The sequence below is a fragment of the Vigna angularis genome, chromosome 8, assembly GCF_016808095.1.
Source record: "Vigna angularis cultivar LongXiaoDou No.4 chromosome 8, ASM1680809v1, whole genome shotgun sequence".
Taxonomy (NCBI): domain Eukaryota; kingdom Viridiplantae; phylum Streptophyta; class Magnoliopsida; order Fabales; family Fabaceae; genus Vigna; species Vigna angularis.
Genome location: NC_068977.1, coordinates 13,070,196 through 13,142,284, shown reverse-complemented (window position 1 = coordinate 13,142,284; position 72,089 = coordinate 13,070,196). Strand labels below are relative to the sequence as shown.

Genomic DNA, 72,089 nt, shown 5'->3' with positions numbered 1-72,089 from the left:
TTGGCCGACCACTGGTCGAGCACTATATGGACGAACGTCCCAATTTGGCCGATTCGGGCGAACGCTCAGAACACGTACCGAACGTTCAGAATTTGGCCGACCAATATTTGGTCGAGCACCGTTTGGACGAGCGCGCGTTTCTGTAGAATTTTGCAGAATCGCACCAGGTTTTCCAGAAACTCCATTTTTCATCCCCTTCTTCCCAGATTTTCGTCAGCAACACAATTTTACAACCACTCATACAGATTCATACACAACAAAGTCACTCTAAGTACGAAATTTGTTCATCAACGACACTATATTATAGATTTCAGTACACACATACATGGTTCATACAATCCAGAGAAAAGGATCTAGCTCCCCTTATTTTTTGAAGACTTCCTTTGTAAATCTTGAATTTATCTCCCTCAAGACTTTCAGCACCAAGGCCTCTTTGCAACTCCAGCAGCTCTGAACTTCACCTCTCTAACCAATTTGCAGCAAGGATTTCCCTCTCTCAGTGCAGAACCCATTACCCCCTTTTATCTCCTACGCGTAATGCTTGTTGAATGGTGCCAAAAAATTGAAAACAATGCCCAAACGTGCTGCTCCTCATTTTTCCAAATAAAACAAAATCTCACTTCTTTCTATGGGCGGCTGGTGCTTCCCAGCACTGATTGCTCCCCCATCTCCTTTTAAAATAATAAAAATTTAGGTCCTTACATTCTCCCCAACACAAAAATTTTCGTCCTCGAAAATTGCGCTTATCGAAAATAAGTGGGGGTATGTTTCTCTCATCTCATCCTCTAATTCCCAGGTAGAGTCGCCTATTCTACCATCCCAGATGACCTTGACGAGTTTGACAGTTCTCCCTCTAAGTTGTTTGTTTTGGCTCTCTTCAATCCTTACGGGTTGCACTTCCACCGACAAATCCTCTCTGACTTGCACATTTTCAACTTCAAGTACATGAGAAGAATCAGACACATATTTTCTTAGCTGAGATACATGGAACACCGGATGCAAGTTTGCTAACTGGGGTGGCATGGCTATCTCATAAGCTACCGGCCCTATATGTTGTAGGATCTGATAGGGGCAAAGATACTTAGGAGACAACTTCCTAGTCCGAATTGCTCTCCCTACACCGGTAGTCGGAGTCACTCGGAGAAACACATGGTCCCCAGCTACAAACTCCAACGGCTTGCGCCTCTGATCAGCATAGGACTTCTGCCTATTTTGAGATGCCCGCATCCTCGCCTGTATAAGCTTTACTTTCTCTGTAGTCTGTTGAACTATCTCTGGCCCCGTTAACACATACTCTCCTTCCTGAAACCAACACAAGGGTGTTCTACAACGTCTTCCATACAGGGCTTCAAACGGAGCCATACCGATACTAGCCTGATAGCTGTTATTATAAGTGAACTCAGCCAGTGGTAATATCTCATCCCATACTCCTAGGTGGTCCAAAATACAAGTCCTTAATAAATCTTCAAGCGATTGAATCGTCCGCTCGGACTGGCCATCTGTTTGGGGATGATAAGCCGAACTCATCTGTAGTCTGCTTCCCATTTCACTCTGAAGGGTTTGCCAAAACCTAGATGTTAACCTTGGGTCTCTATCTGATACAATACTTGAAGGCACCCCATGCAACCTCACTATCTCCTTAACATATAGTTGCGCCAACTTTGTCATAGACATTCTCAAATCGATTGCCAAGAAGTGGGCACTCCTTGTCAATCGGTCCACTATTACCCATATTGCATCATGTTTTCGAATAGTGCGTGGCAAATGGGTAACGAAGTCCATAGCGCTGCTATCCCATTTCCACTCTGGAATCTCCAACGGTTGCAACAAACCTCCAGGTCTTTGATGTTCCACTTTTGCCTTCTGACACGTCAAGCAAGAAGCCACAAATTGTGCCACGTCTCGCTTCATATCCGACCACCAGAAGGACTTCTTGAGGTCTTGGTACATCTTTGTCATGCCTGGATGCATGCTAAAACAGCTTTTGTAAGGACCGACATTTTAGGAATGGTGGGGACATGGTGGTTACCCACCTTTTTCATTATTGGGGTACAATTATTGGAGGTGCTGATTGCAGGGAGCTTAGCAAGGTGGGGGGGGAGAGGTTCTCATTATTGGCATGTGAGAGGGAGAGAAAGGGAGAGAGCAGCAGAGGGAGGGAACCCTTCTCCCGTTTCCAGCCGTCCAAAGGGCACCCAAGGTAAGCTTTACCAACTTCTGAAGGGCTGAGAGGAGGATCTGGGTTGGACGTCTGGTGAGAGGAGAGTCCTTGCAACAAGAACTGGAAGAGAAAGTGAAGAACTGTTGAGGTTGCAAGGAGATCTGGAGCTGCACGTCTGGGAGGAGTTAGATCACTAATTTTACAAAGGAAGTCTTCAAGAGGTAAGGGGAGTTTGATTTATTTTCCTTAATTTTTGAGATATGTTGTGGTTGCTGTAAATCTGGGTAAAAATTGGGAAGAAGGAGATGAAGATGGAGGTTTTCTGGGTTTCTGGACTCTGGTGCGTTTCTGCAGAATTTCTGCAGAACGCGCGTACGTCCAATTTTGGTGAATCAAAATTGGACGTTCGTTCCAACAGTGCTCGACCAAATAGTGGTCAGCCAAATTTTGAACGTTCGTTAATTGTTCTGAACGTCCGCCCGAATCAAACAACTTAGAACGTTCGTCCGTATAGTGCTCGACTAATGTCAGCCAGTTTGGAACGTTCGGTCATTTAAAGCTAACGAGTATTAGCGTTCGTCCTTAGGTAAAGATAGTACTATATTAGACGCTCGTCCAAATCGTATTGTGAATTAATGTCTTTAGGCGTTCGTCCTTAAGTGTTTCATTGAGCGTTCGTCCTTAAGTGATATATTGATCGTTCGTCCTTAAGTGTTTCGTTGAGCGTTCGTCCTTAAATGTTACATTGAGCGTTCGTTCATAAGTTTTGTATTGAGCGGTCGTCCTTAATTGTTATAGTGAGCGTTCGTCCTAAGAGTTATTTTGAGCGTTCGTCCTTAATTGTTATAGTGAGCGTTCGTCCTAAGATTTATTTTGAGCGTTCGTCCTAAGAGTTATTTTGAGCGTTCGTCCTAAGAGTTATTTTGAGTGTTCGTCCTTAACTGCTATAGTGAGCGTTCGTCCTTAAGTGCTATAGTGAGCGTTCGTCCTTAAGTGTTATAGTGAGCGTTCGTCCTTAAGTGTTATGGTGAGCGTTCGTCCTTAATTGCTATAGTGAGCGTTCGTCCATAAGTGTTATATTGGGCGTTCGTCCATAATTGTCATTTTGAGCGTTCGTTCATAAGTGTTATATTGAAAGTTCGATTTCGTATGAGCGAGCGTTAGCATTCGTCCTTCATTTTGAGTGTAACGTTCGACCTTGGTTTAATTGTGTTAGTTAGCGTTCATCCTTAAGCTGTTATACTTAAGTTTGAATCTTGGACGTTCGGTTTTGATGTATTAGGGTACGCTCGGCCTTAGTGTATTAGTGATTTTCTAGCGTTCGCGCAAATAGTGATCAGTCAAATGGTGTTCAGAAAATATGTTGGTAGTTAGCGTTCGTTCTTGGTAGTAGCGTTCGGTCTTAATCATGTTTAGGCTTAGGCATTTAGCGCTCGTCCTTGTCTGGAGAGCGTTCGTCCTTGTCTGGAGAGCGTTCGGTTTAAGGGAATGATACTAATAGCGTCCGGTCTCGATGATGTTTGTCGTCAGATAGTGTTCGACATGGACAGCGTTCTCTCTTGAGGTTGAACTTGAACGTTCGTTCAAACAGTGAAGTCTTAGTGCTCAATCGTCGCGTTCGTTCATAGAGTGTTCGGTCTAATAACTTTTGGTGTTTTAGTGTCGAGCCTAGGAAATTGATCTTAACGTTCGTTCGTGTAGTATCCAATGTGAGTGGGGTGTTCAGATTTAGCGTTCGTCCGACTAGGGTTTAATTGATTATGGTGTTCGTTTTTGAGCGTTCGGCCTAGGATGGTTTGATCTGACAGTGTTCGGCTAAGTTTTAGTGTTCGGCTCAGTACATGATCTCCAGCGTTCGTTCAAATAGTATTCAACCAAATAGCGTTCGGTTAGTTAGCGTTCGCCCACTAGCGTTCGTCCAATAGCGTTCGTCCTTTAGCGTTCGTTCAAATGAGTTTAGTGAATAGTGCTCATTCAAATATTTTCAAATGGTGTTGGATTCTGATTTTGAATTAAACTGTGTACTAATGTTTAGAATATATACTCTGAGGTAAATTGTGTGAAGGCATGAGATATGATAAATTACTGTGATGAATGTATTTTATGATGTTGATATGAAATTATGTCTCTGATCATGATATGTGTATTATGGGGAGATTGTGTGATGGTATAATATGAGTTGAGGAATATGAGTATGGTATGAATCCCATGATGAGATTCTGCAATATCATAGAGTTAGTGTATATGTTGATGTTGAGGGTCCCGTAGTTGGAGGTTATCCTGATACTCTAATAATCATCCAGTCTCAAGTAGAGAAGGATGAATTATGTGGTGAGAGGAGCAGGAGGTCCTGGTCTATGTGCCGGTTTTGGACATAGTGAGGGGACTAACCTTGTGAATGGTATGAAGTGTTTTGGAAGTGTATTTGTAAGAAAAAGTAGAAGTCATTACAAGTGCATAACCTCCCGTGACCGCTCATCAACGTATCATCCGGATGAGTGTCTAGTAGGAATTGTGGTATGATGGTATATGAGAAAGTCTGACCTAAATATTATATGATGTTTTTATCAAAGTAATTCTTCATGTTTTATAATTGTTGTGTTGCATGTTAGCTCACCCTTACTTGTTTGTTTGTGCCGGAAAATCATATTTTTGCGATGATCGTATAACGTTTTTGTTATACGGGAGCAGATGAAGAATCGTCACGTGATCCTGTGCAGATGAAGGAAGAGATGGAGGAACAAATTAGAGGAATTCAATGTTATAGTTTCCGTTAAAGTCTGAGCATAAAACTTTTGTATAGATTTATGTATGAGGTTACGGGGTGTTACCGTAAATGTATTATTACAATATATCAAATTTTGAATTTTAAAGGGTGAATTTTTGGGATCTTACAGCTTTTATGACCTTCCTCCATGATTAACTTCTTCAATCTTGAATTGCTAGGGATACAAACTCTGCCTTTGAATCTCAAAATACCGTCGGCCCCCAAGGCAAAATCTTTACCTTGTTCAGTTCCAATCAAACTAGCTGACGTCTGGAGTTCAATATCCTTCGACTGCTCTTCTTTAACACGCTTCAACAAGTCATTGGATACCACCAAATTACTGCATCTGATGCTGTCAGCTTCAAATTCTACTTGCAACCTCAAATCTCTGAAGCTTGCTACCAACTCTAATTCTCTAATCATCAATGAGGACATATGCACTGCCTTCTTGCTCAATGCATCTGCCACTACATTGGCTTTCCCAGGATGGTATAAAAGATCAAAGTCATAATCCTTAAGGAACTCCATCCATCTCCTTTCCCTCATGTTAAGCTCCTTCTGATCAAAGAGATATCTCAGGCTCTTATGATCACTGAACACCTGAAATTGCGCACCATACAGGTAGTGTCTCCAAATCTTCAAAGCAAATACTACAGCCGCCAACTCCAAGTCATGAGTGGGGTAATTCTTCTCATGAACCTTGAGTTGTCTTGATGCATACGCTACTACCTTCTTCTTCTGCATCAGTACACACCCTAATCCCTGATGAGAGGCATCACAGAAAACCTCAAAAAGTTTACTTGTGTCAGGGATAACCAAAACTGGTGCACTAGTCAACCTTTTCTTTAGCTCTTGAAAGCTAGTTTCACAACGGTCTGTCCAAACAAAAGGTTGATCCTTCCTAGTCAGTTGCATCAACGGTGCCACAATTCGGGAAAAGTCCTCAATAAAACGGCGATAGTAGCCCGCTAAACGCACGAAGCTCCTAACCTCAGTAACAGTCTTAGGTCTTTCCCACTGAAGTACTACTTGCACCTTAGCGGGATCAACAGAAATTCCTCCAGCTGAAATCACGTGGCCAAGAAAAAGAACTTCATCCATCCAAAATTCGCACTTAGACAACTTGGCATACAATCTTCTTTCTCTCAGCACTTCAAGCACTGCCCTAAGGTGATCTTCATGTTCTTCTCGAGTCTTAGAATAGACAAGTATGTCATCTATAAATACTACCACGAACTTGTCCAAGAAGGGTCTGAAAATTCGATTCATATAGTCCATGAAAATGGCTGGAGCATTAGTCACGCCAAAAGGCATAACCACATACTCATAGTGGCCATATCTAGACCTGAACGCCGTCTTTTGCACATCATCCGCTTTTACTAAGATCTGATGATAACCCGATCTCAGATCAATCTTAGAGAATACGGTAGCCCCGTGTAGTTGATCCATCAAATCATCTATTCTCGGCAACGGATACTTATTCTTGATCGTCAACTTATTCAGTTGTCGATAATCAACGCACAATCTCGAACCACCATCTTTCTTCTTTACTAGTAACATTGGTGCTCCCCAAGGCGAAGCACTAGGTCGGATAAACTGTTTCTCCAACAGGTCTTCAATCTGCTTCTTTAACTCTACCAATTCTGCTGGAGCCATCCTATAAGGAGCTATAGAAACTGGTCCTGCTCCTGAGACCAAATCAATAGAAAACTCCACCTCACGTGGAGGAGGTAAACCAAGAACTTCTTCAGGAAAAACATCCAAGAAGTTGTTCAGAATTGCAAGGTTTACACTCTGACTCTCTTACGCCGCATGACTTGAAACTTGCGTCACTTCTATATGTGATAGCACTAAAAAGCAACTAGCGCCTTCCAGGAGGTCTTGTCTCAAGACGCCGATCGACAAAGACATATCTTTGTCTTTATCAAGAAACATCAACTTCTTACTACCGCAGTGGATGAGGATGTGATTGGTAGATAGCCAATCCATTCCCAAGATTACTTCTAATCCTTGCAAAGGTAAACAGATGAGGTTTACCTTGAACTGATGTCCTTCTACGACAATTGGACAACGAACACACATAGAAGACGTTCTGACTAACCCTGATGCTGGTGTAGACACCACTAGGTCGAAGTCTAACCCCTCTACAGGCATACCCAACTTCTCAACACATGCCTCCGATATGAAGGAGTGTGTCGCCCCCGAATCAAAAAGTACAACACAAGGCACTCCAAACAGTAAACAATTGCTGATGATGAGATTACCTGAGTTGACTGCCTCTGATCCTGTCATAGCATATACTCTGCCCACCGCTTGAGGTCTGTCACCTCCCCTGGGTGGAGGCAAGCTAGTCCTCTGTGCTTGAGACCTTGATCCTACTACAGAAGTACACTCATTAGCGAAGTGCCCCTCTTTCCCGCACTTGAAGCATTTCCTTGCGCCACTTTCCATAGGACAGTTGTTCCGGTAATGAGGTCCTCCACAGGTATAACATCTAACGGTGCCGGATGGTTTGGCTGGTCCTGATTGTACCGATGGTTGATAGGATGAACCCCTAGACCCAGAAGAAAAAGATGGTCTAGCGTAAGGGGTCTTCCTAGTGCTAAGTCCACCACGAGACCCAGATGGTCCCCCATTCCTAGCAGACTGACTTTGATGTCCCTCAGATTCCTTTTTCGTCTTCTCCAGATCACGGGACATCTCCACCAAAGTAGGGAACTCTCTGATGCGCAACCCTTTTATAAGCAGCTTGATATCACTCCTCAAGCCATTCTCAAACTTTCTGCATTGCCATTCTTCATCCACTGCCATAGTGTTGAAGCGAAGTAAGTGTTTGAAGCGATCTGCATACTCTGACACTGACCTGTTGCCTTATACCAGCTCCAGGAATTCTACTTCCTTTGCAAATCTCACACTGTCAGGGAAGTACTCAACGTAGAATTTGACTCTAAACAACTCCCAAGTAATAGGAGTCCTACTCCTTTCAAGGATCATCTTCATGCTGCTCCACCAATGGCCAGCTTCTCCGGTCAGCAGATATTGAGTATAAGCCAATTTCTTCTCATCACGACACCCCTTAGCTTCAAATATCCTCTCCATATCCCTAAACCAATGGTCGGCTTCATCCGGACTGCACTTTCCAGTGAATCTTGTTGGGTGATGTTGAAGAAAGTTCTCCAAGCTCCACTCTTGGACTGGAATAGTGAAGGAAGAAACACTTGGAGTGGTCCTACCACTAGTCAACACATCCACGAACTGCCTTTGAGTATTCTCAAATGACACTCTAGCATTCTCAGCCGATACTCTGGCAACTTCCAAATTTTGTAATGCAATGGTGTTCTGCTGAACAAATGCAGCATTTTACTGTTGCAATGCCTGAAGTACCACATTCAACATCTGATTAGAGTCAGACGGATCGACACCTGAGGAAGGAGGAGATCTAGATGCCATATTCTGTTCACACAGAGAGAAAGACTATTAGTCCAACTCAATGAAACTAATGTAACTTCTTACAAAATGGCCAGAATTCACAATCACAAACAGTGCACACCCACAACCTACAAGTTTCTAAGGAAGAACTGCTTTGATACCATTAATGTAACATCCCGACTATATAATAACCAATATTATATAATATAGGCGTCAACATTCAAATAAAGAGAACAATCAGAGTATGACGTGTAATTAAATGTGAAATTACAGTAATCCAGAAATGAAAGAAACGAAATTTAAACTTAAATAGTTTAAAGGATGGAACACTACAAGTGTTCAAATGGGAAAATTCCTAAGAAAACTACACTGCAACCTCAGCATCTTCCAGCTCTTGCTCCAAAGGAGTCTCCTCGACAACATCTGCTCCCATCCAAGTGGATGATCATCGCCAACGAAACATACCCAAACGGCACACAACATAAACAATGCAAGGGTGAGCTAGATATAAAAAGCATGTTATCATACATAGATTCATATAAAGAACAATTTAGGCATGCTCATTAAACCACAACTCACACATTCACACGACTCATCCGGATTTGTATAACTGTCGAACTATTGGTCGTCTTTGCACTTGCATAGTTCAGCTGGTCTTTCTCCAACACTAGCAAGGTGAATCCCCCAATTTGTCTATGTCTAAATTCAAAGACTATAGACGAGGACCTCCCTCTACTCTCACCACTTACATTGTTCTTCTCTACTTGAGTATGAACAATGCTTTGAGTTTAGGGATAGACATACCATTTCAAAGCTCCATACAATTATACAGAACAACCACGATACTCCATATAACCACTTTCATCCATCTCTCCCCGAGATGTCCGAATCATACTCAAATTCATCATTTACATTTACAATCAGATCATCATAGTAATTTATCATATTTCTCATTCATTCACATACTTTCACCTATATTACTTCACAGTATATATTCCAAACACTTGTACACATAATTCAATTTAGGTTTAATCATTCACTAAGTCCCTATTTTCGCATGGAATCTCAATTTCGTCCCTTTCTTTCTGAAAATCTCAATTGGGTCCCAATTTTATGAAAATTGCAACAAATCGATCCTTTCCGTTAAATAGTGTCAAACGGCGTTAAAAAAATTGATGAGTGAATGCTGAGATGACGAACGAGCGCTCGTCCAGCAGCGAACAAGCGCTCGTCCAGCAGCGAACGAGCGCTCGTCCACCGAACGAACGGTCGTCCAGTGTGGAACGAACGGTTGTCCACCAGAGAACGGACGCTCGTCGACCTCTTACTGCTGGACAACCGTTCGTTCCACACTGGACGACCGTTCGTTCGGTGGTCGAGCGCTCGTTCGCTGCTGGACGAGCGTTCGTTCGCTGATGGACGAGCGCTCGTTCGCTGATGGACGAGCGCTCGTTCGCTGCTGGACGAGCGCTCGTTCGTCATCTCAGCATTCACTCATCAATTTTTTTAACGCCGTCCAGCCAAATTAACGGAAAGGATCGATTTGTTGCAATTTTCATAAAATTGGGACCCAATTGAGATTTTCAGAAAGAAAGGGACGAAATTGAGATTCCATGCGAAAATAGGGACTTAGTGAATGATTAAACCTTCAATTTAAGAGAAAATAAACTTAGACAACATTATTTGTAAAATACTATTTGAACGACCACTATTCACCGAACACTTGTGGAACGAACGTTACTTGACGAACGCCATTTTCCAAACATCAGACCGAACACTATTTGGACGGACGTCATTCACCAAAATGATCTGGATGAACGCTATCTGTCGACAGCCATATTGCCGAACACTATACTGTTTGGACGGACGCTAAGAGATCCAACACAATCAGGCCGAACGTAAAAAAAAACCGAGCACCATATGATTATGACCGAACGCTAAAACGCACACTCCACTGGATTAAGCACTATTCGGCCGCACTCTAAAACCGACCACAAACACTATTCGGCCGAACGCTAATATCGACCTTAGATCGAACGCTAAACCATTTGACACCGTACTGAATCTAATACGGTTTGGACGAGCGCTCAAAACCTCATCAAGACCGAACGATTAAGATTCAAACCTAAGATTTCAAATTAAGGACGAACGATTACAACCACGAATGCCCAATACCGAACGCTTAAGATTACTTCCTGAAATTTAAGGACGAACGCCTACCACTACTATGACATCAAAACTTAAAATACCAAATTGATGTTGAACGCTCAAGATGGAAATCTAAGATGCTAACTTAAAGCAGAACGCTCACATTCAGAATTAAACTAAGGCCGAACGTTCAAGAGCTAAACTTCAGAATATCAAGTTAAGACCGAACACTTACTAATACCCAACGCCGCACGTTAAGGATTTCAACCTAACAATCCAAATTAAGACTGCACGCTTACAACCACTTATACACCAAGAACGAACGATTAAGATCCAAATCTAAGAATCATAATTAAGTCTGAACGTTAACAAGTTAAACCTGAGAATACCTATTTAATGACGAACGTCTAGGATCTCTTATTTCACGAAGACCGAACGCTTAAACTTCCATCCTAAGAATATTAAAGTTATGGTCGAACGCTACAATCCATAATACACCCAACCGAACGTTCAAGATTTTAAACCTATGAATATCAGATTTAAGGCCGAACGCTACAATCTCTATTACAAGAATGCGATCACCGAACACTCACAAGCCCAGAACGAACGCTAACGTTCGTTACTGGAGGATACAAAACCGAACGGTTATTTGGCCGACCACTGGTCGAGCACTATATGGACGAACGTCCCAATTTGGCCGATTCGGGCGAACGCTCAGAACACGTACCGAACGTTCAGAATTTGGCCGACCAATATTTGGTCGAGCACCGTTTGGACGAGCGCGCGTTTCTGTAGAATTTTGCAGAATCGCACCAGGTTTTCCAGAAACTCCATTTTTCATCCCCTTCTTCCCAGATTTTCGTCAGCAACACAATTTTACAACCACTCATACAGATTCATACACAACAAAGTCACTCTAAGTACGAAATTTGTTCATCAACGACACTATATTATAGATTTCAGTACACACATACATGGTTCATACAATCCAGAGAAAAGGATCTAGCTCCCCTTATTTTTTGAAGACTTCCTTTGTAAATCTTGAATTTATCTCCCTCAAGACTTTCAGCACCAAGGCCTCTTTGCAACTCCAGCAGCTCTGAACTTCACCTCTCTAACCAATTTGCAGCAAGGATTTCCCTCTCTCAGTGCAGAACCCATTACCCCCTTTTATCTCCTACGCGTAATGCTTGTTGAATGGTGCCAAAAAATTGAAAACAATGCCCAAACGTGCTGCTCCTCATTTTTCCAAATAAAACAAAATCTCACTTCTTTCTATGGGCGGCTGGTGCTTCCCAGCACTGATTGCTCCCCCATCTCCTTTTAAAATAATAAAAATTTAGGTCCTTACATTCTCCCCAACACAAAAATTTTCGTCCTCGAAAATTGCGCTTATCGAAAATAAGTGGGGGTATGTTTCTCTCATCTCATCCTCTAATTCCCAGGTAGAGTCGCCTATTCTACCATCCCAGATGACCTTGACGAGTTTGACAGTTCTCCCTCTAAGTTGTTTGTTTTGGCTCTCTTGAATCCTTACGGGTTGCACTTCCACCGACAAATCCTCTCTGACTTGCACATTTTCAACTTCAAGTACATGAGAAGAATCAGACACATATTTCTGAGCGCTCGTCCAAACAGTGATGAATTCAATATGGTGTCCAATGGTTTAGCGCTCGGCTCAGTAGTGTTGAATCCAACATGATGTTCGTTCTTGAGCGTTCGGCCTAGTATGGTTTGATCTCACAGCGTTCGTTCTGAAAGTGTTCGGTCCATATGGTGCTCGGTTTTAGCGTTCGGCCGAATGGTGTTCAATCTAATATGGCGTTCGGTGAAATAGCGATCGGCATGATATTGTGGGATCTGATAACGTCCGTCCAAGTAGTGTTCGGCCTGGTGTTGGAAAATAGCGTTCGTTCAGTAGCGTTCGTCTAACAGTGTTCAGTGAAATGTGCTCGTCCAAATAGTATTCTACAAATAATGTTGGAGTTTAAGTTTATTTTCTCTTGAATTGAATTGATTGTGCAAAATGTTTGGAATATATATATATTGTGATGTGATTTACGTGAGAAGTATGTGAATGTATGAGGTATGTTGGATTTACTGCGATAGTATGGTGGTATCTAGTTATTCATGATTTGGGTAAAGTTTCAAAGTAACAATATGATTCATGGACGTAATTCCATGATCCTCAAGGAGAGGATACATGGTGGTGTTTTGGGGTTGTATAGAATGATTACATGGTAGCTCAGTTTTGGGGGTCATCCTGAAACTCCAATGATCTTTCTGCTCATGTAGAGAGGATTGAACCATGTGGTGAGGAGTAGTAGGAGGTCCTAGTCTTGGGTGCTTCCATATGATCCAAGGTGAGTGATAACGGATTAACCTCGTGACTGTGGCCGGGCGGTAGTGCCCAAAGAAAAATACGATATAAGCATAACTGACCGAACGGTTTACAAAGCAAAATACCGAACGGTTATATCAAGCAAAATGGAAAGTGGTCGTTCGAAGACGACACACTGTACTAGCTAAACTATACAGCGAACCGAACGTACTACCGTTCGGCCTTTACTTCCACGTCAACGAGATTTTCTTCCTCCAAATTTCCTTCTTCCAGCGCCTCTTCTAGTAGCGCATCTCCATCTGCTCACATCCACACGGATGATCATCGCAAAGACAAGACGGACGTACAGATACAGGACAACACAATGAAAACACAGGGTAAGCTTATTTGATTTAATTCAAGTAATAACATGCATTTCTCACATTGTAATATATCAAATACATTTCAATATAAGATTCAATCAAACCCTGATACTAGACTGACTGTCCGGACTATATGAATCTGTGTAGCTACAGACGTTCTTACACCCGGGTGATGTAGTAACTGGGATACACTCAACAGCTGCCACCCGAGGTTAGCCTTATCCAAAGTACCCCTAAGGACTAGGACCTCCTGCCGTTCCCACACATGACCTACCCTCCTCTACGTGAGGACGAGTACTCACGGAACATCAGGATGAACTGCCAGCATTAGCGTAACCACAGTCATACTTTACCAATTCTAATATTCAATGCATGAGTCGTTCCTCCCCGGAACGCTCGTTCAAAATCCACAACCGTTTAATCATCTCATATACTATTCATCCTTTATAATCTTTCACTTTATTATCACTTTCATCTTCAGTTCCCAGGACATAAAATACCAAACGTTCAGCCCTCTTCATAACGAGGACGAACGTGAGGAACGAGTCCGAGAAATCTCCCGTTCCAGAATAGAATAAAATCGACTACCATAACACACCATATATGACGAACGTCATTTGCCACTTGAATCAGTTGAATGAATTGACTCTCGTAAGTTCAGATCAATACTCAAAGAATAATTTAAGTACAGAGGTTCTAGGCCGGATCCAATGGATATAGACACCTCAAGACAATTAGAGAACCATACTTAGAATAATTCAATTATAGAAACCTAATGCCAGTCAATGACCGAACACGGTAAAAGGAATTTTACTGAATTTGGACGAACGCTATTTCAACAAGTTTGATAATTAAAGACGAGTACGAGCGTTCGGTATAAGACCGAGCGCCACTCATCACGAACGCTTTGGGTCGAGACCCATCACTGATTTAAACTCGTGATAGAGATAAATATAATACGAGATGGTGAAGATAGGGTTTAAGAATGACTAAGTATCCAGATTTATGTTTACAAGATTCTCAATTCCTCACATAACACTCAGTGCATCTACGCTTGGCCGAACGCTTAAACGTAGCACTATTACAAGAAAGCATTCGTCCTCAACTAGAATTCCTCCCAAATGAAAGAATTCAATTTCAAAGAAGTTTACTATCAACACCGAACGGTCAAGAACCGTTCAATGGCGAACGTACCTTATCATAGAGAGATTTATATTCAGAATTCATTTACATTTAACTCATTTCTCAGCATATAGTTTCATATTTTCATATACTAATATCATAGTACATTTTCATATTTCTCATACATCAACTCATAATCATTATCATATACCAAAAATCAAATATCACAAAGTCATGCTTCATACAACTCACAGAACGTCCATACAGCACAATACAAACAATACGAATTAAATTGAATAAGCTTCCCTTACCTCTTAAAGTGAACGAACGTACTAAAACACTCTTCGTCTGACTGAGCTCCCTTCTACCCTTACGTTCCACTCCTCTTTAAACTAATTTCAAACATCCAATAAACCAACAGAGACTCAGACAGGATAACAACATGCAACCGAAGCTGGGTTTGCATGTATCAGAAAAACGGACGGATAGGCATAAGGAAACTTACTAGTTTCAGAACCCAGATTTGTTCGGTTCAAAGTGAAGCTTGAGACGCCGGGAATGCTTCCACGGTGCCTGAACGATGATCGGAGTAGAGAAAGGTAAGTTACAGTAGAGAGAAGGAAGGGTTTTCTAGAGAGAAGAAGGAGGAAAATGAAAGATCAGATTTTGGAAGGAGGGTGCATGCAGAGGAGAGTGGGCAGGGTTTTCAGAAAATCATTTTTTGTCTGCCCCACGTCCAAACGGACGTGCGCTCCCTGGTAGACACCTGTCCTCCACTACTGATTTTCGAATCTTCCATTCTTGACACTTGACGTTAGTGCATCAGAGTTTGAGTGCATTTTTAATGCATCTGAGCAGGGTTTTGGGGTGCATTTAATGAGATTAAACAGGTGGGTTTTCCGAGGTCTGACAGCTAGTTTACGTAACAGTAGTATACCATGATACAAAAGTCTTCTAACTGTTGTTGCAGCTTTGACACCATAACAACAAATTAACCCATTGCCTCAAATTTCTTGTATAACTTTATGGTGAGGGGACCTTATGTGTTCAGGCTATGTCACTCTTAGCCTTTATTTGTTTTTACTGATAGTGGTTCCACGGTGGGGTGAGGAGATGTGACAAGAAAGATATCTCTACTTGTATAAATTGACACAAGTACCATGTTGTGTAGGTGGTGCTGCTCTTGGATGCCATTGGAGTGTGTCTTGGTGAGCTAAGAATGCACAACGGAAATAGATTTTGGATAGCACGTGACATTGGAGATGCGAGAATCGATTTTTCAGATATATATAAAAGAATTGATTTCGATTTTTTCTATTATATAAAATAAAATAATCATAATACGTGAAATAATATATATAATAGAAAAAATCCAAATCAACGTCTGCTAGGAAGTTCTACTGGGCCACGGACGGTTATTCTCGGAAACCCGACACATAGGCCGAGCGAGCGGATAACCCAATGCCGCCCACCCAGATCACAATCGTGACCGAGCATCCAAACGAACCTTGTCCGAGCTTTCATAGACCGAACGGTCCTCCAAGGCCGCCCACCCGGCCACAATCAAGACCGCACGTCCGATCTAGGACTGACCTATTGGCCAACCGTACATAGAACGAGCGGCTCTCCAAGGTCGTCCATCTATGTCGACCGACAATGCCGAACGTCCATGTTAACGTTGTCCGACCACACATGGACCGAGTGACCCTCTAAGGTCTACCATTCATGAACCGAAGGTCCATCCAGGTCGGCAATCAGGACCGTGCGTCTAGTGTGACCGGACAGCGGAACCAGATGGTCGCCCACCTAGATTGACATCCCTGGCCGACCGTCCTTCCCAACCGACCCGCACTTGGTCGACTACACGGTTAAACGCTAATGACTCATTAAAGCCCTTAACGAAGATTAAGGTATGATTGGGGCGTTATCAGGCCCACGAAAGGTAAAAGCCCATTACAATGAGTATAAATAAAGGTTCCAGGTATGAGTTCAAGACAAATTCCTTATGATGCAATATATTCATTCATCACAGACCGCTCTGTCATATTATTGACTTGAGCGTCGGAGTGCCTTTGGCAGGTACCCGACCGCCCGGCTTGGAGTAGGAGGACGACCACCTGGAGTGCATAGGGAGAAACCCTTCCCAGCGTGTCCAACCCTCGGCCAAGAGGTAACCGTCCGTCCAGTCTTGTCCCGGTCTTCTTCAGTTCGTGGGATTCAGCAGTGTCCGTCCGGTTCTCGTCAGCTCCTAGTGCTCCCAAGCGCTAGAGCCGCTCGATCTGCTTCAGCTGGTGAGAAATCAGTCGTCCGCCATCAAGCGTCCGTCCGATCCGTTGCATGCGAAATCATCCGTCCGCCAATCTTCATCGTTTGTGAGTGTTTTAACAAGGTCCCACCAGATCCGGTCGAAACAATTATAGTTTGCCTTATGACGGGGCTTAGTTATTATATAAGAGGTCTTGGTCCTCCCAAATTTTTTTCACTTGTTTATTAAGATATATATAATAATATACTCTCATTATTTTAAAATATAAGTATTGGAAAAAATAGTTTTTCTTAGTGATAAAACTCAAACAATTATTGGATTTGAAAACATGAAGAAAGAAAATAACATTTATCATGATTTTTTTACTTGTTCACTTGCTATCAATTAATAATTTTGTTTACTAAGTTTCTGATATCATAATCCAACTTCACTATTTTATTCTATATTCTAGACGCTCTTAACCATCCAAATTAAAAAAAAATTATCAATCATATTCAAATTATGTCAATCTATTGTAAAATAAAGTGTACACTTTACTTGACCAGAACAATTTTATTTTTTTATAGTGATTTATTGTGAGACCTCGGAAAATTAAACCATAATTATCTTGTCTAATCTCAATTAATACACTGCTGAGTCACCTGTCAGCTTCCATAAATGCACCCACGCCACACGTCCAGTGCATTTAAAACGCACTCACATTCTCGGACGCACGCCTGCCAAGTGTCACTTTAGAATCTTCTGAACCGTTAGTGGAAAATAGGTGTCCGCATGAGAGTGCACGTCCGTTTGACTTGGGGAAGAGAACTGAATTTTCTGAAACATTTCTTCCCATTCTCTGCATGCACTCACCTTCTTCCTCAAAATTGAATTCTCCATTTTCTCTACCTTCTCTCTAGAAACCTTCACCTTCTCTCTACTGTAACTCATCACCTTCTTCTTCGATCACGTTTCAGAACCGTAGAAACGTTCCTGGAGACGTTAGCATCATTCTGGACCGAACAGAATTGGGATCGGAACTGGTAAGTTCTCATCGCTAACCGTTCGTCCATTTGGTTTCATGCGAACCCTAGTTCTGGTTGCATGCATGGGTTATAGGTCTGAGTTGTTTCTGATTTCTGGTGTTTTAGATTAAGTGAAAGTTGTTGAGCGAAACCTGAGGGTAGAACGCTGTTAGAAGGCGAACTAAACCTTGCTTTTTGGGAGTACACTGCTATCTAGGTAAGGGAAGCTTAATAATTTAGTTTATACTTGGATGATTTTGTGCAAGCATGATAGGGATTGAATGTATGAGATGTATGCTGTTTGAGTATGCCTGAACGATCGCTGTTATGCATGAATGAATATGGTATGTACTGGTTGATACGTATGAATTGGAAAATGAATGAGTTTTGTATAGTATGAGTTGTTTAATATGAATTCTATAAAGTATGTAAATTAAATGAGGAATCTGAAATTATATGATTATGAATCGTATGAGAAATGTTGAGTTAGAATAGATGAAAAATATGAATATGATAATTCTTACTATGATAAGTTGCGTTCGTCATCGTACGGTCTTATACCGTTCGGTTTCTAGTCAATTGCTTAAAAAGGAATTCTTTTATTTGAAAAGAGTCTCGATCGAGAACGAGCGTCCCGTGAAATACTAGGTTGAGCGTTCGGCTCAGCCTAGTGAAAATCTTGTAATTTAAATTAAGTCATTATCCCTTATACTTATAAATTGGTAGCGCTCGGTCTTACACTGAGCATTCGTCCTAATTAGCACTCGGTCTTATACCAAGCGTTCGCTCTAAATAATTATTGGTCTTATATCTAGCGTTCGTCCTAAGAAGTGTTCGGCCTTATACCGAACGCTCGTCCATACCTTTGATTTCAGAACGTACGTAAATAGCGTTCGTCTCAAATTTTCAGTAAATAAATATTCGCTTTCGGTCATTGACTGACAGTCGATCCTGTTAAACAAATTATTCTCAGTATAACTAAATAATCGTATTCTTGTATCTTTATCCATTTGAATCTGGTATAAAGTCTTTGAACCTAAATTATTTTGAACATTGATGTTATATCTCTAAGAGTCGGTTCATTCAACTGATTCTAGTAGTAGTCATGTTCGTCATGTAAGTACGTATTAATTTCTTCGGTTTGACAACGAGCCTTCTAAATCTATTCTTTAGCGTTCGTCTTCGTTCTTCAGAAGTATGAACGTTCGTTATTTTATACTTTTAAAACTAAAGATAGAGATGATGATAAATCATAAGATGTTTAAGTGAGAACACTATATTGAATGATTATATGATTATGGAATTTGAACGAGCGTTCCAGGGAGGGACGACTCTTATATGTATTGAATATTAAATTTGGTAAAGTATGATTGTGGATAAGTTAAGACTCGTTGTCCATCCTGATGTTCCGTGAGTACTATCTTCATGTAGAGGAAGTATGTCATGTGTGGGAACGGCTGGAGGTCCTTAGTCCATAAGTTAACATGGGCGACGTAAGAACGGACTGACCTCGAGTGGCAGTTGTTTGGTGTATCCCAGTTACTACATCACTCGGGTGCAAGGACGCTTGTAACTACACAGATTCATACAGTCCGGACGGTCGGTCTAGAATATTTATATATGTATATTTCGGATGATGTTATATGTTGAGTTATGTGTTTGTATGAATTGAAATATTTGTGTATATGTTGATGTATGAATTAAATTACTTAAGCTTACCCTTTCGTTTTTCCTTGTATTGTCGATTTGTCTATGTACGTTCGTCCTGTCATTGCAATGATCATCCGTGTGGATGTGAGGAGATGGAGGTGCGTCACTTGAAGAGGTACTAGAAGAAGAAAATTTGGAAGACGCAAATCTGGTGGAAGTGGAAGTTAAAGCCGAGCCTTAGAGCGCTCGCGTGTTTTCTTTTGTTGTCTGTTAGTTTTATTTTTGGACGTTCGGTCATGGTTTTGTAAGACCGTTCGTCTCTGAACTCCTATTTCTGTTGCGTTCGTTTATTTCTGTAATTTAAGCCGTTCGGCTTTCTGACCCTCGTTAGTAATGTAAAGACTGCACTGTTTTACTGTTTTAATGTAATTAATTCTGATTATGGTAATTACTGTATTTTGGGATGTTACATTTATCAAAACATGTTTGCACAAAATAAAATAGGAGATAAATTTCTTGCATATAATTTACATTAAAAAAAACTAAAACTTTTATATATGATTTAATTATTGATAGTTCAATAATTTAAAATAATAAAGAACCATATGTTAGATGTATGTATTTTCTTTTATAATTATAAGTGTATTAAATTACATATTCATTTTAGTTATATTAGCTATAATGATAAAATATAGAAATGAGTTAAATATGTTTTTGGTTCCTTAACTTTCAGTTAAAATTGGAATTAGTCCCTCTTCAAAACTTTGACCTAATTTAGTTCCCAAACTTTAGAAATATGTGAATTTAGTCGTTTTAACTAAATTTTGTTAGGTTTATTTGATGTTTCAAGTGCGTTTTATGATAGTATTTGAGTTGTTTACACCTTTTGACACATTTTTGCTTCAATATTAATTGAGAAATGTGTTTGAAACATCAAATAAAGTTAACAAAATTTGGTAAAAAGGACTAAATTCATGCATTTCTAAAGTTTTGAAACTAAATTAGTCAAAAGTTTTGAAGAGGAACTAATTCTAATTTTCACTTAAAGTTAAGGGACCAAAAGCATATTTAACCCTATAGAAATTATGATCATTGGCTCCTCTAAAAATAGAGGTTTATTTATGTATCGTAAAATATAAATTTTATTATAGTTTTAACATGGTTTTTCATGTTTTATATTCTTTTGTTGTGTTTTATTTTTTTAATAAATTTTTATGTGATGTTTAGATATTAAAATTTTCCTTATTTAAAATATAAAGTTAAAAATTATCAATATTTATTTTTCAACTTAAATATTAATATAATATGTTTTTAGATATTATGGATAATTAATTATTTAATTTATAATATTATAGATATTATATATATATTATATGAAATTAATTATTTAGTTTTATGTTTTTGTTATTATATATAATTATGTGGTTTTATTAAAAAAATTAATCTTAATATATAATTAATCTTTAAAGTTTTTCCTTTTGTAACATCACATTTTCAACAGTAAAATACTACTAAAATGAATATTACATATATGATAAATTAACTAATGTAAGGAACAAACCTACTAAAGACAATATCTACACCTGTAGATTCGTTCGACTTCTATACTGAATTCCCCCGATCACCTACCGTTGAAGTAACTGAAACAAATGTTTCCCTAAGCTCACACCAATCAGGTGATCATCGCAAAAGAGAAAACATACAAAAAAAGACAACAGAAAAGTAAGGGTAAGCTAGTTTAAATAAAAGAAAACGATTATATTTATCAACTATATTTCATATAATTATACATAGTCATTTCTAACATGAAATACTTGATGCGAGACACTACACTGACTTTGAATGATTGCCGAGCTATGGCGGGTCATGCACTCGGGGTGGCCTCTACTGCTTTGCAAAGCCATTGCCAATGGGTTTCACCCTACCACACTCACGAGGTTAGTCTGTTCCGGGCCTTGAGGCAACCATACTTTAAAACCACATACTTTCATTCACTTTGAATCACATACTTTTATGTGTAGTTAACATCCATGTTATCTTCTATTATATAATACAATACACTCTCAAACATACTTCACAAACCAAACAACACTCAACATAGTACAACACAAGATGATAGAAAAAGATAGTAAACTAAACTCAGCACTTTCGCACAACGCACCCCATTCGCTATGCGAATCATCATACAGAGAGCAACCCTCTCCAGTCACTCGCACAGTGTAACATCCCAAAATATAGTAATTACCATAATCAGAATTAATTACATTAAGCAAATAAAACAGTGTAGTCTTACAAATCTGAATGAGCGTCAAAAGCTGAACGGCTTAACATACAGAAATAACGAACGCGATACAAACAAGAGTTCAGAGATGAACGGTCTTACAAAACTATGACCGAACGTTCAAAATAAAATTAATAAAACTAACTATAGAAACCCGCGAGCGCTCTAAGGCTCGGCTTTAACTTCCACATCCACCAGATTCGCGTCTTCCAAATTTTCCTCTTCCAGCACCTCTTCAAGTGACGCACCTCCATCTGCTCACACCCACACGGATGATCATTGCAATGACAGCACGAACGTACATATACAAGACGACAACACAAGGAAAAACGAAAGGGTAAGCTTAAGTAATTTAATTCATACGTCAACATATATACTAACAATTCAGATCATTCAAACACATATCTCAACACATAACATCATCCCACATACATTTATATATATATAGACCGACCGTCCGGACCGTATGAATCTGTGTAGTTACAAGCGTCCTTGCACCCGAGTGGTGTAGTAACTGGGATACACCAAACAGCTGCCACTCGAGGTCAGTCCGTTCTTACGTCGCCCATGTTAACTTATGGACTAAGGACCTCCTGCCGTTCCCACACATGACATACTTCCTCTACATGAAGATAGTATTCACGGAACATCAGGATGGACAGCGAGTCTTAACTTATCCACAGTCATACTTTACCAAATTTAATATCCAATATATATGAGTCGTCCCTCCATGGAACGCTCGTTCAAATACCAAAAATCATAATTTCCCTTCTTATAGGGTTCGCACTCCTTAATACTTCTTTTTATTTACATTTTCATTCTATGTTCCACTTCCATAAAAAGACGAGCGTTCAATCCTCTACACAACGAGGACGAATGTTAAGAGTGAGACCAAGAGATCTTCTTTTCAAAAATAATAAAGTTGACGCTTTGGACATGACGAACGTGACTTTTGCTAGAATCAGTTGAATGAACCGACTCTTAGCGATATAATATAAATGTTTCAGAATAATTTAGATTTAAAGACTTTAGACTAAATTCAAAAGAATAAAGATACAACAAGACGATTGTTTAGTACTCTGAGGACAATTGTTTAATAGGATCGACCGCCAGTCAATGACCGAAAGCGAATATTCATTTATTGATAATTTGAGACGAACGCTATTTACGTACGTTCTGGAATCAAAGGTATGGACGAGCGTTCGGTATAAGACCGTACACTTCTTAGGACGAACGCTAGATATACGATCGAGCGCTATTTAGAACGAACGCTCGGTGTAAGACCGAGCGCTACTTAAGACGAACGCTTGGTATAAGACCGAGCGCTACTTAAGACGAACGCTTGGTATAAGACCGAGCCTACTTAAGACGAACGCTTGGTATAAGACCGAGCGCTATTTAAAGTGTAAGGGTATAATTTGAAATTATTTAAGTTAAGGTATCCGGTATCACTATGCTGAGCCGAACGCTCAAACATAGCATTTCAAATGAGGACGCTCGTTTTCGGACAGAATTCTTCCCAAATGAAGGAATTCCACTCTAAGTCATTTTCAGAGAAACCGAACGGTATAAGACCGTACGATGACGAACGTATTTTATCATATGATAGAATCATTATATTCATATTTTCATCTTCATCTAACTCAACATTTCTCATACGATTCATAATCTTATAATTTCATATCCATCGTTAATTCACATACTTTATAAAGTTCATCCTATTAACAAATTAAACTATACAACAATCATACATCTTTCACTCCATACGTATCCAAATCAACATGCAGTTAAACCAACAAAATCATATTCATCACAACAGCGATCGTTCATAACAATTCAGTCAGCATACAGTTCATGCATTCTATTTCTATCATACTTGCACACAATCATCTACGTATAAACTAAATTATTAAGCTTCCCTTACCTGGATAGCAGTGTACTCCCAAAAAGCAAGATTTAGCGTTTCCTCTAACAACTTCCTACCCTCAGGTTTCGCTCAACAGTTTCCACTTAATCTAAAACATCAGAAATCAGAATAACTCAGACCTAGAACCCATGCATGCAACCAGAACTAGGGTTCGCATGAAACCAAAAGAACGAACGGTTAGCGACGAGGACTTACCAGTTCCGATCCAAATTCTGTTCGGTCTAGAATGATGCTCACGTCTCCAGGAGTGTTTCTACGGTTCTGAAACGTGATCGGAGAAGGAGATGATGAGTTACAGTAGAAAGAAGGTGAACTGGTTCTAGAGAGAAGTTGGAGAAAATGAAAGGTTTGGTTCTGAGGAAGAAGAAGAGTGCGTGCAGGTGAGAGAGCGTTTTTCGAAACTCAGTTTTGTTAATTTTCACGCCCAACCGAACGAGCGTCTCCTCTGCTGACACCTGCACTCCCACTTCTGACTTCCGAAGCTTCTACGTGACACATGGCGCTCATGCATGCAGTGCAAAGTGCGTTTTTAATGCACTGGACGTGTGGCGTGGTGCTTTTATGGAAGCAGCCAGGTGACTCAGCAGTGCAATAATGACAGATTTGACAATATAATCATGGTTTAAATTTCCGAGATCTCACACACAGCGCACCAATTCGCTGTGCGAATGACTGAACAGAGAGCACCTCGCTGTAAGGACTCGCTGTGCGAAACCATCCGCACAGCCAGTCTGCATAATCTGCAGAACGAAATTCTGCATAATAATGAAACTCATACACCACTCACCAATTCTAATTATTTTTCCCAACTTCTAACACCCCTAGATTGTCTTATATACCTAATTAGACTTGTCTAAGTGATTCTAAACCTTCCTACCACCAATCTAAAGAGATTATGAACCAAAACCTATTCTAGAACATCAAATTTCTCAACTTAACACCCCCTCTAAACGCTCCGCGGATTACTTGCGGTACAAGGAACTCTCAGAAAACCTACAATTCACCGATTAACAATTGGAACCCAACCTTAGAATCACTAGAAATTTAGGAATTCAAGATGATGAACACCTGGTTCATGCAAGAGCAGAATCATCTACAAAAGTTAAGAACCCTAAAGGCCAAGAAAGAGGGTTTTTCACTTACTTGTCCAAATCCAAAAATTAATCGGTTAAGATTGAAGCCTTCAACGACAAGATCGCCTAGGCACCTCCTGATTGCCGAACAGATAACTCAGTAGAGAGAAAATCTAGAGAGAAGGCAAATAACTTTATGTGAATAGTGTTCTAGAGAGATAGAAGTGTTTTAGATAATGAACCGAACTTTAGAAAGTTATATTTATATCATAAGATTATCTTAAAGTAACTTGCTCGTCTCATTACTTTAATACACCTATATACTCTAATACTCTATTTTCTAGGTTCTTACACCTTTTACATTTTTCTTAAAAAATTAAACTTTTTAATACTTTGTTAAAATTAATTAATATTAATTCATAATTTTCTTTTTAATAAAGACACTTGCTAAACACCAATAACGTATTTAATATAATTAATCATTAACATGCTACTTATTCAATAATATTTAAACATGAATTATAAGATGATTTGATGAAACTTAACCAAATTTCCACATCTTTTTACATATTAAGGCCTAATTTAATAAATTATTCTCTTATAAATTAAATTAATGTATATCTTTAGGAATTAAAAGTAACCATTTACTTCAACTAGAAGGGATTAATTGGTCTCTAAATTCAACAAATCCTCAAATTAGTTTATAAAAGATAACTATTCTTATCTAGTTAATTTTAATTTAATTTAATTTGTGTAGTTTTATTTAATCTTCTACGCATTATACAATAAAGTTAATATATATTTTTATTTAAATAGTTTAGTTCTATGTTTTTTATCAATTTTAGAATGCTATACCTTTCATTAACCTTTCTAATAAATTTTATTCAATTGTTATATTTTATTTGATTTATTTAGTATTCAAAAATTTTATATATTTAAATTAAGTAACTTTTTTTTGTTATCTGAGTATCATGATTATTATTTTATTTGTCATCTTATTTACTTGGGAGAAGATAAGTTGTTTGAGTAATGTTACAGTACTTTTATCAGAACTTAGTTTTTTTTTTGGAAAATGATACTTGAACAACCTCTTTTGACAACATTTAGACACGGGACATGTGTTTAAATGGGAGTGGTCCACGTGGAAAATCAATTTGAAAATGAAATCTGACGTGGAAAGGGGGTGGGCAGGTTTTCAAGACGTGCGTTTCAAATTTGAAATTCATTTTTGGAAGAATTGTAGAGAAAGAAGCGCGAAGGTTGAGAGGGAGAGTGTGACCTAGAGAGAGGCCGAAAGAGTTGGAGAAAGGGCGTTCGAGAGAGAGAGAGGTCCGACGGAGTGCTTGCAGGAGTGCCGTCGGACAACGTTGAAGGCCTGTCGGAGCTATTCAAGCCCTCCAGCCGGTATCGATAGACGGCCACCGCAGCTCTGACGTTGGCCAACGAAGCGAAGACGGGATCGTGTTCCGTCCGGCTCAGCGAAGTAGGGGCGCGTTCAAGGTCTCGCTTCGTCCCACCTGCTTCCGTCCCTGTGTCGGAGCGCCGCCAGAGCGTCGCCGGAGCATCGCCGGAGTGTGGACTGTTCGGTGGACGAAAAAGAAGGGTTTTCCGAGTTGTTAGTCCCACCCACACATTTTTCTTCCTGTGTGTTCGAACCGGCACACGTTGTGTTCACTGAAGGTTCATTTTTTTTTATTTCAGTGGAATGAAGCTTTAATCTATGTATGATGTTGTTTGTGGATGATTTTGGTTATGTGTGATCCGTTGTTTGTAAGCTGTAAAAATATGACTTGTTGGATAAATTAAATGTGTGGTGATTGATACTATGGACATGAGAACATAAACATTATTCCTTTGACGATATTAAAATGTTTACGGAAAAAGTGGGAAAATTTATGGAATAAATTTAACTTTTTGTGGAGTGTGTTGTTTTTCAGGCACATAATCTTGCATTGCTTTTTGGACATTTTGATATATATTTCGAAAGACAAGAAACCATCATTGGAGGTACAACACTTGCATACTCCAATCCAACCAAACAAGTATGTTTGTTGATTTTTGTAAATATAATATTTTGACGTATAATTGATATGTTAAATATCATACTTGCGTTGTTGGACTTGTTTTGTTGTAGATTTGATTGTGGAGTAATTGTTCCAAAAATTATGGAGTTGTGGGATGACATTGAGAAATATGAAAGAAACACAATGCCCAGTTACACAACTGTAAGCTGTAAAAAATTATATGTTCTGCATCTTTCATACAAATGTTGCATTTGATTCATGTTTTGTGCATTACTGTCTTTGCAGGAAGAACTACAACAAGTTAGGGAGCAATATTGATGGCAACCCCTTTAGGGACTTCCCATCCAAAGAAGTATCAACTTTACTCTAAGACCAAGAAAGGGAAGTTGAATAAAGGACTTAATATTTTCTTTCTAAGTCTTAGAATGTTCTCTTTAACTAAATACATTTACCTTGTTTTGTAGGTCACTAATAAGAGTGGAAAACCATAGCCAATCAACCAAAGAAGCTTGGTGAACTAAGGGAAGTAAAGGAGGTAAAGAAAGGAAGAAAGGAAGTGCTTTTTGGATTGGAAAAGCAAAGCTGATATACAACATACGGCCAACCAAGCAAACCAGCGTTTCCACTTTCTTTTAAAGCATGTTTTCAATGTTTACCGTATGGAACATGTGGCCAACTGTTTAGCTTCTCCTGCACACTTCTTATAGAGCTTCATGTACATTGCTAATATGTCCAGTAGCTTGCTAGGCAAGTTTCTCTTCATCTATAAAAGAGAAGCCAAATCACTTGTAAAGGTAACTTGAGTTTGATAATGAAATGCTGCTGAAATCCAGCCATTCTCTCAAGTTCATTGCTCAAAGCTATTTTAGCTTATCTTCCTCTAGCTCCCTTCCCCGTTGGAAGGCCATCTGAGTTAGAACTCTACCTCACACACACATCCAAACACTATCACGCATTCTGACAAACACCTTGCATGCACCGAACTCCTTCAAACCATTCTTCATTCCGCTGCGTCATTCTGTCCAAGGAGCCGCTCCAGTCTTGAATGTGGAGGCTGCTTCCATCAAATATGTTTGTCAATGGATTTTGGATGTGGACAACGTGCGGAGGAATCAAGTGTTGGAAGATTTAGGCATTTTGTAGAATGTTGGAGATTATTGATGAAAGAAAACTTGTTACTTTTCATATTTATGTATTGGTTGGACATCAAATCTGATTTCAGAAATTGTTGAGAAATATATTTGGCAGTTGAAATTCAGTTTGTTGAACTTAATTGACTTTCATGTGCAAAACGTTTTACCCAATTACGTAGTTGGCCTTTATGTGCAAAAAGTTATACCCTGGTACCGACTTATTCAGCCTTTGGTACCAGTTCTGGTCCAGCACCTGCAACGTTACCAATTTTGCTTTGTGTGCCACGAATTTTTTAATTAATTCCTAAATAATTGTTTCCAAATTACTCAGAAATAGATGAAATGAGCTACAACACACGAGGCACTCCAAAATGAGTGGGGTGGACAAAGATGGCCTTTATGTGCAAAAAGTTATACCCAGGTACCCACTTATTTAGCCTTTGGTACCAGTTCTGGTCCTGCACCTGGAGCTTTACCCATTGTGCTTTCTGTGCCAGGAAATTGTTAATAAATTCCAAATAAGTGTTTCCAAATGACTTCTCACCAAATACTTATACACACACCTTTAACCCATGCACTGTGGGAATAAACTTCTTTTTTGAGGTATGTATGTTGTTCAATATTATGTGTGTCCTTTCATTCAACTAAATAACATTAAGAAAAGGAATTAAACACTAACAATCAATGAAAGAGGCATAAATTCATTCAAAACATAGTAGTTTACAAAAGATTTCAGTGGCTACATCAATCCCCCAACAATAATGAAACTAACTCTCCATGAATGGAGAGCTCAAGCTTACAACAATGGTGGAAATGGAAGAAGGAAGAAGACCCAAGGTTGAAGAAGGACTGTTCCCACAGCTCTTATCTCGCCTCCAAGAGCTCCAAATGAGAGAAATCGTGTTTGGGCAGCCAAAGATCCCCAAATCCTTCGAGACCACTTGAATAAATAGGCATTTTGACACATCAGCAAAAGTCGCGCCCGGCGCCCTCTCAGTCGCGCCTGGGCGTGAAACTCTCTGGAAAAATAGCTTCCACTGAGCGTGGACGAGCGTCCACTTCTCGCTGTCGAGCGTCCACTGAGCGCCTCTCTGGACGAGCGTCCACTGCGCATCTTCCACTGAACGTATTTGCTGGACGAGCGTCCACTTCTCGCTGGGCGAGCGTTCTCTCGTGCGTCCACAGGGCGAGCGTCCTCTTCTCGCTGGACGTGCGTCCTCTTGCGTCCATACTGGACGAGCATTCGTTCTCCTGGGAGAGCGAGCGTCCCTTTGTCACGCCCGGGCGCGAGACTCTCTGTAAAGTTGCGCCCGGCGCCCCATTGTCACGCCCGGGCGCGAGACTCTCTGGAATGTCGCGCCCGGCGCCCCTTTGTCACGCCCAGGCGCGAGGTGCCTTCCTTACTCCTTTAGCCTCCTACTTTTATATCTTTTCCTTGGTTCCCCCTCTTAGTAGTTAAGTACTTCTCCAATACACGCAAATTGCCTACAAATTTGAGGAATTAATGATGAAAACTTATATGTAAAGCATACACTAAACTTATTCACAAACGTAGATAAAAAGGGAGGATTAAACATGTTTCAAGCTTCAAAAGGGTCAATTTGGTACGAAAATTGGTTCAAAGATAATGGTAAAAATTACCGTTATCACTTGTTTCTTTTCCCTCATTTGATCTACTTATAAGTAATTTGGGAACAATTTCTTAACATTTTATTAACAAATTCCTGCCACATAAAAATACATTTTGTGAGACTCATGGTTCAACAACATAACTGGTACCAAAGCCAAATTAAGTGGGTAATTGGGTTGAAGTTTTTTCATAGCAAGGCCAACTAGGTCTACCACTCTCATTTTGGGGAAGCTTGTATTTTTCACAGCAAGGTCAACTAGGTCCATGACTACCAATCCAACAAAATTACAAAAACAATGTAAGATTAACCAAACAACATCTATAAAAATCATTAACACAACAAAATCCTTTACACTTCAATTATATTTGGATTTCTCTTAAAATTCTTATTCCAATCATTATATTTTATAATAAAAATGTCAATTTCTTTACAAAACCAATTGTCATCTAAAAATTCTTCATACAGAAACGCAATCGACTTTTCAAATGTGAATAATACACACTTTAAATAAAGATAGCATCAACAAAGCAGGTGCACATGCAGTCATCCATGGTGCACCAGGCATAGGTAATTTATTATGGCCAGATACAACATTTTCCGAAATACTAAATAGTGTGCTAACAAACTAAATCATGTCCTTTTACTCTGAACTACAATGAATATCAGTGATGCATAAGTAAAATGTATGTGGAAAGGATTATGAATCTTGGAAAACTTTTTTACGAATCTTAATATGTATGGATGATAATTTAGATTTTTCAATTTACCTCATTCAAATTGAATACAGGCTAAAAATATACGATATCATCTTGATAAGAACACGATAAGGACCATGCAGTTCAAAATTAGAATAAACTATCAAATGTTATTATATTGTTCAGCCTTGAAACATGCTTCAACAACATCTATAAAAATCATTAACACAAGAAAATCCATTACACTTCAATTATATGTCAATTTATAAAGGATAAACATGAAATGGACAACCACACACACAGTATCATTAATTATATCAAAGGACCTTCTAAAATCCCAAGTCATCCCACCACATTTATTTCATCTAATAACTTATCAAATATCTAGATTACGGGTATAGCACAAAAATTTTCTCACTTTAGAGACACATTTTCATCTAAAAAGTGAAATTACATTACTTTTGGAGGTCCTGTATTCCATAAATTTTCCCACTTCGGAGACACATTTTCAGTATCGTCAAAGGAATAATGTTTATGTTCTCATGTCCATAGTATCAATCACCACACATTTAATTCATCCAACAAATACTATTAACAAACCACCTCAATCATACATAAACAACATTTCACCGCCATCGAACAAGTCATATTTTTACAGCTTACAAACAACGGATCATACATAACCAAAATCATCCACAAACAATATCATACATAGATTAAAGCTTCATTCCACTGAAATAAAAAAAACGAACCTTTAGTGAACACAACGTATGCCAGCTCGAACACACAGGAAGAAAAATGTGTGGGTGGGACTAACAACTCGGAAAACCCCTCTTTTTCGTCCATTGAACAGTCCACACTCCGGCGATGCTCCGACGATGCTCCGACGACGCTCCGACGGCGCTCGGACACAGGATCAAAAGTAGGTGGGACGAAGCGAGACCTTGAACACGCCCCTACTTCGCTGGGCCGGACGGAACACGATCCCGTCTTCGCTTCGTTGGCCAACATCGGAGCTGCGGCGGCCGTCAATCGGTACCGGCTGGAGGGCTTGAATAGCTCCGACAGGCCTTCAACGTTGTCCGGCGGCACTCCGGCAAGCACTTCGTCGGACCTCTCTCTCTCGAACGCCCTTTCTCCAACTCTCTCGACCTCTCTCTAGGTCACACTCTCCCTCTCAACCTTCGCGCTTCTCTCTCTACAATTCTTCCAAAAATGAATTTCAAATTTGAAACGCACGTCTTGAAAACCTGCCCACCCCCTTTCCACGTCAGATATCATTTTCAAATTGATTTTCCACGTGGACCACTCCCATTTAGACACCTGTCCCGTGTCTAAATGTTGTCAAAAGAGGTTGTTCAAGTATCATTTTCCTTTTTTTTTCAATTTGAATAAAATTCTCCTTCTTCCCTCACGGCCTCGACGGAAGAAACCCTACTCTCTCTTTTCTCTTAAACCCTCTCTGCCTCGCCGGAAAAGCACATTTCTTGCCTTGCGAACCACTTCTTTGTCGTGTAATCGACACAAGCTTTGTACTAATTGAAATCATAATTCTGTCTTTAAATTTTCTATACAAATTCAATATTATAAGAATTTGGTGTTCTTGTTATGCTATAAGAATTTGGTGTTCTTGTTATGCTGTAAGAATTTGCTGTTTTGTCTCAATAATGTTTCATTCTTGTAATATTTTTGTTCTTTTTGTCATTTTCAGGTATGTTATGGTGTGTTATCTGAGTGGTTGAAGCGTTAAACATGGCACTTTGCCTCCCTCTTTCATTCAGCAATCCCAAACCAGTTGCTTCCCTAAGTTCCAGTTTCGTTCATGGCGGAACAAAACCTGCATCTTTTTCGATCAACGAGAAATTGAAAACGGGTAACCGTCTCCAAAATGTCTCTGTTTCAATTTCTTGTTCCTCTATAAAACTTGTCCATGACCGTGCACTCGATAAGCATGTTGTCATGAAGTATAGGGTTAGGTTATTTCAAAAGTTAAAAACTTTACTTCTCTCTAAATCGAAACATTATATTCCAATTCATATTCTGTGTAAATGTCGTTCTTATCTTGGTCTTCCCAAGCCTCGTTCTATACTTTCTATGATTCATAGATATCCATCCATTTTTGAACTCTTCAATATGTCATGGCCTCCCAAACCACTCAATCCTACCAAGTTACATCCCAAACTCTGTGTTCGATTGACCCCAACTACGGCTGCTGTTGCTGCTGAGGAACTGGCTTTTCAATCTTCCATTTCCAACATGTTGGCTGCGAAACTGCAAAAGCTTCTTATGCTATCTTCTCGCCGCAAGTTACTTCTGTCCAAATTGGTTCACTTTGCTCCACATCTTGGTATCCCTCCTAATTTTAGGTCCAGGTTGTGCAATGATCATCCGGAGAAATTCAGGACTGTTGACACGCCCTATGGTCGTGCACTTGAGCTTGTATCTTGGGATGTCAACTTGGCAAAGTGTTTGCCGCCTCGTGCATCCCGTGATCCTCGTTTCGTAGTTGATCGTCCTTTGAAGTTCAAGCAATTGAGGCTTCGAAAGGGGCTTAATTTAAAGAGACGTCACCAAGATTTTTTGCTGAGATTTGAAGAAATGCCAGAAGTTTACCCCTATAGGAATCCTGCTGAGGCTTTTTCCAAGGAATTGTTAGAGGCAGAAAAGAGATCTTGTGCAGTAGTAAGGGAGATTCTTGCAATGACAATTGAAAAGAGGACTTTAATAGACCACTTGACTCATTTCAGAAAGGACTTTGGCTTCCCAAACAAGTTGAGAGGGATGATAATAAGGCACCCGGAATTGTTTGATGTGAGTTTGAAAGGGCAACGACATTCAGTTTTCTTGGTGGAGGGGTTTGGTGAGAAGGGTGACTTATTGGAGAAGGAAGAGATTTTATCCATACAGGATAAATGGATGGACTTGGCTAGGGAGTCTAAGAGAATGAGACGAGAGAGAAGGAAGAGTAGGTTTAGGAAAGATATTGGCAGCTTGAATGAAGCTGATCAAAATAATTCTGACAATGATGATGATTATGATGATAATATTGGGATCGACAATTTTGAGAATGTGTATGATGATGGTTTTGAGAATATATTTGAGGAGTTGGATTTCGAGGCTGAGGATGATGATGATGATGATCAAGAAGACAAGATTTTCTCCCAAAGCAATTATGGAGAATTCTGGACTACGGAACCTTTCCCTATTCAACATGGTTTGGATGAACCTCAGATGCAGCCTTGGTAGTTTTTAATTTGTAGAACATAGTTTTTTCCCACACAAGTAAAGCAGTAAAGTTTTCAAATGATAATTTATGGTTCCAGATTGCATCCACCATACCATGATTGGGAGCCTGATCCATGCTTTACTATTTACTATATTAATTGAAAGACTATTAGGTGTAAGATTGTGTACATATGATAAAGTTAAAGCAAAAGTTGAAGCTCAAAAAGGGGTTAACTACAAAAATTCGTTCCTCCAATAATTTCCAATTGTTGTTTTTCTGTCCCAAGAGTGATCTTGGCAAATTTCTATTCTATGTTTTCGAAGTGTCAGGTTACTGTCTATGGTGGGTTACGGTTCGTGATTGACTTATAGGAGAGCAAATTTATCTGTAGTTGTTACGATCTAAGGTAGGGATAATGTTAGGGGTTGGAAAGTATATGAGAGGAGAAAGTATAGAAGGAGAAGGGGACCGAACAGTGAGAGAAGGTGACCGAACGGTGAGAGAAGGGGACCAAACGGTAGAAGGTGGGGAGTTATGTGACCGAACGGTAGAGGAGGGAGGACGACCAGACCGAACGGGCTGGAATAGGGAGGTAGTTGGACGAGCGATAGAGGAGGGTGGACGACCAGACCGAACGGTCGGGAGTAGGGAGCTAGTTGGACGAGCGGTAGACGAGGGAGGACGACCAGACCGAACGGTCGGGAACAGGAAGCTAGTTGGACGAGCGATAGACGAGGGAGGACGACCCGACCGAGCGGCAGCGAGGAGGCATCCTAACTAGAGAGATATTTTGAGAAGATTTAGTATAAGTTAATTAGAGTAAATGAATATATATTTAGGGAAATATTCAATATAAGATATTTATAATTAAGAATAATATACAAAGAGATATTTATATTAAATATAGGAATATTTATATTAAATATTAAATATAAAGATATTTATATTAAATGCAGATATATTCTAGAGAAATATTTAATAAGAGATGGGCGGGAAATAATTAATATAAATAAAGTTAGAGTCTAGGATTAAAGACATGCTTTTGATTATTGAGTTTTGTGACAGACATTATTGTCTTGTGAGGGAGGTTATGCTCCTAAAGTAATTGAAGGAGGTTATGCTCCCAATTATTGTTTACCCTTGTTTATTCAGATATTACCATCAATAAAAGAGATTCATTCATTCGTTATCATTCGTTTATTGTTCTATTACGTGTGTGAGAGTGTGAAAGGGTGTATTTGGCTAGTTTACGTAACAGTAGTATACCATTTGTAACATCCCAAAAATACAGTAATAAAACCATATAATAGAATAATTACGATTAATAATAACATAGGTCAGTTTTAACATTTAAAAGAGAGTACGATTATGGCCGAACGACCTTACATAACTTCCCAACTAAACTGTACAACATAAGAGAAACATGACCAAACAGCTTACGAGGTCAAAGTACCGATCGGTCAGATAACAAAAGGAAAGGAAGTGACCGAACGGTCACTTCATGCTAAACTGCTAAGTACAAAACCGAACGTCTTACGGTTCGGCCTTAATTTCAACGTCCACGAGGTTCTCTTCCTCCAGATATTGCTCTTCCAACGCCTCTTCCAGCAGTGCGTCTCCTTCTGCTCACATCCACACGGATGATCATTGCAAAGACAAGGACGGACGTACAAACGAGACAACACAAGGAAAAACACAAGGTAAGCTTATGTAATTTAATTCAAGTAATAACATACAGTTTCATATGCAAGCACATTCAATTTCATTCCAATAAACAATTCAATCAAAACCCTGATACTAGACCGACTGTCCGGACTGTATGAATTCTGTGTAGCTACGACGTTCGTGCACCCGAGTGATGTAGTAACTGGAATTCTCATCAGCTGCCACCCGAGGTTAGTCCGTTCCGTCCAAAGTACCCCTAAGGACTAGGACCTCCTGTCGTTCCCACACATGACGTACCCCCTCTACGTGAGGATGAGTACTCACGGAACATCAGGATGAATCGTCAGCCAAACATTACCACATTCATACTTTACCAATTTCAATATCATCCAAGAGTCGTTCCTCCCCGGAACGCTCGTTCATCTTCACATCATTTCATTCATATCACATTCTCTTCTTATTTCATTCTTAGTCATTCTCAATTCCGTCTTTCATTACCAATCACTTTAGTTTCATCTTTCATTATCCATTATTTCATTTTCCTCTTTGACCAAAAGTTTGTGAAAGGCACTAAATATCGAACGTTAATCCTCACTCCGAAACAAGATAAGGTCCTCTCACCCTAAAGTTATACAAGAAATTTGAGGCAATGGGTTAATTTGTTGTTATGGTGTCAAAGCTACAACAACAGTTAGAAGACTTTTGTATCATGGTGTCAGACCTCGTAAATATGCATCCAAAACCCTTATGTCAGACCTCGGAAAACGCAAACTGAAACCCCTTGTCAGTCATTTAAAACGCACCCAAAACCCCTCTACGCTGATGCCAGGTGTCAAGAAACGAGGATCTGAAATCAGATAGTGGAATGCAGGTGTAAGCAAGAGAGCGGACACTCGTTTTTACGTGGGAAGAAAAATGATTTTTTGAAACCTTCTTCCCACTCTCTCTGCATGCACCCTTAGTCTTCCAAAAATCTGATCTTTCATTTTCTCCTCCTTCTCACTAGAAATCCTATCTTCTCTCTAAGAAAACTAACCTTTCCTCTTCTCCGATCATCATTCAGAAACCGTAGAAGTGTTCTTGGCGACCCAAGCTTCATCTTGAACCGAACAAGTTTCAAGTTTGAGCGGGTAAGTGTATCTGCCCTGGGTCGTTCGTCTTTTGTTACATGCAAACCACGTTTTGGTTTCATACGAGGGTGTAGTCTAAGTTATCTTGGTTTCTTACTGTTTGGTTTAGTTTGGAAGAGTTTGGTTGAGCGTTGAGAGTAGAAGAAATCTTAATTCCGTGAAGTGAGATTTATTCTGAAGGACGTACGTTCACACTAGAGGTAAGGGAAGCTTATCTAATTTAATTGTATGTTGTTGTACGCTTGTTGAAAATGAATGCATGTTGCTGAATGAGTGAATGTATGTATCAAGTATGAATACTGACATGATGGTTGAGCTATGTATGATGTATGAGTTATATGAGATTTATGTGATATGAATTGTATGAAGTATGAAAGTTGAATCTGATAGGAATGTATAAAGTTATGAAAGTTTATATATATATATATATATATATATTAAGAAATGATTGTTGGAAAGAAATAATACTGGTATGAAAGTCTTATATGAAAAAGTACGTTCGTTACTGAATGGTCATTGACCGTTCGGTTTTCCTGATAAATAGTAAAAATGGGATTCTTTCATTTGGAGAGAAACCTAGTTGAGAACGAGCGTCCTCGTGTGGTAATACTATGTTTGAGCGTTCGGCCAAGCATAGTTGTATCCGTATATCCCTTGATAAAGTAATATATCAAATTTTGTACTTTAAGATTAGTAGTGCTCGGTCTTACACCTAGCGCTCGTACTAAGTAGTGCTCGGTCTTATACCAAGCGCTCGTACTAAGTAGTGCTCGGTCTCATACCAAGCGCTCGTTGTAAGACCTGTGTAAAATAAAAATATATTTTTATTTTACTATATTTTGTGTTACTAAATAATTAGTTATGATATGTATTTGTGTAATGAAAATATCAAGAAAGTGAATAAAATAAATAAATTAGAACTAATTTTATCTTAATTTTCGAAAATTGTTTGAAAGAATAGTTAAGTAATGTTTCCTAGTTGTTTTATTTTCATTGGTGGGGAAGTATGGGTCTTATAGTGATAAAAATAAAATAATGGTGAGAAGGCATTGTTGGGTGGAGCACGTGAATGTGTAAGAGGCTTGAAGGGAATTGTCTAAAGTTTTATGCTTTTTGACTTTTCATGTTTTTGATAGGAGAGAAAACATAGTTTTATAATTGTCCTTCCTCTTTTTGCATGATTTGAGTTTCTGAAGGTGACCATGTCGGCAGTAGGTGTTGAAATATTTTCCATAGCTTGACTTCTTTTGTTTTGTAGGGTTTTGGATAGATTATAGAGTTAAGTAAAGAAACATATAGTTAAGTTGCATGGTGCATATAAAACATGAGTGAGGACTTAATGAGAACCCTACCATTTTTCTTATATAAACTCTAGTCTTTGTGAGAGAGTGGAGGAATATACAGATACTATGCTAAATCATAGGTTGGGAGTGTAGTTTTGAATTGTGGGAAGCACTGTTGCTACGCAAGGAAAGGAAGCCATCTTTGGTCTTTGCTTTGAACCTCAAGGGGTTGTGGAAACTCACTGGAACTAGAGGTAAGGGGGGAAACTAGGATTTATATAACTGTATGCATGTTGGGGTAGTTAAAAACTAGACTATATATGTATGTTTGATTGTGCATGTATATGGTATGATGGGTATAAGGTAAGGGGAGCTAGATTTATTTCTTTGATTGTTGAAATAATCTGTATTTGATGCAAATCTGGGAAGAAGGGGATGAAATTGGGGTTCCTGGAAATCTGGTGCGATTCTGCAGAATTCTGCAGAACGCGCGTTCGTCCAAATGGCTCGACCAATTAGTGGTCGGCCAAAATACTATGAGCGTTCGGTTTTATTTTCTGATGTACCCAACGTTAGCGTTCGTCCTTGGGTGAAAGTAGTAACATATTAGACGTTCGTCCCAACAGTGCTCGACAATAGTGGTCGGCCAAATAACCGTTCGGTCTTGTATCCTCCAGTAACGAGCGTTAGCGTTCGTGCTAGGCTTGTTTTGGTGAGCGTTCGGCGATCGGTCGTCGTGTATGGGTGACTGTAGTGTTCGGCTGAATTTAGTATTATCAGGCTTGAATCCTGAGCGTTCGGTTTTGATGTTTTAGTGATTTAAGCGTTCGATCTAAATTTGATATTCTTAGGTTTGAATCTTGAACGTTCAGTTTTTGGGTATAAGTGAGCGTTCGATTTTAAGTTGCTTATTCTTAAGTTTTGGATCTTGAACGATCGGCTTTGGGGTATTAGTGATTAATGAGCGTTCGGTCGTTAGTTTCTGCTGATCGGTTAAGTTTTGATTTTAGCATCGTTCGGTTAGCTGCTGATTTATGTCGTTCGGTCAGGGCTTCTTTTTAATACCGTTCGGTTGATACCTGAATTGATAGTGTCCGGTTAAGTGTGAATTTAATACTGTTCGATTAAGTTGTAATCATTCGGCCAGGATTCTAGGAGATCGTCCAGTATTTTAGGTGTTCGGCAAAGTGACTTAGGGGTTCGACCAAGTTTCAAAACGTTCGTCCTAAAGGTGTCCGGATTAATAGTTTTTTTATTTTGAGTGTTCGGTATTGAGATATTAGTGAGTGTAAGCGTTCGTTCTTAACTTGGAATTCTTGGGTAGCAATCTTGAGCGTTCGGCTTTAAGTTGGTATTCTTAGGTTTGGATCTTGAACGTTCGACCTTGGTTTAATTGTGATTGTGAGTGTTCGTTCTCGATGACGTTAATCCTCAGGAGGTACTCGTCAAAGGTAGTGTTCGAACTAGGCTTAATCTTTGAGCGTTCGTCCGAATAGTGCTCGGTTTTAACGTTCGGCTTGATAGTGTTGAATCCAGTAAGGTGTTCGATTTAGTGTTCGTCCAAATAGCGTTTGGTGAATAGTGTCCATCCAAATAGCGTTCGACGAATATGTATGAATCCGTAATTTCTTTGGTAGTATTTTAAAACAATTATTGAGAATTGTTGGTTATTTTCTTGATCTAATATTGGTTTATTTATACATGTTGTTGAGAATATGTACGAATCCGTGATTGAGCACGTTTATTTTTGTTTGATGTTGGTACATACACTATGTTATTTACTTGTAACTTCGTCTGTCTTATGAGCATTTTAATATTATAATAAATGCGAGTCTCGCATGAGACTGAGATTCGAGTGTCACCTTCTTCTACGCGAGGAGGTGAATGTCTCGCCCAATAACTTCGGCTCGTGTTGAGTATAGTGCATCGTTACGCGTAGTATCGATGTTTTTACTCGTTAGTCCTTGAGGAGTCGGGGAGATAGGTCTGAAGTCGCGATGGAAGACGACTCGAGTCGCCTGTTATTGAGAACAGGTTATGACGACGAATTACAAGGAAACAACATTAGTTTATGAAAGACTAGTCTGCAATGTCATATGTGTCGATTTATATTAAGTCATGGAAATTGTTATAGTTTATATGTAATGGGTTTATGATGTGTTTTTTTTATATGATACTTCTGGTTACTCACCCTTGCATGTTGTGGTTGTGGTTTCCACCTACGATGATCGTACTTGTACGGGAGTAGATGGTATTGTAGATAAAGCTGGATTGGAATAGCTCTTCGAGAGAGACAGGAAATAAAACTTGTTGGGATTTTTACTTGTTGCAGATAATCTTTTATAATGACCGTCCGGACTTAGAATGATTGCCGAGCTATGGCGGGTCATGCACTGGGGGTGGCCTCTACTGCTTTGCAAAGCCATTGCCAATGGGTTTCACGCTACCACACTCACGAGGTTAGTCTGTTCCGGGCCTTGAGGCAACCATACTTTAAAACCACATACTTTCATTCACTTTGAATCACATACTTTTATGTGTAGTTAACATCCATGTTATCTTCTATTATATAATACAATACACTCTCAAACATACTTCACAAACCAAACAACACTCAACATAGTACAACACAAGATGATAGAAAAACATAGTAAACTAAACTCAGCACTTTCGCACAGCGCACCCCATTCGCTATGCGAATCATCAGACAGAGAGCAACCCTCTCCAATCACTCGCACAGCGCACCAATTCGTTGTGCGAATGACTGAACAGAGAGCACCTCGTTGTAAGGACTCGCTATGCGAAACCATCCGCACAGCGAGTCTGCATAATCTGTAGAACGAAATTCTGCATAATAATGAAACTCATACACCACTCACCAATTCTAACTATTTTTCCCAACTTCTAACACCCCTAGATTGTGTTATATACCTAATTAGACTTGTCTAAGTGATTCTAAACCTTCCTACCACCAATCTAAAGAGATTATGAACCAAAACCTATTCTAGAACATCAAATTTCTCAACTTAAAGACCCAAATTCCATTCTACCACTTTGTACATATTTTTGACCATTTTGATGACTCAAACAAGTCACATCTGAGTTACCTAAACTGTCCCAGCAGATCAATTAAGCCCTTAACCTCTAATTCTCATTTCCACTACCTTACTTCCTCTGAAATGACTCTAAACAAGCACAATTCACTTCACTTTCTATCTAATCACTACTATAACATATTATTCACATTTAATATGTTGAATTACAGCTACGCACACCATCCAACTCATTATACAATAAAGTTAATATATATTTTTATTTAAATAGTTTAGTTCTATGTTTTTATCAATTTTAGAATGTTATACCTTTCATTAATGTAAGACCTCGAAAACTTAACCAGCCTCCACCTGTCAAATCATGTATTAATGCCCAAAAACCCTGTTCAGATTTTTATTAAGAAACGCACCCAACCCCACACTCTGACCACCATTAAATGCACCCACACCGCACATTCAGTGTCATTAAATCGCACTCACACCCACTCTGCATGCAACTGCCAAGTGTTACTTTTGGAACATTCGAAATCGTTAGTGGAATACAAGTGGCAGCAGGAGAATGGACGCTCGTCCTACGTGGGAAGGGAAAATGATTTTCTGAAAAACTCTCTTCCCACTCTTCTGCATGCTTCGTCTTCTTCCCCAAAATTCTGATTTCCAATTCTCTACCTTCTCTCTAGAAACCTCCATCTTCTTTCTACCGTAACTCACTTTCTTCTTCTCCGATCCAATTTCAGAGACCATAAAAGAGATCCAGGCGTCCTAAGCTTTCCATTAAACCGAACAAGTTCAAGTTTTGAATCTGGTAAGTTTCTTCCATCAATCGTTCGTTCTTAGGTTTCATGCAAAACCAAACCTGGTTACCTGCATTCTCTTTGTCTGAATCAAATTTTGATTCTGTAAATGGTTTTAGTTCGCAAGAGTTGAGTGATCTGAGGATAGAAGTGGTAGTTGGGCGAATCCAGATTTGCACGTTAGGACGTTCGTTCACGAATCCAGGTAAGGGAAGCTTATTAAGTTTAATTCATATGTATGTGTTGTGCTGTATGACGTATGTGAGTTTATGAAGCATGAAATCTGTGTTATTTGATCTTTGGTATATGATTTGGATGATGAGATGATATATGGAATTTATGAAATGTGCTATGATATGGGTAGTTAAATGTATGAAAGTTTATAATGAAAAATGAGTTTACTGTAAGTGAAAATTTGAAGATGAAATTCTATGATAATGAACGTTCGTTATCGAACGGTCCTTGACCGTTCGGTATTTTCGTAATTCCCTTGAAAAACAGAATTCTTTCATTTGGAAAGAATACTTATTTAGGACGAACGCCCTCTTATATTTGTCTTACGTCTGAGCGTTCGGCCAAACGTAGGTGCTGTAAGGAACCGGCTGTGTTGGTAAAAAAAATAATAAAAAAAAAAAAAAAAACAAACAAACAAACCAGGAAAGGCAGCAACGAGCGTTGGGGGAAAGCACCAGTTTTGTAGCATTTGGTCACTTGGGGACAGCAAACGTTGCTTCCATTTTCCTCCATTCAAAAAAAAAAGGGAGGCTTGTGGAAGATAAAAAGGGAGTATGGGTTCTGCTTAGAGGAAAATCATTTCAGCAAATTTGTGAGCGAGGTGAAGTTGAAGCTGCAAGGAAGCTTTGGCTCTGCAAGTTGTGGGAAAGAAGAAGAGGAAAACTTTTGGAGTTGGAAGGAAATTAAACTCTCTGGAGGTGATTCAAGGAAGTCTTCAAGAGGTAAGGGGAGCTAGATATTTTCTATAGATTGTAGAAATAATTTATGTATTTGAGGTTTGTGTTATTAAGTGATTTGTTGAATGATTTGTGCGTAGAGTGATCTTGTTTAGTATGAATCTGTATGAGTGGTGGTAGAATATTGTTGTTGAAGCAAATCTGGGAAGTAAGGGGAGTTAGATCCTTTTGTTTGATTGTTGAAATTTATTGTGTTTGATGCAAATATGGGAAGAAGGGTGAAAGAATGGGGTTTCTGGGTTTTCTGCGATTCTGCAGATTTCTGCAGAACGCGCGTATGTCCAATTTTGGTAAGTCAAAATTGGACGTTCGTTCAGCTTGCTGGTCGGCCCACATATACGAGCGTTCGGTTTTGTAACGAGCGTTAACGTTCGTCCTGCTCTAGTAATATTAGCGTTCAGTCTTGAGCATGTATAAGTGATAATAACGTTCGGTGTTGGTGTAATAGTGCTTATAAGCGTTCGTCCTCAATTGGTATTATTGGAAAGTAATCAGGAGCGTTCGACCTTGATGTATTAGTCAGAATAAGCGTATTCTCGGGTAGCATTGTTGAGCGTTCGTACATCATTTGATTGTCTAAGATTGGATCTTAATATCTATAGTAATCAATAGCGTTCGACCTGGATCGGGTGTTCTAAGGTTTAGTTGGTAAGCGTTCGATCTGAATGTATCAGTGTTAGTTAGCGTTCGATCTGGACTAGGTATTCTCAGGCTCCGATCGTAAGCGTTCGGTATTAATGATAGATAGCGTTCGGTTTTACTGATGTTCATTCCCAGTTAGTAATTGTCCATAATGAACGTTCGGTTTCGACGATATTTGGTAGTGCTCATTATAAATAGCGATCGGTCTTAAGTTGTATTATTAAGGGAAAATGATACTTGAACAACCTCTTTTGACAACATTTAGACACGGGACAGGTGTCTAAATGCTATTGGTTTAGGTGGAAAATGGTTTCAGATTTTTTAATGACGTGGAAAGAGATTCCAGTCGCAAAGAGGTTTCAAATTTGAAGGTTTCATTTTCAGTTTTGGAATTTGAATTTGGGACATTGGTAGAGAGAGAAGAGAAGCTTGAGAGAGAGCGGGAACCCTAGAGTGAGAGTGCCGCCGGAGTCCGTCTTCCTCCGACCAGCCACGATTGCCGTCGGAGTTCGTGTTCCTCCAACCAGCCACGAGTGCCGTCGGAGTTCATCTTCGTCGGACCAGCCACGAGTGTCGTCGTTCTACCCGAAGGTTCCGCCATTTCGAAGCATCGTTCAGCGCCGAAACCACCATTGACATGGGTTTTAAAGCTTCCTGTCGTTTGTTTCGCTACAACCTCCGTTTGGAAGCACTGTCGTAGGTGAAAACCACCATTGAAGACGAAAAAACATAGTTTGTAAGTTTTCGTGGTTCGTTTTGATTTTCTTTTCTTGTTGTTGTTCGGTGATTTTCACTTATTTTAATTATTTGAATTTTTTTATCATTTCGGGATTGTTGTATTTTTTGGGAGCAAATTATGAACAAGTGAACTAAATATTGAAATGCATAAGTAAATTTTTTTATTTCTAATAAATTTGTTAATATTTTCTTTATGTTGTTTACATACGATAATGTGTTTGTAGGTATCAGATAGAAGAAGCAAAAATTCAAACTTGAGTAAACCTCCAAAGTGCTAAAGCAGAGGCCAGATCAAGAAAGCTCGAGGTATTTAATTGTCATTAATAAACTATATTTTTGTGTAAATTTGTATAGTTTCTTGCTATTGTATCTTTGAGGACCATATTGTTTAATTCATTTGTTTGTTCTGTTGCTTTAGAGCAACCTTCAATGAAGTGTCGCGGTCCTTTGTTTGTCGGAGTGTCGTTGTTCACGTGTTTGTTGTAGCGTTTTCTGTTTCAGCCACCTAGAAGCGTTCGTCTTCATTGAAGTGTGGTCGGACTGTCGCCGTTGAAGTTGGTCGGACTGTAATTGGTGAAGGCAACTTTGTAGGCGCCGCCTTTACGCGTCAAGGAACCATCGAAGTTGGAAACTGCCATTGGAGGTGTTTTTTGAAGGTTGGCTCTGTTCTTTTGGGTAATGCATTTTTTGTGTCCGGTGTTTAAATTATTTTGGGCATTTATGGATTGTTGTATTATTTGAGTGTTTTTCCTCGTATGGTTTAGTGTGACATGAAGGTGTATAGAACATTTAATGGTTGATGCGGTTTTTTGTTGGAAAGTACGAATTCATTGGGTTTGTGGTTGATATTGGGTTATTTAGACTATGGTTTCGTATTATGTTTGGTTTTTTGAGTTGTTGTTGGGTTAATTTTACTATGGTTTTGTATTATGTTTGGCTTGGTAGTGATGGATCACATTTTAAAATTGATAATGTTTTGAAGCTTTGATTGAAATTGTGCATTTTATTGATATGTTGTGCATTTTTTTTCTTTGCAGGAGGAACTATAACAGGTTAGGGAGAAATATATTTGTGATTAGATTTTGGATGTGCACAATGTGCGGAGGGATGAAGTGTTGCAGGATTTAGGCATTGAGTAGATGTTGTTGAATAGGGATTTTTGCAACTTTATTAATGGTTTGTTTAGAACTTTTTCGATATGTATTAATGAGGACTGAATGTACATATTTGTTGTTAAAAATGTTGAAAGAAAATGAGTGCTTACATTTATTGTTCATGAAATTTGAAGATCAAAATGATCAATGTTTTAAATGTTTGTATTGTAATCCCCACTAAATTTGGATGTGAATATTTATAAAATCTTTTATGCACAGGTTTTATGTAGAAAAAAATGATGAAAATAAATTGGGTTAAATGTCAATGAATGCATTAACATGAGTTGGATGTCCATTAAGTTTGAAGAATAAACCTTTGCCTTAAATAATAATTGATTCCACATCAGTTTTAAGTTGCAAAAATGATTAGATATAAATTAGGCACTGATAGGTGTAAACTTTACTTGTTTTTGTTGCTTAAATTGTGGGGCTTTTGAGTAAGTTTTAGTGTTAATTCTCATGAAAAGTATATAATTGTTGATATAAGTATAATTTTACTGTTCAAATGTTTTTTTGATGCTTTTGTTTGTTTATTTCAAAGTAAAATAAGGATTGGATACTATCAAAGACTTGGACCAGGCTCAGTGGACGCTGTTCTGCCGAAAGTTTCGCGCCCGGGCGTGAGAAAAAGGGCGCCGGGCGCGATTTTACAGAGAGGTTCGCGCCCGGGCGTGAGAAAAAGGGCGCCGGGCGCAATTTTACAGAGAGGTTCGCGCCCGGGCGCGAGAAAATGGGCGCCGGGCGCGACTTAGAAGGATGGGCGGACGCTCGTCGAAGATTAAGCGGACGCTCGTCACAAAGCGAGCGCGACGCTCGTTCAGGGCGCTCGTCCGGATTCTCGTCCAGAACAGAGGACGCTCGTCCAGCAGAGGAAGCAGAGGATGTTTGTCCATAAGAGGACGCTCGCCAGCATAGGACGCTCGCCAGCAGAGGACGCTCGTTCAGCAGAGGACGCTCGTCCAGCAGGGGGCGCTCGACCAGGACACTCGTCCACGCTCGTCCAGCAGGACGCTCGCCCAGCAGAGGACGCTCGTCCAGCAGAGGGCGCTCGTCCAGCAGCTCGTTCAGCAGAGGACGCTCGTCAGCGCTCGTCCTGAAAGTGGACGCTCGTCCAGAAATTGGACGCTCGTCCAGAAAGAACCCGTGACTCAATTATTGGAGCTTCTCTTTTAAAACCGGATCCAGAATTCGTGGGAGGCAGATCTGACGGGGAGGAGACCAGGGGAGACGCTGCAGCAGCTGCTCCAAGTGCTTCCATGGTGGAAAACCACCAATTTCCACCATCCAATCCATCATTTCTCTCTTCTATGATGTATATGTGTAGCTAAAACTCCATTTCACTAGGGTTGAGAGTAAATTTCTGAACTTCTATGTAATTTTTCTATTAATGCATGAACTTGTTTGAATTATGTGTTCTATCCTTATTATTCATGCTTTTGATGGGAATCTGAGCTATTTGAACGGTTAAATCATCCATCATCTACCGCTCGTCCTGATCATTCCTGTTTCGACCGGATCCGGGCGGACCCTGCAAAAACACACGAGCTTACTGTTGATGGCGGACGGGCGGATGAGAAGACGAGACGGGCGGACACTTTCAGCTGGATCCCACGAACCGAGGCAAGCTTCACTGGCGGGCGGCACGAAGATGGGCGATCGCTATGTGCTCCAAACCGGGCGGACGTCCTCCAATCCGGACGCCCGCTCTCTGCTCCAAGCTGGACGGACGTCCTCCCCTCCTGGCGGATAATCCTTTGCTTTCAGCTCCAAACTGGACGGGCCTCCTTCCTCTCAGCGCTGCTCCACCCTCCCAGTGGGGAGGGGCCGGGTACCTGCTAAAGGCACTCCGACGCTTAAGTCAGTAATATGACAGGGCGTTGAATAAGGCATGCATGTGTTGCGTTCTAAGCAATCTGTCTAGAAATCATACCTGAGACCTTTATTTATACTGATCGTAATGGGCTTTTACCTTTTGGGGGCCTTCAAACGGCCCAATAATACCTTAATCTTTATTAAGGACTTAATGTGTCATTAGCATTTAACCGTGTAATCAGCGAAGTGCGTCGGTTGGGAATGATGGTCGGTCAGGGATGTTACCCTAGGTGGGCGTCCAGCTCTTGGGCGGACGTCAATTCCTTGGGCGGACGTCCAATCCTTGGGCGAACGTCCTCCTCTGGGCGGACGTCCTACTCTGGGCGGATGTCCTCTCTTTGGGCGGCGGACGTGCTACTTCTTGGGCGGACGTCCAGCTCTTGGGCGAACGTCCACTCCTTGGGCGGACGCTCCACACTGGGCGGACGTCCAGCTCTTGGGGGAACGTCCACTCCTCGGGCGGACGTTCCGTATTGGGCGGATGTTCCACTGGCGGACGCTCCACATTGGGCGGACGCTCCACACTGGCGGACGCTCCACACTGGAGGACGCTCCACACTGGCGGACGCTCCACATTGGGCGGACGCTCCACTTTGGGCGGACACTCCACATTGGGCGGACGCTCCACTTTGGGCGGACATGCCAACCTTGGGCGGACGTCCACCTCTCAGATGGTTGGCCGCTCGTTCGGTCCTGATTCCTGGGCGGACGTCCTTGGACGGTCGTCCGGTTTCTAAGGACGGACGGTCCTAGACTATTTGGCGGACGTCCGGATTACTGGGCGGGCGTGTCTTATGCCGGGAGGACCTATCAGTACATAAGCCCCCGAAGCCCGAGCATAATTTTATTGTGCGAAGGGGTTGTCTGTGCCTGGATGGGCGTCATTTTTGGAAAACCGCTGGATCCATGCAAACTCGGACTAATGTTTATTTGGGCGTTCGGTCTTTGTTGCTTGACACGGGTGGCCGCTCGTCATTTTGAACGGACATGCCATCTTGGGGCGGACGTCAAATGGGTGGACGTTCGTCTTGATTGTCATCTTAGGGCGGACGTCCAAATGGCTGGACGCTCGGCCAGATTGCCATTTTGGGGGGCGGCCTTGTTAACCGTTCGCTCGGTCTATGCTGGGAGGACTTATCAGTACATAAGCCCCCCAAGCCCGAGCATAATTTGATTGTGCGAAGGGATTTTTTAGATGGTCCCCGAATTGTTGGGTCCATGTGGTGGTCGTCTTTGCGTACCTTGGAGGACAAATGGCCGGATGGCTGATTGACATCCTCCTACTTCAGATTAGTGTTAAATGCCAGATTCGGCTAAGTTACGGACGGCCGGCTGATTGCTGAATGCCAGATTTGGCTAAGTTACGGATGGCCGGCTCTTTGCTGAATGCCAGATTCGGCTAAGTTACGGATGGCCAGCTCTTTGCTGAATGCCAGATTCGGCTAAGTTACGGATGGCCGGCTCTTTGCTGAATGCCAGATTCGGCTAAGTTACGGATGGCCGGCTCTTTGCTGAATGCCAGATTTGGCTAAGTTACGGATGGCCGGCTCTTTGCTGAATGCCAGATTTGGCTAAGTTACGGATGGCCGGCTCTTTGCTGAATGCCAGATTTGGCTAAGTTACGGATGGCCGGCTCTTTGCTGAATTCCAGATTTGGCTAAGTTACGGATGGCCGGCTCTTTGCTGAATGCCAGATTTGGCTAAGTTACGGATGGCCGGCTCTTTGCTGAATGCCAGATTCGGCTAAGTTACGGATGGCCGGCTCTTTGCTGAATGCCAGATTTGGCTAAGTTACGGATGGCCGGCTCTTTGCTGAATGCCAGATTCGGCTAAGTTACGGATGGCCGGCTCTTTGCTTCGTCGCCCAACCAAGCTGAGAGTTGTTCTCGTTGGAACACTCTTTTTCACCAGCTTGGGTTTGATAGGGCGGATGGTCCTTCGCTTCTTTGCCCGGCCAAGCTGAGAGTTGTTCTCGTTGGAACACTCTTTTTCACCAGCTTGGTCTTACTGGGAGGGACGGTCCTTCGCTTCTTTGCCCGGCCAAGCTGAGAGTTGTTCTCGTTGGAACACTCTTTTTCACCAGCTTGGTCTTACTGGGAGGGACGGTCCTTCGCTTTCTTGCCCGGCCAAGCTGAGAGTTGTTCTCTTCGGAACACTCTTTTTCACCAGCTTGGTCTTACTGGGAGGAACGGTCCTTCGCTTTCTTGCCCGGCCAAGCTGAGAGTTGTTCTCTTCGGAACACTCTTTTTCACCAGCTTGGTCTTACTGGGAGGAACGGTCCTTCGCTTTCTTGCCCGGCCAAGCTGAGAGTTGTTCTCTTTGGAACACTCTTTTTCACCTGCTTGGTCTTACTGGGAGGATATGCACTCGTGCCATTGTTGCGGGTTACCTGCATTATGAAGGGAACATGGCGAATTTCAAAGAAAGTATGTGTCCGTACCTTGTAAGACGGCTTGGTGGGTTGATCATGCTCGGATGAGCGCTTTAGTCCGGATTGGACGAGCGCTCTCTGAATCCGGGCGGACGAACGCTTAAGTCCGGATTGGACGAGCGCTCTCTGAATCTGGGCGGACGAACGCTTAAGTCCGGATTGGACGAGCGCTCTCTCAATCCGGGCGGACGAACGCTTAAGTCCGGATTGGACGAGCGCTGTCTGAATCCGGGCGGACGAACGCTTAAGTTCGGATTGGACGAGCGCTCTCTGAATCCGGGCGGACGAACGCTTAAGTCCGGATTGGTTGGTCACCTGCAGTATAAGGGAATATTGATCGTATTTCTAGCTTAAAGGGTGTGTTCGTACCTTGTAAGGTCGAAAATATGTGTCCAAATGGCCGAGAATAGGTTGAGGCCGAACGTCCGAGATAATGCTGAGGCTGAACGGTCGAGACAATGCTGAGACCGGGCGTCCTTACAGATTAGGAGGTCGAACGGCCGAGACTATGCTGAGGCCGAACGTTCTTAAATGTGTGGAGGCCGAATGGCCGAGGACATGTGTCGTGCGGCTATGAAGTACTGGTGATGGGGTGATCCGTGCTCATTTCTCGTGGTCACCTTTGGGTAACCGAAGTTACACGGCCCCACGGTGGGCGCCAAATGTTTCGACCGGATCCGGGCGGACCCTGCAAAAACACACGAGCTTACTGTTGATGGCGGACGGGCGGATGAGAAGACGAGACGGGCGGACACTTTCAGCTGGATCCCACGAACCGAGGCAAGCTTCACTGGCGGGCGGCACGAAGATGGGCGATCGCTATGTGCTCCAAACCGGGCGGACGTCCTCCAATCCGGACGCCCGCTCTCTACTCCAAGCTGGACGGACGTCCTCCCCTCCTGGCGGATAATCCTTTGCTTTCAGCTCCAAACTGGACGGGCCTCCTTCCTCTCAGCGCTGCTCCACCCTCCCAATGGGGAGGGGCCGGGTACCTGCTAAAGGCACTCCGACGCTCAAGTCAGTAATATGACAGGGCGTTGAATAAGGCATGCATGTGTTGCGTTCTAAGCAATCTGTCTAGAAATCATACCTGAGACCTTTATTTATACTGATCGTAATGGGCTTTTACCTTTTGGGGGCCTTCAAACGGCCCAATAATACCTTAATCTTTATTAAGGACTTAATGTGTCATTAGCATTTAACCGTGTAATCAGCGAAGTGCGTCGGTTGGGAATGATGGTCGGTCAGGGATGTTACCCTAGGTGGGCGTCCAGCTCTTGGGCGGACGTCAATTCCTTGGGCGGACGTCCAATCCTTGGGCGAACGTCCTCCTCTGGGCGGACGTCCTACTCTGGCGGATGTCCTCTCTTTGGGCGGCGGACGTGCTACTTCTTGGGCGGACGTCCAGCTCTTGGGCGAACGTCCACTCCTTGGGCGGACGCTCCACACTGGGCGGACGTCCAGCTCTTGGGGGAACGTCCACTCCTCGGGCGGACGTTCCGTATTGGGCGGATGTTCCACTGGCGGACGCTCCACATTGGGCGGACGCTCCACACTGGCGGACGCTCCACACTGGCGGACGCTCCACACTGGAGGACGCTCCACACTGGCGGACGCTCCACATTGGGCGGACGCTCCACTTTGGGCGGACACTCCACATTGGGCGGACGCTCCACTTTGGGCGGACATGCCAACCTTGGGCGGACGTCCACCTCTCAGATGGTTGGCCGCTCGTTCGGTCCTGATTCCTGGGCGGACGTCCTTGGACGGTCGTCCGGTTTCTAAGGACGGACGGTCCTAGACTATTTGGCGGACGTCCGGATTACTGGGCGGGCGTGTCTTATGCCGGGAGGACCTATCAGTACAATTCCTATTCTCTATATCTTTATGTCGTTCCTCCTGCACACTATACAACCGTTCGGCTCCTCCCACTGCACGACCGTTCGTTCACTTTCTATCTTTCGTGACCGTTCGTCCTCTACACTGTGCGACCGATCGATCGTCTTCTTCTCAACTAGCACTCGTTCTAACCACTTCCCATTGTCTACTGCTCATTCTGATCACTCTTCTCTCTTCTACCATTCGTCCAGCTCATTTCCCTTTTTCGCCGCTCGTCCAAAGCAAATGCTAGGTAAGGTAGGTGACAGTGATGTTGAACGTAAATTATGGTTATTCTTTTCTTTCAATTGTGAATACTTAAACTTCATTGATATTAAAATAACTGCATACAGTACATTACAAAACATAACTAATATTTATGTTAACTAATGATTGAAATACAAACATAACGTCAATTTCTAAACGCTCATCAATCTTCCATGGGGGTTGTTGTTTTATTATTAGAGGCAGAAGGACAAGCCTTTTCATATGGACCAACATCTTTGTTTTTGTTGTTGTTTTGGGCACATGGGTAGGGTCGAATCACAGGTTTTGATGAAGCGTTAAGTAGTTCCTTAGTTGGAGGACCAATGTCAGCTTTGAAGACCTACACATTGGTTAAAATAAATTTTAATCACGTCGCCCTAACGTAAGTAACAAAATATTTAGGATTTAGTTATGAGTTCACGATATTACCTTGACAACGTTCCGGACGGTTATATTCAAATAGTAAATCCTTCCAAAAGGACTCAATGCACCAACCTGTGCGTAAAGAGATGTATAACATTTTAAAGCAATGAATAAGTTAACGTGGTGCATGATTCTTAAATGAATAAGTTAACCTCTGCATGCACAAGGATTTTGTTGTGCACCGAAGCAGACAATGAGGTACTTTAATCCTGTTACCAAGGAATAATGAAAAAGTTATCGTAGGACGCTTTGAACAAAGTTATCGACAGCAAGAACTCTGATATCCCTACCAATATATACAAGCTGCAAAAATGTTCTATTGGAAAATTTTCATGGCACGACTATAGTAACCCGCTAAACTCACGAAGCTCCTAACTTCCGCAACAATCTTAGGTCTCTTCCCGCTGAAGTACCGCTTCCACTTTTGCGGGATCTACAAAAATTCCTTTAGCTGCACTTACGTGCCCAGGAAAAGAAACTTCTTTCATCCAAAACTCACACTTGGACAGCTTTGCATACAATCTTCTTTCTCTAAGTACTCCAAACACTGTCCTGAGGTGATCTTCATGCTCACGTCTAATAAGTCATTCGCAATTGCTAGGTCTACACGCTGACTCTCCTGCACCGCATGATCTGAAACTTGAGTCGCTTCCATAGGTGACAACACTAAGAAGCAAGTATCATCTCCCAGGAGGTCTTGCCTCCAGACACCGATCGACAGAGACATACCTTTGTCTTCCCCATTTGAAACCTTTCATCTTACCCTATGCTCAAACTTTTCTTCTGCGTGAACTACTAATCTTGAAACATCCAACTAAACTGACTCTGAATCATCCACTTGCTGATAAAACATCATCATCTCCTTCAAATTTTTCACTTAATCCTAAGACCTTAACAATACATCATTCTTCTTCAAAGACCTCATATTCTGTCTTATCCGACTGCCGCTCAAAATCTTCCCCTTCTACTTCCTTTCTTGATACTTATTCCTCTTAGTTCACTATACAATTTCCTATTCCTTTCTTAACTTAAACTTTAGGCCATCCATCACTTTCTTGTTCCGATTCCAACCATCACTGATACTTAGATTCATGTTACCAAACTCTCACAGCGTCACTCCATTTCTCACCAACACTTCCATTTCTTCTGACTGTTGACGTAACTGATATACTAAACCCAACTCATTTCTCAAACCTTGCTACAACCATGCTTATTCAAAGCTTCTCTTAATCTAACCAATAAAATTTATAGCAGTTCTTGTTTAAACAATACTAAGGTTGTTCCATCAAAAGTTTAAGTTGTTTTTATACATCTTAGTGTGGTTTCAAAGAAAAAAGATAAGCAGTTTAAAGGCATAGAACTGTGTTTTACTTGTAGCCCCATTCATTATCATACCAAGAGACAAGTTTCACAAAGTTGTTGTTCAATGAAATTCCAGCCTTTGCATCAAAAATGCTTGACCTGCCACCATATAGATCACAACATAGTAAGATTTATTACACAACAACCTTTTAAACGTAAGCCACAAACAGTTAGCTGTTAATCCATTTTCCTAAATTCTTCTAAGCTAAAAATCAAAAACTTTATCATGTTAGATGCATCACCTGTTGTCACCAATAAAATCAGTAGACACAACATCATCCTCTGTGTAACCAAGGATTCCCTTCATACTTCCCTCAGGCTTAACGAAACACAAAGGACGAACGCTCAACGAAACACTAAGGACGAACGCTCACCGAAACACTTAAGGACGAACGCTCACCGAAACACTTAAGGACGAACGCTCAACGAAACACTTAAGGACGAACGCTCAATGAAGCACTAAGGACGAACGCTCAGAATAACACTTATGGACGAACGCTCACTATAACACTTAAGGACGAACGCTCAAAATAACTTGTAAGACGAACGCTCACTCAAACAATTAAGGACGAACGCTCAAAATCACTTGAGGGACGAACGCTCACTCTAACAATTAAGGACGAACGCTCACAATAACACTTAAAGACGAACGTTCAAATAACACTTATGGACGAACGTTCAAATAACATTTACGGACGAACGTCTAAATTACAAACAAGGACGAACGCTAAATGCCTAAGCCAAAGCATGATTAAGACTGAACACTACTACCAAGAACGAACGCTGATTGCCGGACGCTCCAGATTACTATCCAAGAATATCAATTGAGGACGAACGTTTATAACCACTATTACACCAGCACCGAACGCTATTATCACTTATACATGATCAAGACCGAACGCTAATATTACTAAGGCAGGACGAACGTTAACGCTCACAAGACCGAACGCTGAAAATTGGTCGAGCACTGTTGGGACGAACGTCCAATTTTGATTCACAAAATTGGACGTACGCGCGTTCTGCAGAAATTCTGCAGAAACGCACCAGAGTCCAGAAATCCAGAAAACCTCCCCCTTCATCTCCTTCCCAATTATTACCCAGATTTACAGCAACCACAACATATCTCAAAAATTAAGGAAATAAATCAAACTCCCCTTACCTCTTTGAAGACTTCCTTTGTAAAATTTGTGATCCATCTCCTCCAGTCATACAGCTCCAGATCTCTAGCAAATTCAGTACCTCTCCCCTTTCTCTCCAGATCTAGCTGGAAGGACTCTCATCTCACCAGATGCCCAACCCAGCTCCTCCTCTTTGCCCTTCAGAGTTTGTACAGCTTCCCATGGTTGCCCTTTGGACGGTTGGAAACGGGAGAAGGGTTCCCTCCCTCTGCTGCTCCCCCTCTCTCCCTCTCACATGCCAATAATCCCCGCTTCTTTTTGCCAAGCCTCCCCCGTAAAATGCCCCCCCCCTCTCCTTTTCTCTCCTTCCCTCATTATTGCACTCCAATAATGCGAAAGGTGGGTGACCACCGTGTCCCCACCACCAAGAAAAACATGGTCCTTACACATTTCTTATAATTCATCCACCTCATCCAAATGTTGTGCTTTTAATTAACATTGAGCTACTTATTTTTATAGGTTGGTTTAATACTATAAATTGACATCAAATTTAATTTCCATTTGCATATGTCAATAACCTTGTGTGCAGTCCTATGATTTTTTCCGAACTCTAATTATAAGAGACACTGTTAATAAATTTATTGAGAAGGATAAAGTGCAAGAGATATAAAAAAGAGTTGCAACTGATTACATGGTAATTGGGTTTAAGAATTGCAATAAAAAAGAGATTTTGATTTTTTTTTCCAGCTTTGATTTGTATACCCACCATGTGTTCGTTAGATTTATCAAACCATAATAAGTTTTGTTGATTAGTAATTTGGAATTGTTTTCTACAGGCTTACATGTTCAAGTATGATACTGTTACGTACCTAACCACGTAACTTGCCTCACACCGTGAATGAACGTTACTAAAGGGATAAAACTCTTTGTTATTAAAACTCTGGAAATCACAGAAACTCAACCAATGACTGGGAGCAGGGTCTCCTTCAGTCACACGAGAGCATAACCTCTCTTACAATATTCAAATAATCAAAAGCATACCCTAATTCTACGTGCCTCCCTTATTAATACTAATCATGCCTTCCAGAAAAGGTAGGGAATGATAGTAGTAATTGTCCCTTTATTAACATAATCTGGACAGAATCATTCTATCCTTATTAATTGTATTTAATACTGTAATTACTCTGCTAACTTCCCATGAAAATCCGCCTGTCCCTCCGCTTGTCATTTAATCGTACGTTGTCGTCCCCCCCTTTTGTTCAGGACGCTCGTCCTTATTTATGGACGCTCGTCCTTATTGAGGACGTTCGTCCGCGCCCTGCTCGCCCTGGGCGCTCGTCCTCACTCCTTGTCGCCTCGCTCGTTCGTCCTCCTCTCGCTGAGGGCGTTCGTCCTCGCTCCTTGTCATCTCCTGCTCGTAACGCTCGTTCGCTACCGCACGGTTCCCCTCTTGCTCAAGACGTTCGTCCTCCCCCCTGTTCCTCCTATATCTTCTTCTCTCATACACTCGCCAGGCCCTAACATTACCCACCCCCTGAAGACCAACCTTGTCCTCAAGGTTGAAGTCGGGATATTGATCTTGGATGGTGAGGGCATCTTCCCATGTCGCCCCATCAGGACCTCCCTCTTGCCATTCGACCAAGACTTCCTGCCGTTCGTCCTCTCCCTGCTGCACCTGCCTTTTATCCAAAACTCGGACCGGTCGTGGAGACGGTTCGTCGACCTCTAAATCTATTGGTAGCTCCTGCTCGACCCGGTGGTCCCCTACTGCCTTCTTTAACTGTGATGCATGGAACACAGGATGAATCCGTGCTGAGTCTGGTAATTGTAGCTTAAATGCGACTGCTCCCACCTGCTGAATAACCAGGAAGGGTCCAAAATAACGAGCGGCCAGTTTAGATTGTACGATGGACGACATCGACGTTTGGCGGTGAGGTCGAATTTTCAGATATACCCAATCTCCCACCTGTACTTGGGACGGCCTCCTTGCCTTGTCGGCCTGCCTTGCCATTAATTCTTGCGCCCTGGCGAGATGGAACTTTAACTGGCGGAGTGCTTCATCTCGTGTTTGTAACTCCTGATTGACGGCTTCCACTAATGTTTCCCCTGGAACGAACCTGTGCAGCGAGGGAGGCGGCCTGCCATAGACGGTTTCGAATGGGGTGCACTTGGCTGATTCCTGATAACTAGTGTTGTACCAGTATTCGGCCCATGGTAATACGATGCTCCAACCCTTGGGCTGTTCAGAACAAAAACACCTCAAATACCCTTCCAAGATCCTGTTGATAACCTCAGTTTGCCCATCAGATTCAGGATGGTAGGCGGTGCTCATCCTTAGGTGAGTGCCTTGTAATTTGAACAACTCCTTCCAAAAATTACTCAAGAACAGTGGATCCCGGTCACTTACGATAGATAGCGGCACCCCATGCAATCGGACAATCTCCCTCACGAAGATTTCGGCTATAGTACGTGCTGAATATGGGTGTTTTAAGGGTAGGAAGTGTCCGTATTTGCTGAGACGGTCCACCACTACTAACACAGCATCGTACCCTCTAGACTTGGGTAGTTTGACTATGAAATCCATGCTTATCTCCTCCCAAATGGCGTTGGGAATGGGTAACGGCTGTAGCAACCCTTGCGGTGATGAGGTCAAGTATTTATGTTGTTGACAGACCAGGCAGCTGGCAACGAACTCGGTCACGGCTTTCTTCATTCCTACCCAATAAAGAGATTGCGCCACCTTGCGGTACGTCCGGTATACCCCTGAGTGGCCTCCAGTCTGTGTGGTATGGAATTCGGCTATCAACTTGGGCACCCAGGCCGACCGGGCTGACAGCACGAGCCTCCCTTTGTAGTGCAAGCGTTCGTTCTCTAGCGTGAACGAGGGATGGGAGTTGGGATCTTTCTTCAAATCGTCAATCACCTTCCTTAGCTCCTCATCCTCCTCTACTTCTTCCAATATTTCCCTGAAATCTTGCCAATACGGCCGAGCAATCACCGTTAATTCCTTCTCTTCCTGCAACTCATCCTCGTCCTTGCGTGATAGGGCGTCCGCCACTTTGTTGGTTACCCCTGATTTGTACACAATCTCAAAGTCGTATCCCAGGAGCTTTGCAAGCCAATTCTGTTGATTCTGAGTGGTGATGCGTTGCTCCAAAAGGTACTTCAAACTCCTCTGATCAGTGTGAACCACAAACCGTTGCCCCAATAGGTATGGCCTCCAGTGTTGAATGGCTAAGACCAGCGCCATTAATTCCTTTTCATATATTGACTTCCCTAACGAACCCTCAGATAGTGCTTTGCTAAAGAAAGCTATGGGCTGCTTCCCTTGCATGAGTACCGCTCCAATTCCCCTTCCGGATGCGTCACACTCAATGTGAAACGGTTGGTTGAAATCAGGCAAAATCAATACAGGAGCAGTCGTGATTGCCTTCTTCAGATTTAACATGGCTTATTCTTCTTGTTCCGTCCATGCGAATTGTCCCTTCTTAAGAAGGTCGGTCAGAGGTCGGGCAATCTTTCCATAATCCTTCACGAACCTCCTGTAATATCCTGTCAGCCCCAAAAATCCCCTCAAAGCCTTCACCGTCTTCGGTTTCTCCCACTCCAGCACAGCTCGTACCTTGTCCTCGTCCATCTCTACCCCCTCCTCGGATATCCTATGGCCTAAATAACCTATTTGAGTTCTGCCAAACTCACATTTCTTCCTGTTGGCCACCCATCCATTTGCCACGAGCTCCCTTAGCACCGTCCCCACATGCTCCAAGTGCTCCCCCCAGGTGCGGCTATACACCAGTATATCATCAAAGAATACCAGTACGAATCGCCTCAGGTAAGGTTGCAACAGTTTGTTCATGGCACTCTGAAAAGTGGCTGGTGCGTTGGTTAGGCCGAACGGCATTACCATGAATTCATAGTGACCCTGGTGTGTCCGGAAAGCCGTCTTCTCTATGTCGCCTGCTCTCATGCGTATCTGGTGATAGCCCGATTTCAGATCCACCTTTGAAAAATATTTGGCCCCCCTCAGTTCGTCTAACAACTCCTCTATCAGGGGAATAGGGAATTTATCAGGTACAGTGGCTCGGTTTAATGCCCTGTAGTCCACACAAAACCTCCAGCTGCCATCTTTTTTCTTTACCAAGATTACAGGGCTCGAATATGGACTGTTGCTTGGCCTAATAACGCCCGCTTTCAGCATTTCCGCCACCTGCTTCTCAATCTCCCCCTTCATCACATGGGGATATCTGTACGGCCTTACATTCACGGGATCCGTACCTTCTTTTAAGGGAATTGGGTGAGTCATTCCCCTATCTGGTGGTAGGCTGTTCGGCTCGTGAAAAACGTCCGCGTATCGTTCCAGGATTTGCATTATGTCGAGCGTCTGCTTTCTTGTCAATTCTGGACCAAACGTGTCTTTTTCCTGGACGTATGGTCGTTGCCCCTCCTCCGTTTCTGTCTTCCCAAGCTCCCACATTAGCAACCAGACCTCAACTTCCTTCATCTTTAACAACGCTGCGGGTTCCACCAGACTCCTAGTTAGAGTTGGGTCTCCCTTAATCGTCATCTGGCGTCCTGCTTGTACGTACGCCATAGTTAGTTGTCCCCAATTTATGACTACCTCGCCCAGCTTGGCCAACCATTCCACCCCCAGTATCACATCCACTCCGCCCAACTCGAATAGGTGAAATCGTTCCTGGATCACAACCGCTCCCATGTGGATCGTCACGGCCTCACAGCATCCCTTCGTCTCCTTTCTCTGCCCATCTCCCAAGCTCACCCTATAGGGTGGTGTATCTACTACGGGTAATGCCAATTCTTCTACCAGGTCCCTGCTTATAAAATTGTGGCTGGCGCCACTGTCAATGAGAATCAAAACCTGCTTCGTCCCTATCTGCCCATGCAGCTTCATCGTTCTGGGCTGGGTGAGCCCTCCTGCCGAAAGAGCTGATAGCTCCATTTGTTCGAGTTCAACCTCCACCTCTTCTTCCCCTCCGGGCTCCTCGTCTTCTGCCAGTATCAACATCCGAAGTCCCCTCTCTGGACAGCGATGCCCCGGACCGAACGGCCCTCCACACCTGAAACACTTCCCTTCCTCCCTACGTTTGACGTACTCAGCGTATGGTAAATCCCTTACGTTCCTGCCTTGAGCGTTAGAGAATGTACGCTCAACTTCTCGTCTTGGACCTCCTTCCTTGTCCACAGTACCCGTTCGGTTCTGATTGTGGCGGCTAGTATCCACCCTTGCCACTGCACTGCTCGGTTTTCCCCACGTTGGTCCCTTGCTGACGATTCCTCCGCTCACCCTTGTCCCCGCCTGGAACGCCTCCACGTCTCTTGCGAGTCTCATGACGTCCATAAACTCTTTGGGATCAAGCAATCTGAGTTGATTACGTATCCCCTCCTGTAAACCTGCCATGAAATACCCCATTAATTGTGCCTCGGGTATTTTTTCTGCTTGGCCCACCAACACCTCGAATTCTTGGATATACTCTCCCACGGATCCTGTTTGTTTACAAGATGCCAGTCTTTCGAAGACCGTGCCTCGATTTTTGCCTCCAAACCGTATCACCAATGCCTCTTTTAATCCGGCCCATGACCTGTTCCTGGCTTTCTCCCTCCAAAACCGGAACCAGTGTCCCGCTATCCCTTCCATGCTGATGTATGCCAGGCGCAACTTCTCTTCCTCCGGTACCCCTTGCAGTTCGAAAAATTTATCCGCCCTATAAATCCAGTTCATAGGCTCGCTTCCTTCGAACACGGGTAACTCGACCCGCCTCCTCCAAGATGGCTGCTCCTCTCGGTGTCCACCCTCTACGCCGCTTCCAACCCTTTCTTCTTCGTCAGTCCTCCTCCCATTGACTGATCCTTGGCTACCATCAAGGTGGCCGTCATCCCGTCGACCTCGCTCCCCTAACACCCTCACCAGTTCCTGGACTGCTGACTCCAGTCCGCCCATAGAGATTTCTAGGGTCTCCATTCTTCCTTCCACAGCATTCAGCCTTCCCTCCATGACGCTTTACTCCCTTCGATAGAATCCGGCAGGTCGGACCACTTGTTACGTACCTAACCACGTAACTTGCCTCACACCGTGAATGAACGTTACTAAAGGGATAAAACTCTTTGTTATTAAAACTCTGGAAATCACAGAAACTCAACCAATGACTGGGAGCAGGGTCTCCTTCAGTCACACGAGAGCATAACCTCTCTTACAATATTCAAATAATCAAAAGCATACCCTAATTCTACGTGCCTCCCTTATTAATACTAATCATGCCTTCCAGAAAAGGTAGGGAATGATAGTAGTAATTGTCCCTTTATTAACATAATCTGGATAGAATCATTCTATCCTTATTAATTGTATTTAATACTGTAATTACTCTGCTAACTTCCCATGAAAATCCGCCTGTCCCTCCGCTTGTCATTTAATCGTACGTTGTCGTCCCCCCCTTTTGTTCAGGACGCTCGTCCTTATTTATGGACGCTCGTCCTTATTGAGGACGTTCGTCCGCGCCCTGCTCGCCCTGGGCGCTCGTCCTCACTCCTTGTCGCCTCGCTCGTTCGTCCTCCTCTCGCTGAGGGCGTTCGTCCTCGCTCCTTGTCATCTCCTGCTCGTAACGCTCGTTCGCTACCGCACGGTTCCCCTCTTGCTCAAGACGTTCGTCCTCCCCCCTGTTCCTCCTATATCTTCTTCTCTCATACACTCGCCAGGCCCTAACAGATACTGTTCATGGTCAGTTCAAAAACTGTGAGATTAAGATTAAGGACAGTAAAACCCTTCTCTTTGGTTCTAGCTCAGTCAATGTGTATGGTATAAGGTATAGTTTCTTTTTATGTGTTAATTAAGTTGGATGTGGATGCAATACCTGAGACTAAAATTGTTTTCTGATTTTATTAGGAACCCAGAGGAAATTCCATGGGGTGAATCTGGAGCTGATTTTATTGTTGAGTCCACAGGAGTTTTCACTGATAAAGACAAAGCTGCTGCCCATCTGAAGGTTTCTCATTATTAATTATGTTTAGTAAAAAAATGAAGGGAAAAGTTTACTAAGAATATCTTGGCAAACTTTCTTAGTGTGCTTGGTTTTACTTTGAAATGGAAATGTGATTTTAGGTTAACAGTCACAAGTTTAATCATCTAGCCAGTTATTCTGTGTGTGGTGGATCAAAATTTATTGTTTAATTTTACAACTAACTACTAGTTTTTGGGATAGAAAGATAAACCCACAAATGGCTTCACCTCAAAATCGTTTCTGTTTAGAAATGATTCTATAAAATCAATTTCATTCATCAGTTTTACAAACAAACACTTAAGTACAATTTGTCACAGTTTCATGATCTAGACTTATCAATAATCAAATGTGGAAATTGTTCATCTTGTACATGTATCTGTACAAAATTTCTTTTCTCTAGAAACCGTATTTTTCAGGAAGAATATATCATAAACAAATATTTTAATGTTTAATGTCTTAAAACAGTTACAATTTTTTATACCTTTTCCTGATTTTGTCATGTCATTTCATCTTAGGGAGGTGCAAAGAAGGTTATAATTTCTGCACCAAGCAAGGATGCTCCTATGTTTGTTGTTGGAGTCAATGAAAAAGAGTACAAGTCTGATATCACGGTCGTTTCTAATGCTAGTTGTACCACCAACTGTCTTGCTCCACTTGCAAAGGTAATTTATTATAAAGACCCTCATTGTACCCAAACAAAATCCAAATTAACTTACAACGTCCAAATATATTCAGGTTATTCATGACAAATTTGGAATTGTTGAGGGTCTCATGAGCACTGTTCACTCCATGACAGGTAATATCATATACTGTTTTACATTTTTTTTATGGTTTCAAATGATTCATTATTTAACCAACTTGTCTTTCTTCGTTACATAGCCACTCAAAAGACTGTTGATGGACCATCAATGAAGGATTGGAGAGGTGGTAGAGCTGCTTCCTGCAACATCATTCCTAGCAGTACAGGGGCTGCTAAGGTATCTAACATACAATGCAAGAAATGTTATATTATTTTCTTTCTATATGTTTATATTTACTAAAATATGTTCCTCTTAGTTTCCTAATCAGTATATTCTTCTTATACTAGTTTTGTATCCACAACAATTGTTCTTGGAAATAACAATGTCCCTTTTGGAATTGTTCAGGCTGTTGCTAAGGTGCTTCCAGCCCTTAACAACAAGTTGACAGGAATGGCTTTCAGAGTTCCAACTGTAGATGTTTCAGTGGTTGACCTCACTGTTAGGCTTGAAAAAGGAGCTAGTTATGATGAGATTAAAGCTGCTGTGAAGTGAGATAAACCAAATTTTCTAGCTTTGAAACACTGTTTTTGTTTATATATGTTCAGATGCAACACATTCAATGAGTCATCATCACATGTATCCATTTTTGTTCACAGGGAAGCATCTGAGGGAAGTATGAAGGGAATCCTTGGTTACACAGAGGATGATGTTGTGTCTACTGATTTTATTGGTGACAACAGGTGATGCATCTAACATGATAAAGTTTTTTATTTTTAGCTTAGAAGAATTTAGGAAAATGGATTAACAGCTAACTGTTTGTGGCTTACGTTTAAAAGGTTGTTGTGTAATAAATCTTACTATGTTGTGATCTATATGGTGGCAGGTCAAGCATTTTTGATGCAAAGGCTGGAATTTCATTGAACAACAACTTTGTGAAACTTGTCTCTTGGTATGATAATGAATGGGGCTACAGGTAAAACACAGTTCTATGCCTTTAAACTGCTTATCTTTTTTCTTTGAAACCACACTAAGATGTATAAAAACAACTTAAACTTTTGATGGAACAACCTTAGTATTGTTTAAACAGGAACTGCTATAAAGCTGGTTCAATAATCACATCTTTGCAGTAATTCAATTGTCACTAAGATAATGTTTTTAATATATCATAATTTCCATCTAAATTTTTCCTTCTTTCTTTTCTTTCAGCACACGTGTTGTTGACTTGATTCGACACATGGCCTCAGTGTAATGATACAAGGAACTTGGTCCAAACCTCAACCTTTTGCGGCATCAAATAAAATGAATAATGATATCAACGAGCTACGAGGAGTTTGGTACTTCATTCGGCTGATTTTTCTTTTATAAGTAGTAGTGTTTGAAATATTAATGTGACAAAAGTTCAAGTGATTGTTGTCTGTCGCTTAGAACAACCTCAACTTCAGAATATTGATGCCAATGGTAGTTTTAATTGGTAATTTCCAAGTTATGTTTTCTTTGGCATCAAAGTTCTATAGAAATTTTGTAGTTTATATCTAAATTAATAATATCAAAATTTTGAGAGATTTTCTGGTTCATATTTATATCTCTTTCTTCCTTCTATCACGTCCTTTACTTTGTTCACCAAGTTCCTCCATGACACTACACCAACACAAAAAGTTAAATTACATTACACCAACACAATCAAGTAAAAGAACAAAATGGAAATGATAACAAACATTGTCAGCATTTGTTAAAAGACAACCAAAAAGAGAACAAAAAAATAATTATAATTTATTAATTCATATCATTCGTGCCACATAAAAATACATTTTGTAAGACTCGTGGTACAGGAACAGAACTGGTACCTAAGGCAAATTAACTGGGTACCTGGGTTCAAGTTTTAGCACACCGAGGCCAACAACGACCACCACACTAATTTTGGGGTGCCTTCTTTATTTTCCCTCATTTGATCTACTTCTACGTTATCTGGGAACAATTTCTTAACATTTTTTTAACAAATTCGTGCCACATAAAAATACATTTTCTAACACTCATGGAACAGGAACATAACTGGTACCTTAGGCAGAATATGTGGGTACCTGGGTTCCAATTTTTGCACACCAAGGCCAATTACGTCCACCACTCTCATTTTGGGGTGCCTTGTTTGTTTTCCCTCGTTTCAGCTACTTTTAAGTAATCTGGGAACAATTTCTTAACATTTTTTTAACAAATTCGTGTCACATAAAAATACATTTTCTAGGACCCTGGGTTCACCAACATAACTCGTACCAAAGCCGAATGAACTGGGTAATTGGGTTCAAGTTTTTTCACAGCAAGGCCAACTAGGTTCACCACTCTCATTTTGAGGTGGCTTGTGTTTTTTCACACCAAGGCCAATGCGGTCCATGACTACCAATAAAAAAAAATTACAACAACAATGTAAGATTAAGCAAACAACAAGTATACAAATCAGTAACACAACAGAATCCACTTGGGAGACATTTCCTACATAAGCAAAACCATCCACAAACAACATCATGCATGTATGAAACCTTCATTCCACTGAAATAAAAAAAAAAACGAACCTTCACTCAGCACGAGGTGCGACGGTTGGAACACAGACGAAGATAAAGGTGTGGGTGGGACTGACAACCCGGAAAACCCCTCTTTTTGGTCCACCGAACAGTCCACACTCCGGCGACACTCCGGCGATGCTCCGGCGGCACTCCGGGACAGGGACGGAAGCAGGTGGGACGACGCGAGACCTTCAACGCGCCCCTAGTTCGCTGGGCCGGACCGGACGGAAGACGATGGCGTCTTCCCTTCCTTTGCCAACGTCGGACCTGTGGCGGCCGTGAATCGGAATCGCCTGGAGGGGTTCGATAGCTCCCAGACAGCCTTCAACGTTGTCCAGCGACACTCCGGCAAGCACTCCGTCGGACGTCTCTCTCTCCAACTCCCTTTCTCCAAGTCGTTCGGCCTCTCTAGGTTACACTCTCTATCTCTGAACCTTCGCGCTTCTCTCTCTAAAATTGTTCCAAATTCAATTTCAAATTTGAAACGCGGACCTACAATCCCTGACCACTCCCTTTCCACGTCATATTTCATTTTCATTTAATTTTTCCAACTGGACCACTCAAATTTAGACACGTGTGGCGTGTCTAAATGTTCTCAAAAGTGGTTGTTCAAGTATCATTTTCCATTATTAAGTGTGAATCTCGAGCGTTCGGTTTTGGTATAGTAATGATTATAAGCGTTCGTTCTTAAGTTGGTATTCTTTGGTAGCAATCCAGAACGTTCAGTATTAAATTGATAGTCTTAAGTTTGAATCTTGAGCGTTCGGTATTACTATGTGATTTATAGCGTTCGATCTCGATTAGGTATTCTGAGGTTTAGATTGTAAGCGTTCGGTCTTGATGATGTTTAATTTCTGAGCGCTCGTCCATATAGTGATGAATTCAATGGTTTAGCGCTCGGCTCAGTAGTATTGAATCCAACATGATATTCGTTCTGGAGCGTTCGGCCTTGGTATGATTATGATCTGAGCGTTCGGTCAAATAGTGTTCAATATGATGCTCGGTTTGTAGCGTTCGGCCTAAGTACTTGATCTCAGCGTTCGGCCTAAGTACTCGATCATAGCGTTCGGCCCAATAGTGATTAATTGAATATGGTGTTCAGAAAATACGTTCGGCAATTAGCGTTCGTTCAAATAGTGCTCGGTTATAGTGCTCAGTAATAGCGTTCGGTTTGAGTGGGTTGAATCTCATTAGCGTCCGTCCAATTAGCATAGTGGCGTTCGTCCGATTAGTATAGTGGCGTTCGTCCAATTAACATAGTGACGTTCGTCCAGATAGGGTTCGGTGACGTGGTGAATAGTGCTCGACCAATTGTGATGAGTTCTAAGTTCACTTTACTCTTGTTCTGGTTTGGATTGAATTATATGTACCAATGTTTGGAATATTGTCTAGGACGTGATTTATGTGAAAATGTGAATGTATGAGATATGTTGGATTTGTTGTGATAATATGGTGGTATCTGATTATTCATAATTGTGGTTAAGGTTCAAAGAAAAAGTATGATTCATGTACGTAATTCCATGATCCTCAAGGAGAGGATACATGGTGGTGTTTTGGGGTTGTATAGAATGATTACATGGTAGCTCAGTTTTGGGGGTCATCCTGAAACTCCAATGGTCCTTCTTCTCATGTAGAGAGGATTGAACCATGTGGTGAGGAGTAGCAGGAGGTCCTAGTCTTGGGTGCTTCCATATGATCCAAGGTGAGTGATAACGGATTAACCTCGTGACTGTGGCCGGGCGGTAGTGCCCAAAGTTCCACCAGGCGGTAGTGCCAGGGCGGTAGTGCCCAAGTTCCATAAAGCCACCACGAGTGCAAGACCCGCCATAGCTCGGTAATCATTCTAGTCCGGACGAGTCGGTCTATAAAGTAACAAGTTGGGTATAAAGAAACAAAGTCTTGTGATGTCAATTTACCATGTTTGAATGACCTTTGCATGTCGTGTAAGATTGTATAACATGTTTTTATATCTAGCTCACCCTTGCGTGTTTGTATTGCCTGTGTATGTTTCTTTGGCGATGATCATCCACTTGGATGGGAGCAGATGGTGGAGAGGAAACTTTGGGAGCAGCTCTAGATGAAGACGGCAGTGCTGCAGCCTAAACTTACTAGTTTTTATTTCGTGAACTTGTTTTATTTTGGAAGGACATTTCGTGTATTTTAAGTTTTAAATTTTCTGTAATTTCCATGGGAAATTCCAATACTCTAGTTGTCAATTCCGCACTATTTATTAAGGATGACTGTAATCCTTAATTACTCTTGACTGCTTTTCTGTATTATGCATGATGACGTCTTTATTATATATGCATGATGTATATATTTGGGATGTCACATTTATGGTATCAGAGCAGTTTCTGTCCTTAGAGGATCCTGTAGGGTATGTGTGTGCCCTGCTTGTGCTATGTACTCTTAGCCTTGTGGGATGGTTGTCCTTGTTTCCTTGGGTTGGACTAATGGTGTTTTTCTCTGTATGAGCAGAAAATGGCACCTAGACCACCTCCTCCTCCTCCTTCTCAATCAGAGCCTTCTGAGAACACCACAAGACTGGAGGCTGTACTTGAGGCTATGCAACTTCAGAATGCTGCATTGGTGGGACAAAACATCATCGCTCTTCAAAACCTAGAAGCTGCAAGAGTATCAGCTGAGGACACTCAGAGGTACCTCATGGAAATGATGGCTAATGGAAGACCTACTCCTGGTGCTTCTTCCTCTGTTGTCGTTCCAGTTCAGGAGTGGAGTTTGGAGAGTTTTCTCCAACATCATCCCGCCAAGTTTAGTGGCAAGTGCAGTCCTGATGAGACCGATCATTGGTTTCAAGATATGGAACGAATCTACGAAGCCAAAGGGTGTCCGGATGAGAAGAAGCTGGCCTACACCCAGTACTTGCTGACAGGAGAAGCTGGACATTGGTGGAACAGTGTGAAGACTATCTTGGAAAGGAACGGGACCCCTATCACTTGGGAGTTGTTCAGAACTAAATTCTACACTGAATATTTCCCAGATAGTGTCAGGTTTGCTAAAGAGGTAGAGTTTCTAGAGTTGACTCAGGGCAACAGATCAGTATCGGAGTATGCAAATCGTTTTAAACACCTGCTTCGCTTCAACACCATGTCAATAAATGAAGAATGGCAGTGTCGCAAGTTTGAGAATGGCTTGAGGAAGGATATAAAGTTACTGGTGAAAGGATTGCGCATCAGAGAATTCTCCGCCTTGGTAGAGATGGCCCGTGATATGGAAAAGACTAAGGGAGAACCAGAGGGACCTTAGAGACAACAAAGCCAACCACTTAGGGTTGGTGGACCTGTGATATCCCGGGGAGACTCCAGTTCTAGAAGGACCCCTTTCTCTAGACCTTCTTCCTTCAAGTCTAGGAGTTCTTCCTCTCAGTCATCAGGGCAATCCAGTTTTGCCAGTTCCGTTAGATGCTTCAAGTGTGGTGGACCACACCTCCAGAGTTCTTGCCCTCAGTTAGAAGGGTACAGGAGGTGTAATATCTGCAGGCAAGAGGGACACTATGCCAGAGACTGTCCTACTACTAGGAGGGTAGGACCACAGCCACGCCAGGCTGACAGATCTATTCAGAGGGGTGGGCACAGACCTCAAGCAACCGGGAGAGTTTATGCATTGACCGGGGCTGAGGCAACCAATGCAGGTAATTTAATTGTCAATAGTTGCTTGTTATTTGGAGCTTCGTGTGTGACGTTGTTTGATTCGGGGGCGACACATTCTTTTGTGTCTAAGGCTTGTGTGGAGAGGCTTGGTTTAGTTGTCAGAGAGCTTCCGTGTGATCTGGTGGTGTCTACACCAGCAGCTGGGTTAGTCAGAACATCTGATGTGTGCTCCAGATGTCCTATTGAGGTAGAGGGACGCAGGTTCAAAGTGAACCTTATTTGCTTACCTCTGCAGGGGCTAGAGGTAATTCTGGGAATGGATTGGTTAGCAGCCAATCGTATTCTTTTAGATTGTTGTGGTAAGAAGCTAATATTTCCCAAAGAAGATGAAGACTTGTCATTAGCGCTCGGGATATTGAAGCAAGACATCTTCGAGGGTGCCAGTTGCTTCCTCATCATGTTTCATATGGACGGAACTTCTAATTTAAACTCTTCAACACTTGGGAACCAGTGTGTAGATCTTCTGGTTGTGAATGACTTCATGGATGTTTTCCCTGAAGAAGTTTCTGGTTTACCTCCTCCGCGAGAAGTGGAGTTCTCTACTGATCTGGTCGCGGGAGCAGGACCAGTATCCATGGCTCCTTATCGGATGGCTCCAGTTGAGCTGGCTGAGTTGAAGAAGCAGATTGAAGAATTGTTAGAGAAACAGTTTATTCGGCCAAGTGCTTCGTGTAACATCCCAAAAAAATCACCCAAAATTAAAAAAAAATTATTATCAAAACTTAAATGTTGTAATAATACATAACATCCCGAACATCAACTAAAATCTATACATCAGTTTTAAGCTCAGACGCAACTGCAAAGATAACATTGAATCCTTCTAATTCGATCTTCCATCTCTTCCTCCATTTGCACAGGATCACGTGACAATCCTTCAACTGCTCCCGTATAACATCACACATTATACGATCATCGCATTCACATGCACAAACAAGCAAAGTAAGGGTGAGCTAACCTGAAACACATCATTTATAAAACGTGCATAGTTATTTCAATACAAATATCATATAATAATTAAGTCAGACATCCTCATGCCAACGTACCACAATTCCTGTTGGACACTCATCCCATAGTACCCAATAATTAACCCAGTACACAATAAACTCTCATCCGGATGATACGTTGATGAGCAAATCAACGGAAGGTGCCCCACTTGTGATTTCATTCTTAGTCCCCTCAATATGACCACAATCAGCCCATAGATCAAGATATCCTACTACAGTACCCTTAACCTCAATATATACACAGATATCGTATCCTTATTGAATCAAACGATAGAACCACGAACTTATATTATATCGAATACCGTTTACACGAACGTTAAGATTGATCACTTAGGCTCGACACTAAACACCAAACGCTATTATACCGAATACCATTAGGTCGCATACCAAAAGATCAAACGCTAAGTAAGATTAAGTACTTAGACTTCACGTTAAGACAGTGTACTCTACTAGAACAATTACTATTATTTCAAACACTATTCGAACGATTGCTCAAAGATCAAATCTCGCGCCCCACAGATTAAGTACCATTCGGACGAACACTTAATTGATCACTTTACTGGATTTAACACTATCTGAGGGTAACCTCATCGAGGCCGGATGTTCCCTATGTACAACCACTAATTGTTAACAATCCTTATCTGAGACAAGCGTCATCCAAACCGAGCACTACCTATGAATGATCACTGTCTGAATCATGCATCATCACGACTAATCACTATTTATTAATCGATCGCTACCTCAACGAATATCAAGACCGGTCACTCCCTGTAAATGATTACAACCTCAGAGCAACATCACCAATAAAGATCATTCCCTAAGAACCATCGCTACGAGACAGAGCACTATAATAAAGAACGCTTGAGTCTGGGTTAAACGCCTAGAGTACTCTGCTGAACACCTCAGTACTGACCGAACGTAATCAAGCTAAACCTCAGGTTACCAAATTAAGATCGGACACTAGATACCTGAGAACAACTATCATCAAGATCAACAGTTACCTAATAACGCCTGCTACCTGAAAATAAATAATACCAAAACCGAACGTCACTAATAATAACGCACGCTACTACCTATAGACCCAACAAGTTTTACTTCCCATCTCCCTCGAAGAATTATTCCAAATCTAGATTTATCTGTACTACCATCTCTCCCGTACCAGTACGATTATCACGATTGGAAACCACAGCCACAACATGCAAGATGAAAAACCAGAAGTATCACCTCATAAACCCATTACACCTACTATAACAATTTCCACGATAAATCGACTCACATGACACTGCAGACTAGTCTTTCATAAACTGATGTCGTTTACTTGTAATTCGTCGTCATAACCTGCTCTCAATAACAGGCGACCCGAGTCGTCTTCCATCGCGACTTCAGACCTATCTCCCCGACTCCTCAAGGACTAACGAGTAAAAACATCGATACTACACGTAACGATGCACTATACTCAACACGAGCCGAAGTCATTGGGCGAGACATTCACCTCCTCGCGCAGAAGAAGGTGACACTCGAATCTCCGTCTCATGCGTGAGACTAGCAAAAATGCTAAAAAGACCGACGAAGTTACAAGTAAATAACATAGTGTATGTACCACCTCCAACAGAATAAACGTGCTCAATCACGAATTCATACATATTCTCAATAATATGTATAAATAAACCAATAGAATAAACGTGCTCAATCACGAATTCATACATATTCTCAATAATATGTATAAATACACCAATATTGGATCAAGGAAATAACCAACAATTCTCAATAATTGATTTAAAATACTCCCACGGATTCATGCATTATTGCCGAACGCTATTTCCAACTCTGATGCTGTCTGAACGAACGTTCTGGAATCAATCCTCATCAAAGGCCGAACGCTGCCGATGAACACCAAACCTTATTAACCGAGCTCCAAGGACGAACGCTCACAAAACCAAGGACGAACGCTCACAAAACCAAGGACGAACGCTCACAAAACCATGGACGAACGCTCATAAAACCAAGAACGAACGCTCGTAAAACCAAGGACGAACGCTCACAAAACCAAGGACGAACGCTCATAAAACCAAGGACGAACGCTCACAAAACCAAGGACGAACGTCCAAGATCCACACCGAATACTTAATACCGAACGCTCATTTATGGCCAAAAACCGAACACTCATTATACCAAAATACTGAACGCTAAAACCGAACGTTATATCTAATTGACTATTGTTTGGACGAACGCTCAACGATTGAAACTTAAGAATACTAACTCAGCCGATCGCTCATAATTACAACAATACCAAGGCCGAACGCTCAACTACTGAGCCGAACGCTAAGATCAATGACTTAGGCCGAACGCTAAACCATTGAACGCCATACTGAATTCATCACTGTTTGGACGAGCGCTTAAAGATCAAACATCCTCGAAGAACGAACGCTCTTTATAACCTATGGACGTTCGTCTTGAGACCAAGGCCGAACGTTCAAGATTACTCCACGAAGTTACTAAGTTAAGGACGAACGCTCATTAATTCACTGTTTAAATACGATTTGGACGAGCGTCCCATATACTAAGACGAACGAACGCGGACGTTCGTTATGAACCGAACGCTCAGCAATTTGGACGAACGTCCAGTTTCACCAGAATTGGACGAACGTTAGGCCGACCACTATTTGGTCGAGCACTTTTGGGACGAACGTCCTTTGACTCACCAAAATTGGACGAACGTGCATTCTGCAGAAATTCTGCAGAATCGCACCAGAGTCCAGAAAACCCAGAAAAAAACCCCATTGTTTCACCCCTCTTTCCCAGATTTACAACAGTATAATTCTACGATCACTCATACAGATTCATAGCTAAGAAGGATACTCTAAACATAACATTATTCATCAAATAATCATAATATGATATCAAACCTATTATTCCTACAATTTATAGACACAGATCTAGCTTCCCCTTACCTGGTTTTTCTCCAAGCACAACCATCCTACAGTCAAGAACTCTGCCCCGATCGGAACGACGAAAACGTTCGGTTGCAATGAAGCCCTCTACTCCGTGGAGGCCATGGTAGCATCAGAATAGAATTCCTATGGTTCAA

At 41.5% G+C, this 72,089-nt stretch overlaps 3 protein-coding genes across 3 annotated transcripts; 2 read left to right on the top strand and 1 right to left on the bottom strand.

Annotated features, from left to right (window-relative positions):
- Positions 1–31,396: 31,396 nt before the first annotated feature.
- LOC108322546 (protein WHAT'S THIS FACTOR 1, chloroplastic) lies at positions 31,397–33,260 on the top strand. The gene is made up of 2 exons (XM_017554677.1): positions 31,397–31,528; positions 31,726–33,260. Exon 2 carries the CDS (start codon positions 31,767–31,769, stop codon positions 33,258–33,260), a length of 1,494 nt encoding a protein of 497 aa, XP_017410166.1. The 5' UTR covers positions 31,397–31,528; positions 31,726–31,766.
- Positions 33,261–56,690: 23,430 nt separating this feature from the next.
- Positions 56,691–60,031, bottom strand: LOC128193723 (uncharacterized). Its single transcript, XM_052867808.1, has one exon. The coding sequence runs from the start codon at positions 60,029–60,031 to the stop codon at positions 57,473–57,475; it is 2,559 nt and encodes an 852-aa protein (XP_052723768.1). The 3' UTR covers positions 56,691–57,472.
- Positions 60,032–60,412: 381 nt separating this feature from the next.
- LOC128193722 (glyceraldehyde-3-phosphate dehydrogenase 2, cytosolic-like) lies at positions 60,413–63,237 on the top strand. Its single transcript, XM_052867807.1, has 10 exons — positions 60,413–60,618; positions 60,675–60,836; positions 60,917–61,016; positions 61,547–61,693; positions 61,767–61,827; positions 61,911–62,008; positions 62,177–62,319; positions 62,428–62,511; positions 62,655–62,744; positions 62,978–63,237. The coding sequence occupies exons 1-10, from the start codon at positions 60,413–60,415 to the stop codon at positions 63,018–63,020; spliced, it is 1,134 nt and encodes a 377-aa protein (XP_052723767.1). The 3' UTR covers positions 63,021–63,237.
- The last annotated feature ends 8,852 nt before the right edge of the window (positions 63,238–72,089 follow it).

Coding starts and splice junctions, on each gene's coding strand:
- LOC108322546 (XM_017554677.1), top strand. CDS start 31,767: ATGGCACTTTGCCTCCCTCTTTCATTCAGCAATCCCAAACCAGTTGCT.
- LOC128193723 (XM_052867808.1), bottom strand. CDS start 60,031: ATGGAGGGAAGGCTGAATGCTGTGGAAGGAAGAATGGAGACCCTAGAA.
- LOC128193722 (XM_052867807.1), top strand. CDS start 60,413: ATGAAAATCCGCCTGTCCCTCCGCTTGTCATTTAATCGTACGTTGTCG. Junction 61,017..61,546: donor AAGCTGCTGCCCATCTGAAG/GTTTCTCATTAT, acceptor ATTTCATCTTAG/GGAGGTGCAAAGAAGGTTAT. Junction 61,828..61,910: donor CACTGTTCACTCCATGACAG/GTAATATCATAT, acceptor TTCGTTACATAG/CCACTCAAAAGACTGTTGAT.